Source organism: Anolis sagrei, chromosome 6, assembly GCF_037176765.1.
Source record: "Anolis sagrei isolate rAnoSag1 chromosome 6, rAnoSag1.mat, whole genome shotgun sequence".
In the NCBI taxonomy this organism is placed as follows: Eukaryota; Metazoa; Chordata; class Lepidosauria; order Squamata; family Dactyloidae; genus Anolis; species Anolis sagrei.
In genome coordinates, this window is record NC_090026.1 from 56282023 (window position 1) to 56354111 (window position 72089).

At 39.6% G+C, this 72089-nt stretch overlaps 1 protein-coding gene across 1 annotated transcript; it reads left to right on the forward strand.

The window, feature by feature from the left end:
* Positions 1–3700: 3700 nt before the first annotated feature.
* Positions 3701–39201, forward strand: CENPC (centromere protein C). Its single transcript, XM_060783320.2, has 18 exons — positions 3701–3817; positions 8530–8573; positions 12403–12467; positions 13190–13290; positions 15757–15847; positions 17130–17250; positions 18291–18491; positions 21264–22400; positions 24485–24523; positions 25312–25382; positions 27259–27324; positions 29315–29419; positions 30030–30116; positions 31002–31085; positions 32352–32506; positions 33672–33762; positions 35998–36070; positions 38514–39201. Exons 1-18 carry the CDS (start codon positions 3815–3817, stop codon positions 38527–38529), a joined length of 2550 nt encoding a protein of 849 aa, XP_060639303.2. The 5' UTR covers positions 3701–3814; the 3' UTR covers positions 38530–39201.
* The last annotated feature ends 32888 nt before the right edge of the window (positions 39202–72089 follow it).

The window sequence follows — 72089 nt, forward strand, 5'->3', positions numbered from 1 at the left end:
TTCACCGCCCTGAGTCCCTTGCCTCATGTGATGAAATCCTAAGACATAGCCCACCGTCTGAAGTAAGATGGGCTTTAGAAATCATAATCAACTCTCAAGTTTCATTATGAACAGTGACAATAAAGCATACTTACACTATAAATCTAGCAATTATCTCTTTCCTCACCATTCTGCATCCAGAAAACAGAGGAGAAAGAAAGTAACTAGGAACTTTAGTACCCTCACTAAATAAGGGAAGCTTTGGAATTCTTCAAAGTAAGCCGTGACAAATGAACTGATATAAAATCAATATAGAAGTTGTCAATTTAGGACTAGTGTTGTTATGCAAGGCACTGATTGGAAAGATCACAATAATTCAGAGTTAACAAATGTCAGCTGGCAATAAAAAGTTAATCCGTCTGTGGTTCTATTTGTGTAAAATATAATTATAAATAAATTGATTATTGAGTGGTGTGAACAATATTAAATACATGATAGAAGAGGTCTCTACTTACATATTTACAAAGACAGTATGAAACCATGTTAAGTACTATTTTTCTGTTACCAACAATGCAATAGACTGACAATTATAAGTAACAGTTATTTACAGTTATAGAGAAATAAATCTTGTAATGTTCCATAGGGTCTATTGAAAAACATGTGGCATAATGTAAAATAAACCATGTAAAGGTCACATTGGATCAGCCCACACACTGCCTTGCCAGATAAAGAAAATATGCCACGCAAATGAACAATAAAAAACACGAAGTTTCCTCTTCTTAATTCAGAACATATGTCTAAAATGATCAGTTGCATCAACTCACTAAATGTCCTTTCAGAGAGATCTAAAATTGTATTTTTGACCATATGAAAAGCCTTCTTTTCAGCAGAATCAAATCAGTCTGTCTCTGTTTCTCTTATCTAACATCTGCATAGTTCAAGCCTGTAAAGTGCAACAGTATCCAAAAGTTCCAGGCTCAGCCATCACCCCATGCATTGCCCAACCAATTATTTTGAGTTGACACTCACTCACCGATTGCTTGCATGCTTCAACAAAACATGCATAGGACTATAACTTGGGTTAATTATGGTACATCTTTGCAAGAAGTATTTGACTGCAAGCTGAATTACCGTAAGTTATCTTATACTGTACTTCAACAAAGATCCCTAGGGGAGTTCACATTTTGTCATTTGGGATTTGTAGTCGCTGGGATTTATAGTTCACTTACAATCAAAGAGCATTCTGGACTCCACCAACAATGGAATTGAACCAAACTTGACACACAGTTCTCCCATGACCAACAGAAAATCCTGGAAGGGTTTGGTGGGCATTGACCTTGAGTTTGGGAGTTGTAGTTCACCTACATCCAGAGATCACTGTGGACTCAAATGATGGATCTGGACCAAACTCTACACAAATACTCAATACGCCTAAATGTGAACACTGGTAGAGTTTGGGGGAAATAGAATATTGACATTCGGGAGTTGTAGTTGTGGGATTTATAGTTCACCTACAATCACAGAGCATTCTGAATCCGACCAACGATAGAATTGGGTCCAGGGAAGTCATGCTACCCCTCTTCCACTTTGGTTAGACCACACCTGGAATATTGTGTCCCATTCTGGGCACCACAATTCAAGAGAGATATTGACAAGCTTTGTATTTCTAGGTGCAAAGATTACTGCAGATGCAGACTGCGGCCAGGAAATCAGAAGACTTCTTGGGAGGAGAGCAATGTCCAGTCTCGATAAAATAGTAAAGAGTAGAGACATCACACTGGCAACAAAGATCCGCCTAGTCAAAGCCATGGTATTCCCTGTAGTCACCTACGGATGTGAGAGCCGGACCTTAGGGAAGGCTGAGCGAAGGAAGATCGATGCTTTTGAACTGTGGTGTTGGAGGAAAGTGCTGAGAGTGCCTTGGACCGCGAGAAGATCCAACCAGTCCATCCTCCAGGAAATAAAGCCCGGCTGCTCATTGGAGGGAAGGATACTAGAGACAAAGTTGAAGTACTTTGGCCACATCATGAGCAAAGCCTGGAGAAGACAATGATGCTGGGGAAAGTGGAAGGCAAAAGGAAGAGGTGCCGACCAAGGACAAGATGGGTGGATGGCATCCTTGAAGTGACTGGACTGATCTTGAAGGAGCTGGGGGTGGTGACGGCCGACAGGGAGCTCTGGCGTGGACTGGTCCATGAGGTCACGAAGAGTCGGAGATGACTGAACGAATGAACAACAACATTGACAAGCTGGAATGTGCCCAGAGGAGGACGATTAAAATGATCAAGGGTCTGGAGAACAAGCCCTATGAGGAGCGGCTTAAGGAGCTGGGCATGTTTAGCCTGAAGAAGAGAAGGCTGAGAGGAGATATGATAGCCATGTATAAATATGTGAGAGGAAGCCACAGGGAGGAGGGAGCAAGCTTGTTTTCTGCTTCCTTGGGGATTAGGACACAAAACAATGGCTTCAAACTTCAAGAAAGGAGATTCCATCTGAACATGAGGAAGAACTTCCTGACTGCGAGAGCCGTTCAGCAGTGGAACTCTCTGCCCCAGAGTGTGGTGGAGGCTCTTTCTTTGGAAGCTTTTAAACGGAGGCTGGATGGCCATCTGTCAGGGGTGATTTGAATACAATATTCCTGCTTCTTGGCAGGGGGTTGGACTGGATGGCCCATGAGGTCTCTTCCAACTCTTTGATTCTATGATTATTTTTAAAAATCAAACATTTATTGATAATAAGTCAGCATTTGCAAGACTTCTTAACAGGCTGGTTTTCCTTTTCATGAAGTACAGTTGAAGCATTTTCTGCAGAGTCCATTGTAAACCCTGAACATTGTTGTTAACAGATTTGTGGAAATGTCTAGGGAGTATTCAGAAATCTTTTACTGTTGCAATTTTTTGTGCTCTAAACAACATCATTTGACTCAGTTCTTGTGGGTTTTTTGGGCTATATGGCCATGTTCTAGAGGCATTTCTCCTGACGTTTCGCCTGCATCTATGGAAGCATCCTCAGAGGTGAGGACCTCACTACCTCTGAGGATGCTTGCCATAGATGCAGACGAAACGTCAGGAGAAATGCCTCTAGAACATGGCCATATAGCCCGAAAAAACCCACAAGAACTGAGTGATTCCAGCCATGAAGGCCTTCGACAATACATTGAACATCATTTGAGTTCGATATAATATGCAAATGCATTCAATGGTTCGTTATGATTTGGTTTTACTGGAATAATGGCCATCTGTCCGGGGTGCTTTGAATGCAATATTCCTGCTTCTTGGCAGGGGGTTGGACTGGATGGCCCATGAGGTCTCTTCCAACTCTTTGATTCTATGTGCAGTGTGCATAGGAATTCATTCATGGTTTTTTTCAAATTTTAATCTGGCCCTCCAACAGTTTGAGGGACTGTGACCTGGCCCTCTATTTAAACGTTTGAGGACTCCTGGTTTACACTGATCATAAAATGTAGCTTTCAAACTGATTTTTGAAAGCTGCAGCTTGCCTCAAACTGCAATAAATGGTCAGAACTGTAGATGAGGCCTAAGAGCTGGACTTTCGCCAAATGAACCCGCAAGCTGACATTCAACATGAGTCTACCATTATTGAGTCTATGGTAATCAGCCTTTCCTTCCGCCCGTCTTTAGCCGCGCGCACGCTCATCCGCGCGCGCATCTTTTTGTGACGGTAACAGAGACTTGGCCAATCAGCGGCCTTCTCTCCGGAGCGCGCGCGCGCTTGAGGCAGAGGTAAAGTTTTGAAATTATTTCCAGGGAGCGGCGTGACGAGAAGGCTGGTGTTTTGTCCTTTTGCGTCGGATGTGGATCAGAGGAATGCCGCAATGGTAACACCAAAGAGAAGGCGTTTCCCCGCCTTGACTTTAATAGATAACGAAAGCTGTCAAACGCCAGGGTACATTTATATTGTAGGAATTGTGGTTATTTTGGGATTGTTGTAGGTTTTTCGGGCTGTATGGCCATGTTCTAGAGGCATTCTCTCCTGACGTTTCGCCTGTATCTATGGCAAGCATCCTCAGAGGTAGTGAGGTCTGTTGGAAGTAGGAAAAAGGGTTTATATATCTGGAATGGCTGGGGTGGGGCAAAGAGCTCTTCTCTGCTGGAGCTAGGTGTGAATGTTTCAGCTGACCACCTTCATTAGCATTTGAAGGCCTGGCAGAGCCTGGGAAAATGTTCTGTTGAGAGGTGTTAAGATGTGCCTGGTTGTTTCCTCTCTGCTGTTTTGCTGTAGTAATTTTAGAGTTTTTTTAATACTGGTAGCCAGATTTTGTTCATTTTCATGGTTTCCTCCTTTCAGTTGAAATTGTCCACATGCTTGTGGATTTCAATGGCTTCTCTGTGTAGTCTGACATGGTGGTTGTTGGAATGGTCCAGCATTTCTGTGTTCTCAAATAATATGCTGTGTCCAGGTTGGTTCATCAGGTGTTCTGCCATGGCTGACTTCTCTGGTTGAAGTAGTCTGCAGTGCCTTTCATGTTCCTTGATTCGTGTTTGGGCAATGCTGCGTTTGGTGGTCCCCATGCAGACCTGTCCACAGCTGCATGGCACACGGCAGACTCCTGCAGAGGTGAGAGGATCCCTCTTGTCCTTTGCTGAACGTAGCATTTGTTGGATTTTCTTGGTGGGTTTGTAGATTGTTTGTATGTTGTGTTTCCTCATCAGCTTCCCTATGCGGTCAGTGGTTCCCTTGATGTATGGCAGGAACACTTTTCCTCTGGGTGGATCTTCATCTTGACTCTCGTGGCTTGTTCTTGGTCTTGCAGCTCTTCTGATGTCTGAGGTGGAGTATCCATTGGCCTGGAGAGCCCAGTTGAGGTGGTTCAGTTCATCTTGGAGGAGGTGGGATTTGCAGATTCTTTTTTTGCAGGGTCTGCCAAGGCTTTAATGATGCTTCTTTTTGACTTGGGTGATGGTTGGAGTTTTTATGTAGATATCTATCTGTGTGTGTGGGTTTTCTGTAGACGGTGTGACCCAATTGTTGATCTGGTTTGCGGATGACTAGGACATCTAGAAAAGGCAGTCTTCCTTCATTTTCTTTTTCCATTGTGAATTGGATTTTTGGGTGGATGTTGTTAAGATGGTCCAGGAACCTGCTGAGCTCTTCTTCTTCATGGCTCCAAATGGTGAAGGTGTCATCCACATATCTGAACCATATCGTGGGCTTTTTGGTTGCTGTCTCCAGGGCTTGTTTTTCAAAGTGTTCCATGTAGTGTTCCAAATGCTAATGAAGGTGGTCAGCTGAAACATTCACACCTAGCTTCAGCAGAGAGCTCTTTGCCCCACCCCAGTCATTCCACAGATATATAAACCCATTTTCCTATTTCCAACAGACCTCACTACCTCTGAGGATGCTTGCCATAGATGCAGGCGAAACGTCAGGAGAAATGCCTCTAGAACATGGCCCTATAGACCGAAAAAACCTACAAGAACCTAGTGATTCCAGCCATGAAAGCCTTCGACAATATTTTGGGGTTGTTGTAGGTTTTTCGGGCTGTATGGCCATGGTCTAGAGGCATTTCTCCTGACGTTTCGCCTGCATCTATGGCAAGCATCCTCAGAGGTAGTGAGGTCTGTTGGAACTAGGAAAATGGGTTTATATATCTGTGGAATGACCAGGGTGAGACAAAGGACTCTTGTCTGCTGGAGCTAGGTGTGAATGTTTCAACTGACCACCTTGATTAGCATATAATGGCCTGACAGTGCCTCGAGCAAACTTTTGTTGAGAGGTGATATTATATCTCCTTGTTTGTTTCCTCTCTGTTGTTATATTATATTTATACTAGCTGTGCCCTGCCACGCGTTGCTGTGGCCTATAGTAAAACTTATCAAAGTTGAGGTAGATATCTGGACTATTATGAAAGAGAGGTCCCTACCTATTCCTTCCCCCTTTTCCTCCTCCTTTCTCTCCTTTCTTCCTTCTCTACCTCTTTCTTTCTTTCACTACTTGGTATCATCCTTCTCTCTTTCCTTCATTCCCTCCCCCTTTCTTCCTTTGCCTTTCTTCCCTCCCTGTTTGCTTCCTTCTTTCACTTTTTATTTCCTTTTATTTCACCACCATCATAACAATAACAATAATGCAATGCATTGCCTCTGGGACCTGACACCTCTCCCATTCCCCCTAAAAGGGTCTCATAGGAACAATAGCATAATAATAATAATAGAAATAACAACCTTTACCCGCCACGTGTTGCTGTGGCCAATCTTCCCTCTTTCTCTCCTTCTTTCCCTCCCTCCCTCCCTCCCTCCCTCCCTCCTTCCTTCCTTCCTTCCTTCCTTCCTTCCTTCCTTCCTTCCTTCCTTCCTTCCTTCCTTCCCATCTTTCCTTCTCCTCTTCTTTCTCTCTTTCCTTCCTTCCCCCTTTTTCTTTCTCTTCTGCTGTCTCTCTTTTCTTTCCTTCCATCTTTCCTTTTCTTTCCTTTTCTTCTTCCTCTAACTTTCCTTCCTTCCCCCTTTTTCTTTACCTCCCTTTCTCTTTCTTCCTTCTTTCCTTCCTTCCTGTCTTTCCTAGATTTTGACAGGGCGGGAAGGGGCGGGGTGGGGTTTGGAGGTGGCGTGAAGTAAAAGGAGGTAAGATTGGGGTGGGGGAGTGATGGAGCGTGGGGTTGCGTGTGTGTGTGCGGCGGCGGGGGGAGTGATGGAACCTGGGGTTGTGTGTGTGTGTGCGGCGGCGGGGGAAGTGGGGTTGCGTGTGTGTGCGGCGGTGGGGGGAGTGATGGAGCGTGGGGTTGCGTGTGTGTGTGCGGCGGCGGGGGGAGTGATGGAGCATGGGAATTTTGATTAAGTTTCGTTGGGGGATTTTTGAGTTTTGTTGTTTTGCCGTTTTGTGAGTGTGTTGCTGTGTTGTTTTTCATTTTGAGTAGGTATGTTTGTTTCTTGTGGGTTATGTTATGGGCACGGGGATTTTAGTTAAGTTTCGTTGGGGGATTTTTGAGTTTTGTTGTTTTGCCGTTTTGTGAGTGTGTTGTGTTGTTTTTCATTTTGAGTAGATATGTTTGTACCTTGTGGGTTGTGTTATGGGCACGGGGATTTTGGTTAAGTTTTGTTGGGGGATTTTTGAGTTTTGTTGTTTTGCCGTTTTTTGAGTGTGTTGTTGTGTTGTTTTTCATTTTGAGTAGATATGTTTGTATCTTGTGGGTTGTGTTATGGGCATGGGGATTTTGGTTAAGTTTCGTTGGGGGATTTTTGAGTTTTGTTGTTTTGCCGTTTTGTGAGTGTGTTGTTGTGTTGTTTTTCATTTTGAGTAGATATGTTTGTACCTTGTGGGTTGTGTTATGGGCATGGGAATTTTGGTTAAGTTTCGTTGGGGGGTTTTTGAGTTTTGTTTCCTCGTTGGATGCCCCTAACAAATTTATATATATAGATTTATCGTGTCATCCGCAACCAGAACATTGTATTACATTTCTAACAGAACAAAACAAACAGACAGATAAAAAAACAAAAAACACAAATTTTGAAAACTTGGTAGTTGATTAAATGTCCTTTGACCAGTAGCTGGCCACTTGGAGTGCTTCTGGTGTTGCTGCAAGAAGTTCCTCCATTGTGCATGTGGCAGGGCTCAGGTTGCATTGCAGCAGGTGGTGAGTGGTTTGCTCCTCTCCACACTCGCATGTCGAGGATTTCACTTTGTAGCCCCATTTCTGAAGGTTGGCTCTGCATCTCGTGGTGCCAGAGCGCAGTCTGTTCAGCGCCTTCCAAGTCGCCCAGTTTTCTGTGTGCCCAGGAGGGAGTCTCTCATTTGGTATCAGCCATTGGTTGAGGTGCTGGGTTTGAGCCTGCCACTTTTGAACTCTCTCGTTTTCTGAGGTGTCCCAGCGAGTGTCTCTGTAGATCTAAGAAAACTATTTCTTGATTTGAGTCGTTGACGTGCTGGCTGATACCCAAACAGGGGATGAGCTGGAGATGTCTCTGCCTTGGTCCTTTCACTATTGGCTGCCACTTCCCGGCGGATGTCAGGTGGTGCAATACCGGCTAAGCAGTGTAATTTCTCCAGTGGTGTAGGGCGCAGGCACCCTGTGATAATGCAGCATGTCTCATTAAGAGCCACATCCACTGTTTTAGTGTGGTGAGATGTGTTCCACACTGGCCATGTGTACTCAGCAGCAGAGTAGCATAGCGCAAGGGCAGATGTCTTCACTGTGTCTGGTTGTGATCCCCAGGTTGTGCCAGTCAGCTTTCGTATGATACTGTTTCTAGCACCCACTTTTTGTTTGATGTTCAGGCAGTGCTTCTTGTAGGTCAGAGAACGGTCCAGAGTGACTCCCAGGTATTTGGGTGCGCTGCAATGCTCCAGTGGGATTCCTTCCTCTGTTGTTGTGCTGTTATAATTTTAGAGTTTTTTAATACTGGTAGCCAGATTTTGTTCATTTTCATGGTTTCCTCCTTTCTGTTGAAATTGTCCACATGCTTATGATTATTTTTAATTGACTGCTTCCAGTGTGCAGTATACAGAGGCAGAAGGTAATTTATTTCAATAAATGTTTTAGTTTCCCTAGCTTTTGAAGAAGCATCGACATATTTTCTTTTCTTTTTCTCTCCACAGAGTCACTTCAGAAATTACAGAACAAGATACATCAACAAAGAAGGGTAAATGGTTTGTTTTTTTTTAAAAAACAACAACTCTGCACATTTGTTCGAATAATTAACCAAGGAAGTTAATGAAATAATAATAATTCAGTATTTATCCATAATAGCCAAGATTGTTGTACTGCAGTCAGTAATGTTAGATGGGCTAAATATAGGCTAGGAGGTTCTAGTTATTATTTTAAGAAGAAAAAGCATTGGTCAACCCTAAGGTTCAGCAGAATAGACCAACATAAACACACTGCTATGCATTTTTTGAAATTTACTGTATCTCTTCTCAAGCAGTCAAGACAAAGTGTGATAATTTGCCTGTGTGTGCAGACTTGCATCCATTCTGTATTGAAATAAAATGTTCAATCGGTGGGTTGTTGTAGGTTTTTTCGGGCTGTATGGCCATGGTCTAGAAGCATTCTCTCCTGATGTTTCGCCTGCATCTATGGCAAGCATCCTCAGAGGTAGTGAGGTCTGTTGGAACTAGGAAAAAGGGTTTATATATATTTGGAATGACCAGGGTGAGACAAAGGACTCTTGTCTGCTGGAGCTAGGTGTGAATGTTTCAACTGACCACCTTGATTTGCATACAATGGCCTGACTGTGCCTGGGGCAAACTTTTGTTGAGAGGTAATTAGATGTCCTTGTTTGTTTCCTCTCTGTTGTTGTGCTGTTGCAATTTTAGAGTTTTTGTTCATTTTCATGGTTTCCTCCTCTCTGTTGAAATTGTCCACATGCTTGTGTATTTCAAAATGTTCAATCGTTATAGTGAATGGGTAGGCAAGCTGATTGCCCTATACCAGGGGTAACAAGAGAGCGAATGAGTGAAGTTGAAAGTGGCCACGGTAGTTCATGCTCTGGTTACATCCCAAATAGACTACTGCAACGCTCTCTACGTGGGGCTGCCTTTGAAAACTTCTCGGAAGCTCCAATTAGTCCAGCGGTCGACAGCCAGGTTGTTAACTGGAACTGCGTACAGGGAGCGTACCACTCCTCTGTTGCACCAGCTCCACTGGCTGCCTATTAGCTTCCGGGCACAATTCAAAGTGCTGGTTTTAACCTTTAAAATCCTGAACGGTTTTGGCCCAGACTACCTGTCCGAACGTATCTCCTGCTATGAACCACCATGAAGCTTAAGATCATCAGGAGAGGCCCTGCTCTCAATCCCACCACTCTCACAAACGCGGTTGGTGGGGAGAGACAGGGCCTTCTCGGCAGTGGCCCCTCGTCTGGAACTCTCCCTAAGGACATCAAGTTGGCCACCTCCCTCCTGTCCTTTAGAAGACAACTGAAGACCTGGCTCTGGGGGCAGGCGTACGATTAGAGGCCAGCGGCAATAGGAAAAGGAAATTTGGATTTTGCGACATGGATTCTCTTGGCTTGGTTTTACTGGCACATTTATCTATTAATTTATTGTTAAATTATACTGATGATGTTGTATAATGTTTTAAAATAATTTTATTGTGAATTGTTATTTTTATGGTATTTATGCTGTTAGCATCCTCAGATGCTCATGTGAGTCCCCCTTGTGGGGAGAAGGGTGGGATATAAATATATGAAATAAATAAATAAATAAATATTGCTCTTATACCAAAGAAGAAGAAACTTCCAGACAGGCCCTATATCCCAGGATCTGATCCCAGGTTTTCTGTTTATCCCAGATTACCTGACAGCGCGGGCTCATATAATCCAGGGCCCTTCCACACAGTCCTATATCCCAGAATATCAAGGCAGAAAATCACACAATATCTGCTTTGAACTGGGTTATCTGAGTCCACACTCAGATAATGTGGGATTTCCTGCCTTGATATTCTGGCATATAGGGCTGTGTGGAAGGGCCCCAGTTTCTGTTTCTGTATAAAACAGAAAATCTGGGATCAGATCCTGGGATATAGGGCCTGTCTGGAAGGCCCCCTAAACAGTTGATTTGAGATACATTAGGTCCAGTCCTCAAGTATCTATGTTACAAATACAACTGTTCTTTTTAGACAGGGTATTTTGTTTGTGCTTGTTAAACATAAGAGTAGTGTATACTGTTTTTGTTACCCGTTATTCCAGTAAAACCAAATCATAACAAACCATTGAATGCATTAGTATATTATATTGAACTCAAATTCTGGCAAGGAAACTAGTCCAATGTGGGCTAGGCAAAACTACAGTGAGGTGGATCTGTAATTGGTTAAGTGGACGAACACAGAGAGTGCTCACTAATGCTTCCTCTTCATCTTGGAAAGAAGTGACAAGTGGAGTGTCACAGGGTTCCGTCCTGGGCCCGGTCCTGTTCAACATCTTTATTAATGACTTAGATTAAGGGCTAGAAGGCATGATCATCAAGTTTGCAGACGACACCAAATTGGGAGGGATAGCCAATAGTCCAGAGGACAGGAGCAGAATTCAAAACGATCTTGACAGATTAGAGAGATGGGCCAAAACTAACAAAATGAAGTTCAACAGTGACAAATGCAAGATACTCCACATTGGCAGAAAAAATGAAATGCAAAGATATAGAATGGGTGACGCCTGGCTCGAGAGCAGTACGTGTGAAAAAGATCTTGGAGTCCTCGTGGACAACAAGTTAAACATGAGCCAACAATGTGATGTGGCGGCAAAAAAAGCCAATGGGATTTTGGCCTGCATCAATAGGAGCATAGTGTCTAGATCTAGGGAAGTATAATGCTACCCCTCTATTCTGCTTTGGTTAGACCACATCTGGAATATTGTGTCCAATTCTGGGCACCACAATTCAAGAGAGATATTGACAAGCTGGAATGTGTCCAGAGGAGGGCGACTAAAATGATCAAGGGTCTGGAGAACAGGCCCTATGAGGAGCGGCTTAGGGAACTGGGCATGTTTAGCCTGAAGAAGAGAAGGCTGAGAGGAGATATGATAGCCATGTATAAATATGTGAGAGGAAGCCACAGGGAGGAGGGAGCAAGCTTGTTTTCTGATTCCTTGGAGACTAGGACGCGGAACAATGGCTTCAAACTACAAGAGAGGAGATTCCATCTGAACATTAGGAAGAACTTCCTGACTGTGAGAGCCGTTCAGCAGTGGAACTCTCTGCCCCGGAGTGTGGTGGAGGCTCCTTCTTTGGAAGCTTTTAAGCAGAGGCTGGATGACCATTTGTCAGGGGTGATTTGAATGCAATATTCCTGCTTCTTGGCAGGGGGTTGGACTGGATGGCCCATGAGGTCTCTTCCAACTCTTTGATTCTATGATTCTATGATGTTGTTTAGAGCACAAAAAATTGCAACAGTAAAAGGTTTCTGAATACTCCCTAGACATTTCCACAAATTTGTTAACAATGTGCAGGGTTTACAATGGACTCTGCAGAAAATGCTTCAACTGTATTCATGAAAAGGAAAATCAGCCTGTTAAGAAGCCTTGCAAATGCTGATTTATTATCAATAATTTTTTGATTTTTAAAAATACTATCTTACATGCCTATATACCTAGAGTCATGTAAAAATTTCTTGGGTGGAAAGGGCTCATATATGTGGAAAAAGTTTAAGAAGCCTTGGTTTAGTGTCTTGGGAAATTTTCTGGAGCATTGTATTTCTATTTTTTTCTGGAAAATCCATGTCTTTCCACCCTTTCTTTGATTGCAAGCGTTTTGGGACTAGCATAAATACGTAGAGCTACATGAACATTTTTGAGAGAAATGTTATTTGCTTATCAGTTTTATGATCTCATTTGATTTCATATCTGATACTGTCTTGTAGAATGCAACACACTAACACTGTATGGTAAAGTAATATTTATTGACTTACATGATTTCTAGGCAATGCCAAGAAGCATTTTTGAAAAGGGTGATTTTTTCCAACTCATTTTCTTCCTGCAGGCAACAGAAACCTATTGACATACCAGGAGATAAGGTGTTGAGTTATATACAAAGCTGCTTTGAAAGTAAGTTCCATATGATGTGACTAGTTTAAAAAACAGTGCAGTAAGTGAACTGGTTTCATAATGGCTGGGATGGGTAGCTGATAGCTATCATCATCTTTTTTAGCTAAGCAGCTATAACATTCAGCCTTACCACAGCTTTAGCAGCAACACGGTATCATTTCTAGATCAGTTGGTTCTTAAACTTTGTTTAACTCATCTTGTAGCTGTCACCTCTTTGCTTCTGTCAGTGGATTGCATGTGCAATCTTCTGTAAAACAAGATGCATGGAAGTCAAATAGATTTTTCTACATAAAACTGCACATGCATCTTGTTTCCAGGACATTTTGGAGAATTCTGACATTCTGACCACTGACAGCTTAGCAAGTGTGATTGAAGTAATGATATGTAGCAGAGGGCGTGCAGGCCACATACACTTCCGTATACATATTTTTCTGTCATTCAGCCCTCTCGCAGTGGAGAAAAGGGATGAAAATTAGGAATGGCAATGCTTCAAGGCTGGAAGAAGCACTTCCTTACCATTTTGTAAAACGAATATGGGACAGAGATTGAAACCAGAAATAGAGTGGGTTGGAGATGATAACAGTGTTTCCATGAGGAAGTGGGAATGGGATTGAAGATGCATAGCCCAGACTTAGACAATATTTTTAACTTAGAATATTTATATCATTTCTATCTAAAATTGCAGCTTTACCACTTAATAATGCATCGTACTTACTTTTTAGATTGTGCCAAGAAATTTGCAGTACATTCTCCTGCTGTATCATGTTCATCGTCCTCCACACTTGAGCAGGATCAGGATGAATTTCCACTTGAAAGCAAAGAGGTAAATCACTGTATTTACTTGAATCTAATGCTCACCCTATTTTGGCTACATTATTTTTCCATAATTAGAGTGTGCATTAGATTAGCATCATATGGGAATCTTAGTGCTGAGCCAAAAAAGGGGGGTGGGGGAAGTTACTGGAGTATTTGGAGCTCCTATTTGAGGGATGTCATCTCTAACTTAATTGCCATGGCTCAGTGCTATGCAGTCCTGGGAATTGTAATTTGGTGAGGCATTAGCATTCTTTGGCAGCCCCCATGATCCTGGACTACAGCCCCCATGGCCCCTTAGAATTGAGCCAGGGCAGTTAAAGTCGATTCATTCAGCAGCATAGTTACAGCTCAAGGTTTTCTTTCCCATTGCTAAAAGCTTTGGTGTTCTAACACTTCCATTTTACAAAAAGGATTTATAAGCATTCAGTGACTGTAATGCACACGTTTTTTGGGCAAATTACCAGTTGTGCACTTTTTGCTTCTTCATATTACATATGCCAGCGAGTCCTTTTTTTCCCCCAGAGTTTTGAAAATTGAGGTATGCATTAGATTTGGTGACACATTAGACTTGTGTACTTTCACTACAGACCCTGAGGAGGAAAACATTTCCAAAGGCCATGATAGTGATGTCAAATAAACTCCTTTGTAGTTATAAGACCTGATTTGACACTTGTTTTTTTGTTGTTGAGGAGTTGGAATAGCCCCATGAGCACCGTGGCAACCATAAAGTCCTATGTTGCCTTGTGGCAAGGTAGTCTCTTTTCAAAATGGCATTCATAATCTTTTGGAGAACATCTTTAGGAAACCATAACTTTTTTAAAGAAAAGCATGACCTTTCAGAAAAGAGCCAAAAATCCTTTAGACTAGAATCTTCTCTTGTGGTATACAGCCAGATAAAGTTATGCAAGGCAATGGTTTCAGTTGTTAGACTGAATAACCTGTTATCTCTGTGTTCCGTCTCCCAGACGCCCTGATTTGCCTTACTTTATAGTTGCTTGAGGTTGCTTCCTCTTGCATTTTCTCCCAGGGCTGCTGCAGCTTTGCAAGAGTCCTAAAGGTTAATAGTATCAGAGTCTGCAGGCCTCTTTGCAACTATTCGCTTAGAGAGCAGCTCTTTGAGTTTAGGGACCGCCTTTTCTCCCAGGGAAAGATCTCCATTTTAGATTCTCCCCTGCCTTTTCAGTTTGAGGAAAGATTTCAGACGTGCTGATGGCTAAGCAGTTAGCTCTGGGAAAACCATTGCAAAAACTAAATTGAGTAAACTATATTAAGCTATAGATAGCATATTATACATTATAGATAAGTATTAAGCTATATTGAGTTAATATAGATAGTATATTGTATATTGAGCTGTATTGAGATATTATAGACAGATAAGCTTAATTGGGAAGGTTGAGTTATATAGTTATAGAGAGAGAGTCTTGACTGCTTTGTCTCTAGAACTAACCTTAAGTTATAGATAGGGAAAAAACCTGCTTTTTTCTAAACCACAACAGCTTAAGGTTAGGGTGTAAAGATTCCAGGATCTTATCTGCCACCTGGAGAAAGGGTTACCTCTGTAACTAAAGAAAGGAAAGAATATTTTTGTAGCTTCATCTGTTGACTGTTTGTTTGCAACTGTGATGAACTGTGCCAAGTCTTCAAGGACTTTGAATAAATAAATATTCTTTTTTATGTTTAAACCAGTAATAGTCTCAGTTGCTGAGTATCTCAAGCTTCTCAATATAGACACTAGCGGTTCGCTCAGGCATAGAGAGAAGCACGTTGCAGTTTTATTTTTTATATCGTCTGGGCGGACGGCACACTCTGATCTGTTAGGAAAACGGAGATTTTGCCAGTGCAAAAAAAAAGCAGTGCTTAAGTGTTTTTCAGTGGCCAAAATATACTCTCCCATAAAACAACATGTTTTGTATCATGCACTCAAGAGACTTTGATAAAAAAATAACATATTTGGTTTACTCATAACCTTCATGTGTTCAGCATACACAGATACAAAACTTTCAGTTTCTGATATGTCTGAGATAATTCTCTATGCCATGTGGCCAGGACATCTCTTATAGCAAAGCAGCAAGCAAGTGTATGATCTGAGGTCTAAAGTAGTCTGCAGTCTATCTGCTATAGTGATCATGTGATCTGCAGCCCCTTTTATAACTTATCAGGAACCATAGAGTAAAGGAAGCTGCAAATCAGAACATATATACAAACAGGAAGCAACAGGATAATAGATAAACATTTCTAGAGAAGGTTGTCATTTCCAACATTTTCCAAATATTGACATGTGTGCATTTTCTTTTACCCTGAAATTGCTCTCTATAAGAAAACAATATTGCATGGATCATTGCTTAGTGTGAATAGAATGCCACATTTCATTCAATTGTGAAAAACTCAAAAGGTTTTGTGTTCCAAGTTTTTTTATTGTTTCTTGCCAACACTTTTCCTTTTTTTTCTTTCTGCTGCATCATTTCATTGCTAGAAAGAGCAACCAGAGCCAGAAATGTGTGTGCCAAATGAATGCAATGCTGTCCCTTGTTTACCATCACCAAATAATAAAGACAAATGTCCTGGTAAGTGGTACTATTTTTGAACTCTTAGTTACTTCTATGTGCATCATAAATGTCACTTTCTCTAAATGTAATATTACTAGTACTTTCTTAAGTACAAAAGAGGAAGTGAGCCTGGGTCCCAGCAAGCCACCAGCAAACGCGACACATTCCAGCCTTGCACCAAGGATTCCATTATGGCTCCGCCCCAAGCTCTGATAAAGAGACCCTAACAGTGGTGCAAAGTAGGTTTCCCGATTGGAGGAGGAATGGCAGGGAGAAATGGTGGCAGAGCTGCCTAGTTTCACCCCTCTAGCCCTAAAACTTGGGGGAAGTTCTCCTTCCTTCCTCCTCTCTCTTAGTCCTTCCTTCTTACCTTCCTTCTTTCGCTCTCCTTCTTTTCCTCCCTTCCTCTCACCTCTCTTTTTCAGAGGTGTTGTGTATAAGATTCCCTCTTCATTTACCTGTGAATTTCAATTTCTCTTCATGTCTCCTATTTTTAGATATATTTTTAAAGCATTGGCCACCTTACCATAGAATTGAAGGTACACTCTGGGCATCTTAACTAAAGGCACTGAGCTCTCCAGAGTTTGACGCTTCAGAGATCCTTGTGCTGCTTTCTCAGAAGTTGCATTCAGGGCAGACAGGATTTTAACCTCAGTTGCCATTTTCTACCTTTCACTCAAGCTGGGTTTTCCTTCCTCTTTAAAACAGTCTTCTTCCTTCTGATAGTCTGCATTTTATTTTATTTTAGTTATATTTTAAACTTTTGCATAATGTAAAAAATATATAGCTGTATCTATTTTATCTCCTGTAAACCTAGAATCCCAGACAGGGAGAAAGTATGAACAATAATTAACAATTTTTAATTAATTAATAATTAATCGTTCTTATTGGCATCCTTTCAGTTCCATTCTGCATTTCTGTAGGGTCCATTTGTTTGAGGTGGTCTCTGCCCCAGAGTTGCAAGTTTCAGAGGAGCCGCACTTTTTCCGCCGTAATAGTGATTTAATCAGAGTTGGACAGTCTTATCTTAAATTGCAGTTTTATGTAAATATTCAAAAACATTTAGCCTCCTGACGCCTAAGTTATGCAATTTTATTGGTATCCATTTTTATTTTGAAATTTACCAGTAGCTGCTGCATTTCCCACCCTTGGCTCAATCAATATGTTTTCTCAGTTTTTGTGGTAAAATTAGGACCCTTGGCTTATATTCGGGTCAGCTTATACTCAAGAATATACGGTAATTTCTATGTCTGAAGAAGTGATGATGCTATTCTGTTTATTTTTCCCCATAAAAAAACAGACGAGAATGCACCAGAAGATGATGAAGAATCAAGTATTCGGGATTTTCAAGAGGATTATATTGATGTCTTGTCCTTAGGATCACCTGTTCTCTTACAGGTTGATGAAAAATGTGAAAAAATGTAAGTGATTTCTGTGCAAAATTAATATTCTATCACATGTTTCTTTTCATGGGGACTCAGGCCGGCTTCCAACATGGTAATAGGCAAACATTCAGTGCCTATATATAGATCTTTATTTATTTATTTATTACATTTATATGCCACCTTTCTCACCCCGAAGGGGACTCAGAACAGCCTACAAGGTATATATAACATACAATATATTATATTATTAGCATAGTACAATATCAGCATTAAACATTGCTATATTGCACCATACCACTATATCATGATATTATTAGTAATATTGCATGTAATATAAATATATAATTATAATATATTATTATTATATTGCATTACATTATATTATAGATATTATATGTATATACAATATATTATATTATATTATTAGAATAGCACAGGAGACAAGGTGGAACCGTCCTCTGGCCCTCTCTCCTAATGTCTATATATATTTCTGTGTGCATTTCCCTCCTGTAATATTATTTCCTCTCTGCAGCAACATTTTCTCAAACTATCAGCATTTTCCTGCAAGCAAAGGCCCTCTGCAGAAGCAGGCCAATATGGCAGTAAATCAGGACATATGGGCATTGAGAGCATCCCTGAAATACTTTTTAAAAACTATGTCTCCTTCAAAACCAGTACTTAACATATGCCAATGACCCACTGTATTAATTGCTTTTGTAGAACCCTGTGTTTGTTTGTTTTTTTAATGTGCTTATTTCTCATCTATTTATTTCTGAAACTTGGTCATCTTGGTCATGGCTTGCTTGTGCACTTCACCCAGACAAGTGAATTCAGTAGTTTTTATTGAAATGTTGAGATTTGTTGTCTTTTTTACTTGTTGCTCCTTCCTTAACAAACATGGTTTGCTAAGAATGAAATCTACAATTTATATAGTGCTCATTTGCTAATCCATATTTTAGTGACCTGCTATTTCTGCTATAGGGACTTTCCATTCTTTGCAAAAGTCTACATTCCAACCGTTTTATTTATCTTTTATTTATTTTTATTAATCTTTTATTTATTTTTCCCCCATATAGGTTTTGTTCCCATGAAGATCTATTTACTTGTAGTGTTGAGCACAACAGAGATGTTGCACAATCTGAAATGTGCCCTGCAAGCAAAGAAACAAAGGAGCTTCTCCCTGACGAAACAAAATGTTCAGCTGCATCTTCCAATCCAAACAGAAGGCCTGAGTCCCAAGCAGCATTAGAAGCTGTGACAACTTCTTTTACACACAGGTACAGACATAGATAATAGAAGTACAGTATTGATATTTAAAAAACAATTTTGTATAAGGTATTTGAACATTTGCAGCACAGCAATCAAATTACTAGTGTGACATTTATAGTGACTGGAAGGTTAAGTGGAAATTGTGAGCAGTTGCTAGAAGAGAAAGAAAGCACTCTGGGAACTGTCCCAACTTAAGTCCCATTCCTTTATTCCATGGAAGGTACAAAAGCAGGGTAATCAGTATGGGACAGAGGGCCTATAATTACAGATTTCCTTCTAAATTCAAAAATTTGCTTTGAATGCATTTTTCCTGCTTCTTGGCAGGGGGCTGGACTGGATGGCTCATGAGGTCTCTTCCAACTCTATGATTCTATAACACTGTTCAACGGAGAAAAAGTTGCGGGTCTGAAAATAGTTGTTCTTTTATGATTTTGGGGTGCTGAAAACAAAAATGACATTTAAAATGTATATTGGCTCTAGTTTTTATGATATAAGCAATCACGTGATCACGTATGGTTGAAAAAATGCATGTTGCGACTTATACTATGGAAGATTCTGAACCCGCTTTGGGCATTAAATTGTTGCTGGTTGTAAGCCGTCCTGAGTCCCCCTTTGGGGGTTGAGAAGGACGGGTACAAATGTTTGAAATAAAGAAATAAATAAACAGCTGGGGTCATTAAATAATTGAAAAAGGATATCTTTGTTTCTTTCTAAGTTTATATCAATAATTCCCAATAGGAAATACTTGGGTTTCATTTGTATTTTTAACTGTAAAATCTTCTGGATTGTTCCATGTATTTCTCGCCAAAAGTATCTATTTCTCTTTCACATTTCCAGCACTTCACGTTCATATTTTATTGCATTTTGCTAGTTTACTTGGAGTATTCTCTAATGTATGCATATGTGTATTTCAATTTAAGATTGAAACCATTTTAACAGGACTAGATCCATTTTTGCTACTTTGTCATGTAAACTCTCAAATCACCCCTTCTGGTCTGCTCCATTATTCTCCTTTAAAACCAGGACTGAAAGCGTGTCAGAAAAATCACAGGCATTTTCAGCTGTGTGATGCTGTTTGAGACAACAGGGGGCAATGTGTGATCAGGAAATGAACATTTCTTTCATTTCCAGCAGTATTAATCAAGAGAAAAGGTTCCTTTTTGTAGGTGTCATATTGCCTGTTCTTTCTTTACCAAAAAGATACGCAGTGCCTTTACAAAATGCTTTGAATGTAATGCAAGAGTAAAGTCAACTCAACTTTATTTGTATCCTGTCCCATCTGCCCTTGAGGACTCAGGGCAGCTAACAACATGGATGGCAGCCATTCAATGCCACACACAAATACACAAAAATAAATACATAATAAAGTAAAGCAAATACAACAATTTATCATAACTTGGATAGAATAGCAATAAATGAAACACAATTATAAATGTATAAAGAGTAGAAACGTTTTGTGTGAATGTGCCCATGAGTTATGTATTAGAGCCCATGAGCATGCATTAGAGAATATCCCAAGTAAACTAGCAAAATGCAATAAAAATATGAATGTGAAGTGCTGGAAATGTGAAAGAGAAATAGATACTTTTAGTGAGTTATCTTTGGGAATTTGAGTTGGAGTTATCCACCCAGAGGCCTGCCTGTTTGAAATATAGCTGCATTTAATGGCCTGACAGGTTTCCTAAAGGACCCCCAACAACAAGACTAGTATTTTGTTTGGATATTCTACATAGATACTATTTCTTGTACAGTTATGTTTGGGCGTACAAGATTGGCACTTTCCTGTGTTGCAATGCATGACCATGAAATACAGATGGTTACTTGTGTATAACTGATGTTCATTTAAATGGACACACAGCCATTTACTTTCCATACTTTGAGCATACTGTGTCTATAGTAGGTTCTATAAATGTGCTTGGTGTGGGCATGGAATTTTGTATCTCTTTCTCACATTCCAATTTGAAGAAGCTGATTAAGCTAAATGTTTGTAAATCCCTGAAATCTTGTGTTATATCTTTCTGGTCAGTGGTGGGTGGAAAATGCCCTTAACATTTTTTCTAAAGCATTTTTCATTTGTACATGTGGCCCGCTCATTGTTTTGTGTCTTGAATGGTTTTATTTTATTGTATATTGGTTGTAATATTCTTATAGTGTATGTTTTATGTAATTAATTATGTTGTTGTTTATGTTCTGATTTTATTTTGTTGCTGTGTTGTTGGGCTTGGTCCCATGTAAGCCGCCCCGAGTCCCCGCAGGGGAGATGGTGGCGCGGTACAAATAAAGTTTATCATCATCATCATTATTATTATTAGCAAATTTATTAGAATTTCATTGTCGCTATCAAGTCATTTGTTTCATGGCCCCTTAAATAGATTAATAACTGTTAGTGTGTTTTCTAAGAGCAGATCAAATCGTTATAGCTAAAGTCCTAGTGTTTGAAACATTGCTCAGAATGGGATGGGAACATTTTGGAACCCAGTGAGCAAAACCTGCCAGTTTTTATTGCCTCAGAAAGCAGTCAGATGTTGGCTTACTGTCATTTACCTTTTGTTGCCTTTGAAATGAGGCTTCTTATGATATCAGGGTGTCATGATTAAGTCCAAGGGCTGCTTGATTTCCATCCCTGGCCTAGAATAATGCAATATAGAAATGATTATTGATTCTCTAAAAAAATACGTTGGAATAATTTCAGAATAGTAGTACCTCTGAAACTACATTTCAGGACTTTATTTTCTCTTAACCCTTTGGAACTAACATAGGAAATCACTTTCTCTTTCTAGAAATGCAGCTAATATAGATCCAGAAGATGACTGTGAGTTTTTGATAGAGGAGTCATTTGGGATGTTTTCTAGTTCTTGGATTTCAGCATCTCAAAAGAAACAAAAGCCACAAAGAAAGAATGTAATATCTGCACCATCTAAATCAAAAAAAGAAGCCAACAAGCCTAGGGTGAGAAAAAAATATAAAAAAACTTCAGAAAAGCCTGTCCCACCAAGCCTCGTAAATCAAACCAAGTTAAAGTCAACAAATGTTGCTGAAACCACTGTTGATGGGTTGAAAAATGTTTCAAGAACTCATGAAATTATGTCTTTAATAGATGACCAGCCATCGCTGGTTTTAAATACCTTCCAAGTAGGACGACGGAAAATACATTCCAAAAATATGGCGTCAGCAGAAATAAGTAATACAACTCCTGCAGATATAAATCAGACAGAGGACCATGTAGCCTTATTGGAAGAGAATGTCAGTGCTTCAGTACAGTCACAACCTGTTTTAAGGACAGAAGAATTATCATCTAATTGTAAGGAAACTGTGAAACACAAACACTCAAAAACCAAAACTTCAGTAGAAAGGCAGAATGAGGAGAACCAGGAGAAGACCCCCAACATCATGGGCATGGAGAATCATCAGCCCTTTGAGAATATAGGCACGTACTCTGACCGCTCAGGTTCTGTTTTGAGCCCCATTTTGTCTGTAAAAACTTCAGAACAAAAGTCATCCAATAAAAATTCACAACCTGTAGGATTAAAGTCACATAATAAAAAACGACTGAAAAAGAAAAACACTCCAAGAACTGCACAATCCAAAAAACAACCCCAAACTCAGCTGAGTGCTATTAAAGACTCTGTTATTAGACCCACTGGAAGGAAGAAGAAAGTACTGGTTTCAGATGAGAGCTCTGAAACTGAACATGAAGATGAACGCTGTGACAAAGGGGCTGAAAACTCTTATTCATATAAGCTAAGAAAAATAAATCGTTCAAGAGAGGCATCTCAAAAAAGAAGACAGGCTTCTTTAATAAGCTCTGAAGATAGTGATTGTGAAAGGGTATCTTACCATGAAGATTCCTTCTATCTGACAGAAGAAAGATTATATCCTTCTGAGAAGCGATCAAAAAGCACTACAGATTCATCACAGTGAGTTCTTTCTTCTTTTTAAAATAATTGTTTATTAGTTAGACTTTTTAAAATTTTGAAATCATCCATTCTGCAGTGAACAGTGAGCTGTTGAGTGTGAGTGTTCACTGCACTCATTTTGAACAACCCAGAATCCTGGATCAAATAGAGTTGCTTTGATGGTGTTTTGTTCTTTTCTGAGATGCAATGAGTCTTCCATGAAGCAAAGTAAGCTGTTGCAAGGTTTCAGATTGCATCAGAGCTTTTTGTCTCAGTTGCTTTGCATAAGGAGCAAAGAAAGATCATATTCAAAACAGATGGTTGGAGGAAACCTGTTTCTCCATTTCACTTAAAGACATTTTGCAGCAAACATTCTTTAAAGGTCATAAGCCAGTTTCCCCATGATGCTCACTGCTATAGAATTGTTGTTTTCAAAACTATCTAGCCTCATAGTATGTGTTTACAATGTTCCTCATGGAAGCAGTTGGACATTTTTGCCTGGCGTTTAACATCTTTATTCAGTTCAAAATCACCTAATTAGAGTTACACTTGCATTGACCTTGTTTATTTGGTTGTGTGTCCAGTTAAACCATTCAACAAAGAGCTATGTAACACGATCGGTGCATAGGATCTCAGCTATTGAGTAAAATCGAGCTATTGAGTAAAACAGACAAAACAAATGTTTTGAATATCAAAAACAATATGTACGAGGGGTATTTTTAAGTAAGGTCCATTTGAACATAAGTACACAATGAAAGTTTATTTCAAAAAAGTAAATTTATTTTCAGAAAGTACATACTTCACTCTATTTTTTGACATAGTTGCCAAGTTTGTTCAAACAGTTATCATACCTCTGAACCAATTTTAAAACACCTTCTTCATAAAAACTTGCTGCCTGCTCCGATAATCAAGAGTTCACTGTAATCAAAGAAGGGCGACCGGAGCGGTCCTCATCATGGACGTTGTCACCGCCATCTTTGAATTGTCGTACCCACTTACGCACTTTGCTTTCACTCATAACAGTATCACCGTACACTTCAAAAAACTGTCGATTAATTTCTGCAGCAGGCAGGTTCCTTGCTGACAAAAACCGTATCACTGAGCGAACCTCACATGCGGCGGGTGAGTTGATAGTCTTAAACATTTTTAAAGAACCGTACAGGTTAGCTACAGAGCGGAAACTGAGCACAGTTGTTCCCGAGGCATGCCGGTACACGACGCACGCGCTCGTTGCGTTATGCGCGCGAACTACTAGTGTCTACAACAAATCGGACCTTACTTAAAAAATACCCCTCGTATAACCCTAAAGGCAAGCATTTATACTGACAAGCTTTTGTGGCAAAGGGGGACTCATCCATGAAAGCTTAGACCCCTGGTTGGTTATACCATCACTTCCAGATGAATTAAAGTGCTGGGAGTGCTTTGGTCAGCTCTCCTGGAATACTGTGTCCCATTCTGGACACCACAATTTAAGACAGATATTGAGAAGCTGTAACATGTCCAGAGAAGGGCAACTAAAATAATCAAAGGTCTGGAGAACAAGCCCTATGAGGAGTGGCGTAAAGAGCTGGGCATGTTTAGCCTGCAGAAGAGAAGGTTGAGAGGAGACATGATAGCCATGTATAAATATTTGAAAGGCTGTCATAAGGAGAGGGAGTAGTCCTGTTTTCTGCTGCCCTGGAGACTAGGTTTGAATTACAGGAAAGGCGATTCCACCTGAACATTAGGAAGAACTTCCTGACTATAAGAGCTGTTCAGCAGTGGAAATCTGCCTTGGAGTGTGGTGGAAGCTCCTTCCTTGGAGGTTTTTAAACAGAGGCTAGTTGGCCATCTGTCGGGGGTGCTTTGATTTTGTTTTTCCTGCATGGTTGGGGTTGGCCTGCCCATGTGTTCTCTTCCAACTCTATGATTCTATGAGACTTCTGAACACTAAATCTTAAGTTCCAGACTAGATCCTGCTTGTGCAGTGATAGGGAGGAATCACGTATTATCTGTCCCTCAAATGTGTGGCTGCTATCCATATTGCCCCAATGATCGCTTAGATATACTGATGATAGAACATTAAGTATTTCTAGCAAAGTCCTTAATTATTTCATTTCTTTTAGGTATTCTCCTATACCAGATGTAAATGCGAACAATACCAGGTATTTTTGTGTCTTTTTCATATAAAAATATTTGAACTAATGTTTTGCTGAAGTGTTTGCAACTTGAAAGCTGACAAATTTAATCTAGGTGAGAAAGCGACTGTGTGTCTATCCCTTCTTCCCTCTTGCTTCTGAGAGATGGAGTTCCCTAAACCTATTAAATGTGAGGTTTTATCTGATTTGCACACTGTCTACTGTCCATGGTTAAGCGGCTGACTAGGAAGAGGGTGAGAAAAGGGAAGGACAGACACATTTGCCCACCTACTGTAAAGGAAACCTGTTAGCTTGTACCACCAGGAGGTTTCCAGTAAAGTCCATCCAAGCCTATGATGGTGGTGGGGATGGGAGTGCTTTCCCCTAAGGATGGGGAGCACCCTCCTAAAAAAATAACAACGATAAAAGATTGGACTCCTGAGTTGGTGTTATGAGGCAACTGCTCTTTTCATCAAAACAGCTTTGGTGGCCTTCTTCGTTGTTGGATGTCCTATTAGTTAGGTTAAAGGATTGCTTCCACTCATCTCCATGCAGGAGACTAAACTTAAAAAGAGAATCAATAAATTGGCAAATGTATTTGCCTTTATGGCTCATGTCATTCAGAGCCATAAAGGCAAAAATTCAGTTTGTTTTTCTTCCAGGACTGTGCCAACCAATCTTGCTACCAGGGTTGAAAAATGGGAATGTGGACAACAAATCTAGGGCAAATCTGATTACCAATCCATATAAAGACACCACTTGGAGTTTGCTGTTTTGTAAGGATTTTAACCGATCTAACATGGACTTTGTTTTAGTGGCCCGCTTGTTGACAGGAAAAAATCTTCCAAGCACGAGGAGACTTTTGATAGCAAGGAATTAAATTCAGGTAAGATTTATCAATATTGCTCTGTGATCTTGTTAATGTATATCTGTATATCTGCATAGAGTTAGAAATACATAAGACTACTGTTGTGGTTTTTATATATTATGTACTTGCCTTTTGTAAGCCTAAATTATAGCCTAACATTCTGTTTCATGGGCAACCAGTTACATATTCACCTAACAAGAGTTTTGCCTAGTTCACATTTGACTAGTTTGTTTGCCAGAAGGTCATGAGGGATCTTATCGAAGGCCTTACTGAAACCAAGATATTTTACATCCACGGCATCCCCGGGATCCATCCAGCTTATTTATTTATTTTATTTATTTGCAACATTTATATGCCGCCCTTCTTACCCTGAATGGGACTCAAAGCGGCTTGCAAGATACATACACACACACACACACACACACATATATATACACACACACACAATACATTGTACCATGAGCACAGTAAAATATCAGCACTATACATCACTATATTGTATTATACAATTATATTTTAATATTATTAGTAATATTTCATGTAATATAAAATATTCTCTTCCTCTTCCCTATGACTTCCTCTCATGTATTTATACATGGCTATCATGTCTCCTCTCAGCCTTCTCTTCTGCAGGCTAAACATGCCCAGCTCTTTAAGCCGCTCCTCATAGGGCTTGTTCTCCAGACCTCTGATCATTTAGTCGTCCTCCTCTGGACACATTCCAGGTTGTCAATATATCTCTTCAATTGTGGTGCCCAGAATTGGACACAATATTCCAGGTGTGGTCTGACCAAGGCAGAATAGAGGGGTAGCATGACTTCCCTAGATCTAGACACTATGCTCCTATTGATGCAGGCCAAAATCCCATTGGCTTTTTTTTGCCATTATTATTATTATTATTATTATTATTATTATTACTACTACTACTACTACTACTACTACACACTAACATAACCTCTCAGCCCAAAATAGTCTTGTTTTTTCATATGTCTCAGGATGTAATTTTGCCAACCTTTCTCCAAAATTATCTTCCTCGGAGCGGTCACTGCTCCTTATTGGCTTTTATTTACGCAGGACATATCCAGGCTGTTTTAAAATACCGGGAGGATGCCAGTGGCCTCCCCATGTGTCCACAAGAGTTTTCTACCTGGACCGTCTCAACGATTCGTCTGACTTACCGTTGGCTGGCCACAATTTACCTAGGCAGGTTAAGGGACTAGATCTGTGGTGGCCCCCACTGCCTTTTCGAGGCGGGTTCTCTGGAAGATGTTTGTTGGGAGGCTGCTTAGTTTACTTCACTCTCCTTCAACACACACTGCAAGGTTAATGCCCTCTCTCATAAAGGTGCAGCCTCTGGCAGACCAGTCTTCTCTTCGGTGCCAGATGTCCACCAGCCAAAATAAAAGCTTGCTAGTCTACTATATATACAATTTCGTAGAGACCACAAAGAAGAATGGTTGATTACCTGAAACCATGTTTCTTCAAATGGTCGTACATCTCTGCTCATCCTCCCCACTGTCATCATGCCTCAGTCCTTCAAGCTGCTACTCACAGCAGGGGAACTGAGGCAGTAGCCCTTCCCACTAGCTATATACTCTGGGGAGAGTGGGCAGGGCTTCTACCAAAACATATCAAGCTTTCTAGAAGATTCCAAACTGACTGTGCAGGCACAGGAAATACCATATGTGCAAATTTCACAGATGACCACTCGACGAAACATGGTTACAGGGAAGCAGCCATTACTTTTCAACCAACATTACTTCTACCTTGTGTTAAGTAGCACTTCATAGCACTTCAGTCATGTATTTTAATGGATTTGTAACATTTTATTTAGACATATATCCCTTGTAATAACTCAAACATTTTGAAGCACTTTTTGTGATCTCTATTTTAGATGACTCTAGAGATTTCATAGACTCTCTGGATGGATTGACATCAAATACACTAAAGCGCAAATTAGGTAAGATTATTTATTGTCTAAAAAGAATGGCAACTTCCCTAATTAGATCGTATGCCCTGCATTCTCTCTACAACAGTGGTCCTCAACCTGTGGGACCCCAGGTGTTTTGGCCTAAAACTCCTAGAAATCCTATCCAGTATAGCAACAGTTGGGATTTCTGAGAGGTGAAGGCTCAAACATCTTGGGACCCACAGGTTGCGAACCACTGCTCTACAAGATGATCAAGTCAGGTAAAATATTTTATTTTCTTGAAATGTGATAAATATTGATAGTTCTTAAGTATTGCTTTCAAACTGATGCTAGTGAGTTCCATTTGGCAGTTCATCAAGAAGGCTAAGATCCAAATGTAGAAAATGGCAAAGCCTTTTGTGCATGTCTATAGGGTTTTTTTTACTCCTATCATGTCTCATATTAAAAACAATATTCTGAAGCAGTGTGTTCCTATCATGTTTCATATTAAAAACAATATTCTGAAACATTCTGTCTGATGTAGGGCATTGACATTTTTTTTTCTATGCCAGGAACATTTATGCCTATTGACTACAATTGTATGGTTTTTTTCCCCCTGGAAAGTCATCAGAGACCAGCAGCCAAAGGCTTGTGGACTGGCACTGGTTCACAGACTACTACTTTGGTTAGCATAGTTCTAAAAAAGAAGAGAACTGCTAATTTTTTCTCTCTCTGGTCTATTGTAAACCATTAATGAGGTAGACACGCCAGTCTCATGTCTGGCAGCAGACTCCAAGGCTATAATTGTCTGAACTTCCAGAACATTGGCTACACAACTTCTTCCCTCTTGAACATTTTTATTAGCTTTGTGATAGGAATGTGGCTTCTTCATGTTTAATCACAGTTCGGGATCCTTCAAAATGCACTCTTCTCTGCCAGCAGTTTCTCAAGTAGCAGGGCATGCTCCACTTTAGCACTACCAACACAATTGACAGAAATCAGGTGAAGAATTATAAAGGTGAAATATATGCCCATTCAGACCACCAAAACTCATTTTATGCAACATTACAACAATGCTTAAAAGATGAAAAAAAGTATATAAATAGAGTTTTAAATTACTCTGATCTTCAATTTCCTCCTTAATCATTGTCAAGAGTTGCAGAACTTATACTAGCTGAACTCTATAATAACCTAACAAATACAATACAATAAATCTTTCCAGGAACTGATGCCCCATAGTTGTTAGAATAGAGTACTGAGCACTCTTCAAGCCTCAGCTAGTACTTATTGCTCAGCATTCACATTTTATGGACAGATTAAATGGTAGGGACTGAATATACTGATCTGGGGGCCTTGGGGAAAGGAAGAGTTAAAAAGAAATTGGGTTGTGTTTCAACAGTATGTAGCTGTTGCTTTAAAGTTGGCGAAAAGGATCAAGTAGTTTTACAAAAAGCAAAGGACCAGAGTATTGTCAATTTCATCATCATCATCATCATTTGAAACACAGTAAGATTAATACACAGCAAACAAGATCACTGCTGGTTGTTGTATTGGATCACATGTCAAACACTTCCCAAGTGTCTAGGACTGTGTGACGTATCGCAAATAATGCGTGCAGATCCCAGTAGGGTGGCCTTTTGCAGCTGACAGATGGTAATTTTGTCAGTGCCAATTGTCTTTAAGTGCAGACAAAGGTTATTATTATTTTTATTATTATTATTGGAATAATTTTTACTCAGCTACAAAAGCCCTCAGAGTGGCTTACAAAATGTTTATTTGCCCTCAAACTTAAAATATTCATAAAATCAATAATTATTACATAAATATTACATAAGGCACAATGTTGCTGTATTTTTCTGGATGGCTCCCTCCCACTGAGCAGCCAGCAGAATTGCAGTTGCAGGGGGTGTTGAGGGCTCCGAAAAGCTGCTAGATGATATACAATGGAGCCGTGTCTTTTGTTGTTGTTGTTGTTGTTGTAATTTTGTTCTTCTGCTTCGGGTTTATTTTACTGAAATCCATTTTGTTTCTTATTCCTTAGTCTTGCCAACCAACACACCCAATGTTCGTCGGACTAAAAGATTGCGTATCAAACCATTGGAGTATTGGCGTGGAGAACGTGTGAAATATAAGACAAGGCCTTCAGGTGCAAACTTTTAGGCACATCACCTATTCAAATGCAGTGTAACTACATTTTGTCCCCATGTGTTTATTACCAGTAAGGTCGATGCAGTGAGAAAATGTATTTCTGCCATTGTATGGATCATTATATTGTTTATATTTCTCCTCCTTTTTTATATTTCTGAGGACTAGTTGCACTTATGCAATGGAAGCATGCAGCTGCTGGCTTAACTCAGTACTAGGAACCTGCTGGAGTAGCTAGCACTGCTAGTTACTCCAGCAGGTTCCTAGTATTGAGTTAAGCCAGTAGCCCCATGCTTCCATTGCTGCTTTGCAATACATTCCAGTAAGGGCACAGTGACACCATTTCCCCTGACTTTTTCTCTCTGTCAGTTTGTACATATGATTAGTTTGATTTTGTAACTGTGAAGAGACAAGAGGCACCTAGAGGCGTACAGTATATCCTACATGACATCTTAGAGAGATAACATTTGTCATCAATGTATAAGCTGCTAAGAACAGATATGTTGCAGGTCGCATTGCTATTCCATTTGTTCCTTGTTCCCTTGAATCACACAATGTAATGGAAATTGTTATTATATAGCAATAATTCCTTAATTTTTCCTTTGTTTCAGGAGGCCTTGTCATTAATGGGATAATATCACCTGAACAAACAGAACTCAGAAAACCTAAAAAAAACACAAACCCTGTTGTGGAATTGGGTATGTCAGCACTACAGTATATATGTGTGTTTTAGGGCAAGTTGCAGGAATCAGAATACAATGTATTGTTGAAAGCTTTCATGGCTGGAATCACTGGGTTGTAAGTTTTTCAGGCTGTATGGCCATGTTCCAGAAGCATTCTCTCCTGACGTTTTGCCTGCATCTATGGTGGGCACCCTCAGAGGTTGTGAGGTCTGTTGGAAACTAGGAAACTGAGGTTTGTGTATCTGTGGAATATCCAGGGTGGGAGAATCAGAATACAGTTCATTGAGTGGGAAAGCTCAGTGTGGTACAACCAATTTGGAAGAAATTGATGTACAGATAGAATAACATGCAACTCTTCCCCCTTGCCCTAAAGGGTCCAGCATCTGGAGGGCCACATAAAATGACAAGCCAGACCAGATTTGGTCTGTGGGGCCTTGACTTTGACATGTGACTTAAGATGGATGGCAGGTGTGATATCTCTTGACTGTGGGGCTAGTTTGGAAGCACCCCAACGCAGTCAGTATTTTTCTTGAAATAGTGTTAGTCTTCTGCGGAGGGGAACGTGTTGTTCTGTACTTTGCAGCTTGCTTTCTGTCATGGCACTTGGTTAGTGTTTATGACGTCACCAAGCTACCTCCTACTCCAAAGAAACTATTCTAAACTATACATTTTTCCTAGTTTGACATTTGAGTTAGTAAAGTGGCTGCTCATCTGTCATGCAAACTGAGAAGTTGAGAGGAACCTTCAGCTCTTTTCATGAATGAAAAATCCACCATGACCACTCTTTAAATATGTGTCTATATCCTTAAACCACCTTTCAGGAGACTGGCATCTAGGCTTGCCTTGTTCTGGAGGGATATTAACCTCTGTATCAGTTCTGTTTCAATTTATATTTTACAGACAATATGCCAGAGAGCTTCTTACAAGGTCCTTCTCAGCCAGCTGTTGTATTTGATGCAGTGTCAAATCGAGAGATTCTTTTACGTAAGTAAGAGAAGTTTTGAGGTTTCTGTGCTAAATATGGGAAGTCTTTACTGTAGCATCATATCATTTAGGAAGTAGGGTGGTCTAGATTCTATCATACCTTTAATATTGCACCTTCTGAAAAGCTTTCATGCTTTCATTCTTCGATAATTTTTAATATTTAAATAATATATATTATTTAAGTTTTTGCATGTGATATTTTGAACTTATTTTCCTACAGAGGTTCTAAAACCTTTTAAGCCGCTGAGCCCTTTTTGAAGCAAAAGTTTCTGGTGGAGTCCCAAGAAAAGTTTATATATTATATATTGTGTTATCAGGCAAGGGAAAACATTGGGGCATAGGCCACATTCAGTTTTAAAATTTAACAGACAGGCTGGGCTAGTGCCAGATGGATGGAGAGTGTTTGTGTGAACCAACTGAAAAATAATTAACAAATTCTTATGCACACTGCACATATCTCATTTGTAGAAAACAATACAACATTTAAAATGAGGAACAGTTTTAAAATGAAGAACAGCATAAACTTAACAGTATTTTAGTGGAAGACCCCAGGGGGCATCTTGTCCCCTTCTGTCATTCAGTAATAGCATAATCAAAACACTTACAACAGATGGACATCCAACCTTTGTAGCAATGGTAGTAGTAGTAGTAGTAGTAGTAATAATAATAATAATAATAATAGGAGCAACTGCAGGGACCATCCATCCAACCCTCTTCTGCCATGCAGGGAAAGCACAATCAAGGCATTCCCTGAGTGGAAATAGGATTTTGGAAGCAAAGAAGGTGGTGGTGGTGGGGGGGGGGGGTTCCAGGTGGTGAGAAAAATAGTCATGGCAGCGAGGGAAGTGGGAGAAAGGGTAAGGGAGGCAGGAGAGAAAGGGGCAACCTTCAATCAACTCCAGACTTTAATTTCCCCGCATTTCTCAGGAAGAAGTGGGAAGCATGGCACCGCGGAGCCCCTCTATAATTTGCGGAGCCTCAAGGGAGCACAGTTTGAGAATCCCTGCCTTACTATATATCTTGTGGGCTGCTCTTGGAACTTCTTTTGCTGAAGGGATGTAAATTCCTTAAATAAAACACAGCCTTCAGAATTTTGTATAATTACCTTACTATCAAGTAAGCAGATTTTTTTTCGTGTCACGAGCGACTTGTGAAACTGCAAGTCGCTTCCGGTAATACTCACACATGACTTAAAATGTAATGACATAGAATTTTATCTGATCTCGTCTCTCTCATGAATAGTAATTTTTTTCTGGTTTATAACAGAATGTGTGAACAGTGGTACTTCACACTTGCATTTCATCGATAATGAAGCACTGTCCATATATAAATATCTGACTACACCTTCCTTTTCGGCTGGCAAAATGATATTAAAACCATTAAAAGAAAAAGGATATCAGTATTCTCACACAGATACATTGGTGAGTATGTGAGCTCTTGCATACAAGTTAATTCTAGCAGAAGGTAGAGAAGTCTACCATGGGAAATCTATCCAGTGTTCTCTCTAACCTGCTTCCCTGCTTCCAGTCAATAATATCTAGGGGAATAATCATTCTTATAATAACATTATAGTGCATCACAATTAGTGTGAATACTTTTTGTTCCTCTTAAGAATGTTTCTGCACAGATGTATAAAATCCACGCTATCTGATCTGAACTGGATTATATGGCAGTGTAGACCTAGATAATCCAGTTCAATGTAGACAATGTAGATTTTCTGCTTTGATAACATCTGGCAGTGTAGAAGGGGCCCGAAGAGTACCAGAGCTTTTACGCATAGGATGTAAGTTGTGTGATTGTCTTCTGTTACTGCAGTAGTCTTAACCAAACAGAAATCGTCTCTGTAGAGCAGAGTTTCTCAAACTGTGCTCCTACAGATGATTTGGACTTCAGCTCCCACAATTCCTAATAACTGGTAAGATGGTTGGGATTTCTAAGAACTGAAGTCCAAAACACCTGGAGGAGCATGGTTGGAGAAACACTGCTGTAGATTGTAGTCTTTGAATGGATGTGTAAAGTCTTCCTGTAATAGGATACTTGTATCATATTTAACCTCTAGCAAAGGAATTGAAGCCAGAATTAGATAATTTAGCACAGAGCTTTTCAAACTGTTTCTACATGTTTGACCTAAATGATGGAGCAGGCGGAGGATAACATGGTATATGTTACAATGGTTGTGATGGTGGAAGAAGGCTACAACAGATTGAGAAGCCATGGTCATTGTGCTAACCATGCCACTAGATGGGACCACACTCTGTGAAGACTGTGTGTTGATCAGCTGTGCACTTACCTCCACACATTAAAAAAACACTCACACAGGCGTCTTCCAAGAAAAATAAAAACAAACCAACAAAAGTCCCACGGCTGTCAGCAAGTGGTGACAGGGCAGGGCTGTGAAATCTGTAGGCCCTAGTCACGGACTGGCATATAGGTGGTGGATATGGACTCAGCTGTTCTACCTCAAAATCCGAGGCAGTTGAGTAGTTCAACAGCTGTATCCATGACTGAGCAGCCCTTTTTAGGATTTTACAGTCAGCGAATAAGTTTGTTCCTTTGAAATAATGTATTTTCCTTTCATTTCTGCAGGTCTTTCATATTACTAAAGGCAAACTTCTTTTGACTCTGTATGACCAGTATTACTATTTGACAGTTGGAGATTATTTCTTTGTCCCACCTGGTAAGCATATCAAAGTCTGTTACATGAGTATTTTTAAGAGCAGGAAGGAGTAAAAAGTAAAGAAAATAAGAATGAAAATGGGAGCTTTCATAGAAGGAGATATTTTGTTAATTTGTGTTTGGGCTTGATTTATGTATAGCTGCATAAGCAAGAATCATTTTGAAGTATATGTAGCTCAGTGCTTTCTTCTGCATTTGTATCTCAGACATGTGACATAACTCTGTAAATGCAGTTACACAAGTGGAAAAGTGGGCACCAGTATTTGATATGTTTCATTAAAAGGTTTTTTTTATCTTTACAATACATGCTGTCAACTCTTTGAAATGAAATGTAAATGTTATTTGTTTTGATATTCATTTTATTTAGTTAATATACTGATAAGATTGTCATGTAGTGCAACATAGCAATGGCAGAGTTAGATACTTTATGCATAGTAAACTGAGTTTAGTTAGCTGAAGCTAATTTGTAGCGTTGCTATTCTATGTTCCACTTTTAGGATAGATTTTTAAATCTTAAATTATAGCAAAAGTCAATGAAACATTGGCCCTAGATGTATTAGCTTGCGGTGTGTGTTATGCTGTTTAGTTTTTTATAAATCCTGAATTTATAAAACTACTAGCTTAGGTACCCAGCCCTAGTTAGGTATTTTGTAATGGTATTTATTAGAAATAGTCATGATTTGGATTTATGAATGGGCCTCTTGGCTCTCAGGATGTAGGTTAAACAGGGATTCTTGGATGTGGGTGGACTACAGCTCCCATGATCCTCCCTCAATCCCCCTTGAAATCTTGCCCAGTATTTTACGTTGGTCATGATGGGGGTGTCCACCACTTATGGTCCAGATCTATTGTCAGTGGGATTCACAGTGCTGTCTGGATGTGGATGGACTACAACTTCCATAATATTAGGTCAGTCTTCCCCAAATCCTGTCAGTATTTTAAGTAGGTTTGCTGTCAACCTTTGCAGCCCGAAAGACAGTTGCATCTGTCAAGTAGGAAATTTAGGTACTGCATATGCGGGGAGGCTAATTTAACTAATTTACAACGCTATAAAAATCTTCAGCAAGCATGCAAAGAATGAGAAAGTTCTTAATCAGTGTCACAAATGGACAGTGACGTGACAGCTCCCCTGGTGGCCAGAATACTCTCATCAAAAGCTGGAATGTTAATAGCCTCTGTGTGTCTGTCTATATATGTTGTGTGTCTATGGCATTGAATGTTTGCCATGTATATGTACATTGTAATCCACCCTGAGTCCCCTGCGGGCTGAGAAAGTCGAAATATAAATACTGTGAAATAAATAAATAAATAAGTTATGGTAGGGATGTGTGCCACGTTTGTTCCAGATCTATCGTTGGTGGCTTTCCTAGTGCTCTCTAGGTGTGGCTGTATTACAGCTCCCATTGTCCAGGGTCAAGGGCCCCAAAACCCCACCAGTATTTTCAGTTGGTCTAGATGGGTATGTGTGCCAAGTTTGGTCCAGATCCATCGTTGGTAGGACTCACAGTGGTCTCTAGATGCGGGAGCCATTTTGAAAAATATATACAAACATAGATAGATTTATACATATTTTGACTTTTACTATATACATAGATAGATAGATAAATTATAAATTAAGTCAAACGAAATTAATAAAACTATTATCAATTAAGTCCATACTTGCCCAAAGCAGAATAGATTTCCCAGCATCCTTTAACTCCAGATGCCATTCTGCAAAAGTAGCAAAGATGTCATCCAGTAAAAGAAATATAAGGTTCAGACTTGCAGTGAGCGCAGTTTCTCAATTTATGAAACAAGAATGTTCTGTCATACAAATTGCCTATGTTTTGTCGAAGGCTTTCATGGCCGGAATCACTGGGTTGTTGTAGGTTTTTTCGGGCTATATGGCCATAGTCTAGAGGCATTTTCTCCTGACGTTTCACCTGCATCTATGGCAAGCATCCTCAGAGGTAGTGAGGTCTGTTGGAAGTAGGAAAATGGGTTTATATATCTGTGGAATGACCAGGGTGGGACAAAGGACTTTTGTCTGCTGGAGCTAGGTGTGAATGTTTCAACTGACCACCTTGATTAGCATTTAATGGCTTGGAAGTGCCTGGGGGAATCTATTGTTTAGAGGTGATTTGATGTGCCTGATTGTTTACTCTCTGTTGTTTTGCTGCTGTAATTTTTGAGTTTTTTAATACTGGTATCCAGATTTTGTTTATTTTCATGGTTTCTTGCCTATGTTTGTTTTTAGAGAATGTTTACAACATACGCAATCTCTTGAATAAAGAATGTATCATCCTCTTCACACAACTGAAAGGAAAGAGGTAGGAATAAAATTGAGTTAGATTCTAATATGATTAAGTCTGGATCCAACTTACTCTGTATATGTGGATTCTTCCAGCTTTTCTGAACTCTGATTTGCGTAGTTGGGCCAATAATTGATTATCTCTCTTTACATAGAGCCAATTCTCCATATCCACAGATCCTGTATCCATGGATTCAACCATTAATGGGTGAAAATATCCCCCCCCCCCCCGAAAAATAGGTTTTTATTTTTCCATTTTGTATAAGAGACACTATTTTTTATGCCAGTGTATATAATGAGACTTGGGAATTAATGAGTTTGGGTATCCACAAGGGGATTGAGAGTTTCCTTGAAGCTGGAAGGGCCCACTTTATGTCTTTCCATTTCTTCTTTGTAATATATTCCTATAACCAGGTAAATGGGAAGCCACCTTCCTACTGCGGGAACTAAACTTTTTGGCATATGTAAAATTCTGACTCCATTACTTCTTTTGTTTTAAGAAAAAAAATCGGCGCAGATGGAGAATTCCTGTAATAAAGTATAAATCAGAGGTGAACAAAATGTGGTTCTGCAGATGATGTTAGACTGCAGCTCCCATTAGCCCTTTCCAGCACAATCAATTGCATTTGATGCTGGAGGCTGGGAAGCTATGTTTTGTCTACTCTGGTATAAATATTTCTAAGCTAGAAACCCATATTGAAGTGGTGCAAAGACTCACCTGCAGGTGGCATTATCACTCAAATAATTTGAATTTGTCATATAAAGAATAGTGAATTACATTGTCTATCAATATACACCCAATTGCTTTGAATAGCTGAAATGCAGTCGTAACAAAAAGAAATGAAAGAACACACATTGCCACTTCATTCATTGAAATGTCTTTTAATATAGTATGTTTGGAAACTGGGTGTTAATATGGATCAGTGGCCCGCTGAACTGGCTGAGGTGTTCAACGTGGTTGTATTGCCCATTTTATTTAAATTGAGTTGTGTTTTTTCTTATTTTCTGTACATGTTGTCTTATCTTAATTGATAATGTTATTTTCACAAATGTTGATGTATTTTATGTGTTTCATGGCATTATTTGCTGTTCTGTAAGCTTCCTGAGTACCTTTTGGGAGATGGTGACGGGATATAAACATAAGATACACCTGCAATTCTAAGAGGCACCCTATTTTTAAATATGTTTATATAAGAAAATAGAAAAGCATTGGCTCACTCATTTGACTGTCCCTTCTCATGCATGTCAACAATGAGAAAAACATACCCAGGAGGATCCTGCCTTTTTATTTATTTATTTATTTATTTATTATATTTATTTATTTACTTTATTTATATACCACTTTTCTCAGCGCTCGGGCAACTCAAAGCGGTGAACAACATCAATACAAAACATCACGAGACAAATATAGGGCAATTAAAAACAATTGTAACATAAATTATAAAAATCATTAGCGCCTCAACAGTAAAATCAGAATCCAGTCTCATTATCCATTATTCCGTATTCCTATGTTCAATTACACTGTTTAATCAAATGCGTGTTCGAACAGCCAGGTCTTCACTTTCCTCCGAAACGCCATCTGATATCTGCAGGCAGGGCGTTCCACAGCTGAGGGGCCACCACTGAGAAGGCCCTGTCTCTCGTCCCCACCAAGCCCGCCTGTGATGCAGGCGGGACAGAGAGCAGGGCCTCCCCAGATGATCTTAGTGTCCTAGTCGGTTCATAGGAGGAGATGCGTTCTGAGAGGTAAGTAGGGCCAGAACCGTTTAGGGCTTTATAGGCTAATGCCAGCACTTTGAATTGTGCCCGGTAGCAAACAGGCAGCCAGTGGAGCTGGCGCAACAGAGTAGTATTTTTATTGTTTCTTATGTGTGCTTGTATAACTTCCACTTAACTTTGTATAAGTGGAAAATACCAAAGAAAAGCTGAGCCCTTTTTGCTGGTGGCCACATTTAATAGAATAAACTAGCATCCATCTTCTGGACACCTTATATGCAACAGGCACCTAAAAGCTTTTCCTGTTTAAGCAGGCATTTTAAGCTTTTAACGTGATCAAGTGAATAAGTGGCAACCACTGCAGGGCTTGTTTGCATTATAAGAACTCCTTTTCCACTCACGCGACACACTCATTGCTAGGGAAACATTAAAAGGTGAAAGTCATATTTAGAATTTAGTATTTATGAATAATAATAACAATAATAACTTTATATATTTGTTGGTTGCAGTGATCCTGAAATTAGGGTACATATTACAATCGCTGACATCTTACAATTTAAGAAATGTGGTACTTTAGTTGATACCTGATGCAGATAATGTCATATAAAGAAATCAGTGTTTCATCTCCTTATACTCTTATTCTCCAGAAATTGATTTGAGGCAATAGCTGTACTAAAAACTAATTTTTGGAAAAAATGCTTAATTCTTTTTAAATAATATTTAAGAAGAACTATGTTTTGTTTCAGGTCAGAAAGCGAATGAAATTTACCTTCGTATCCCGTTTTCTTGGAAGATCACAGAGATCACCATGTGCTGTTAATTGCAAGGTTTCTCAGCAATTTTGTTTCCTTACCAGTTCTCCAGTTACATTTGCCGGGATCACAAAATGAACACAGTTGTGTTTGCAGAAGAATTGTATATTTTCCTGAAGGTTCAAATTGCAGGAGCTCTCTGATTTCTTGTAATAAAAGTATAGGTGACTCTAAATGACACAAACTTTTTAAAACAGTTTTATTTGAAAGGATTTGAATTGCCTTCAAATGGCATTAAACAGGATGAACAGGCAGGCTCTCGTTCTAACAGTGTCAGTGGCATAAGCCAAAGCTATTGCTTCTATTGCAGCTGTGGTGTTATTACACTGGACAAGTGGGAGAAAGCTGTTTTCTGCTTGGAAAGCAATTTGCTGCATGGCTTTCCTGCTGCAGCACTGCTGCAATGCTGGGACTGGAGACAGGCCTTCTCTAAACTAAGGCTCTCAAATGGACATTACGGCCAGAGTGAAGAAGTTGGATAACATCGGCACAGGGATATTTGTTGCTTTCTCCTGCGTTCTGTGGTTAATAGCTTTGTTCAAATATTAGATATTGTTCTGCTTAGTATTTGCAGATTTTTGTTTGTCAAATATATATGTTAATAAAATAGTAATTTTGCTTATCTGGTCTAATTTCCCCCCCCAAAGCATTGTACTTTTCAGAATTATAAATGTAGAGATCTATATTAATGTTCAGGAGATTTAACTTAGACAAATGAAAGCCAGTTTAAATACTGCAGGAAACAAAGGCTTGAATGATGTTCTGCCTTGGTTAGACCACACCTGGAATATTGTGTCCAATTCTGGGCACCACAATTATTTATTTATTTATTTACTGTGCTTATAGACCGCTGTTCTCAGCCCAGGGGCGACTCACAGCGGTGTACAACATGGAGATGATAGGTGCAAATTACAAGACATAATCTAACAACAACTAGTAATATCAAAAACATCGACATCAACAACATCAATTGAAGAGAGATATTGACAAGCTAGAATGTGAAGGCAACTAAAATGATTAAGGGTCTGGAGAAGGAGACGTATGAGGAGCGCCTTAAAGAGCTGGACACATTTAGCCTGAAGAAGAGAAGGCTGAGAGGAGACATGATAGCCATGTATAAATACGTGAGAGGAAGTCACAGGGAGGAGGGAGAGAACTTGTTTTCTGCTGCCCTGGAGACTAGGATGCGGAACAATGGCTTCAAACTACAAGAAAGGAGATTACATCTGGACATTAGGAAGAACTTCCTGACTGTGAGAGCCGTTCAGCAGTGGAACTCTCTGCCCTGGAGTGTGGTGGAGGCTCCTTCTTTAGAAGCTTTTAAACAGAGGCTGGATGGCCATCTGTCAGGGGTGATTTGAATGCAATATTCCTGCTTCTTGGCAGGGGGTTGGACTGGATGGCCCATGAGGTCTCTTCCTACTCTTTGATTCTATGATTCTATCTGTTGGGGGCACTTTGAATGCTTCTTGGCAGGGAGTTGGACTGGATGGCCCATGAGGTCTCTTCCAACTCTATGATTCTAAGATCCAGAGCAGATCCACTGAATTGCTTGTTGAACAGTGTGTCAACACATAGGTAAATCCAATGTAGTGGACCTACTCTGATTGGATTCAGACTATGCTAAATTTGTTGTGGCTGTCAGCTTCTTCCTAAATAGTTTCATCTGGTCTGAGTGGTCACTTTCAACTGCTATGTATCATGTCCTATATTGGGTTCGTAAGCCTGACAGTGGTGTTTCCCTTGTCAAGTACAGGCAGCAGAGGGGAGCCCTGTAGCTGCAAAAAAAAAAAAAAAACAAATCCTTGTGTAATAGTTACACAGACTCCCCTTCCCCCACCCCCCAAAAAGGGGGGAAATGTGACTAATATGCAATGAAATATGGTAAATGGAGCTGCCATTGTTGCTAATGTCCTGAAGTAAAGCAATACCATATATGCCCTTTTAATATTTATGACACTTCATTCTGCAAATATGGCACCAGAAGGAAAGAAATATCTAACATTTCCATTTGTCTAATATATATATAAATAACCAAGAGACATGCAGCACTTAGAAGGAAAATTCCATGTGAGGACACATACATTTATGAACCATAATATACTGTCAGAAGCATAAAGCCCTTAAACAAATAGGTACTATTTGATTGAGTCTGTTTTGCTTCTTACAGCCCACAAAGGTCTGTACCCTTTTACAAGAGTCTTTAAAGGTGCTGCAATGGTTAGTTTATTTTGCAGCAACCTTACATGGCAATTGGGGAAATTTGTTATTGTATTAAATGCAATTGTTACCTAAGAAATACATCAGGGGACCGCTAGAGGTCAGTACTATATCAAAAAAATGGTCAATCATAAGCAAAAAGCATATAACTTTTCCTTTCCTTTTTTGTATTTTAACTAAAATGTTCAATTTCTATTTTCACAGTGGGCAGAAAATATTTTTTCTTAAAAAAGTGGCACTCACATTTCAGTGAAGTAGAATTAAATTTCCTACTCCCTATAATTTGGAGGGGGGGTTGTTGGGGGGGGGGGCACGAAAACTGATTGCTATTAAGATTCTCATTTCAATCAGATTTATCGAATGCAGTGTCCTTCCTCACTCTTCTCAGTAGTGGAAATAGTCTGTGTGCCCTAAATAAATTGTGCAAATTATGTGGATATTGAAGATAATATTATTGACTATATTTAGACATTAGCAAGAACGAAGCATTTATTTTTGCGAACAAACAAACTGCTTCAGGCACATGAAATGCAATTCATTTCTTAAAGCTGTTGACTGTTTTCACAAAGAAATAAAGGATAGATTTGAAGACGCAGCCCGATCTTGCTTGATTTCATTTATTTTCATTGATCGCATCTGTATTGATTTTTGTCTTTAATTTCAGTTGTACCACTCTCGGCTGCGCAGATCTGCTCTCTTAAATGGATCCATCTGTTCACCCTTGTTACCTTTTGAATATAGTGTATTTGCTTGTGTTCATATCATACTCACCCACGCATCTCCCTGCAGAAGTTTGGATTGTTTTGAACTCTGTTCTAAAGGAACTTCTTTCTCTCATTTTTGTAATAACATCTGAAAAATTTTCTGTTTCTGGTTTGAAAGTGTTATTTCCTGTTTAATTGTGTGGTACTTACTTTGAAAGTAATTGTTATACTACAGTAACCTTTTAAACCTTACAATGTGCAATTTTTAACCTTTCATATACCATTTTTACAAGAATGATTGACAACTGGGAAATAGAGGGAGAAAATGTGGAGGCCGTGACAGACTTTGTATTTCTAGGCGCAAAGATTACTGCAGATGCAGACTGTGGCCAGGAAATCAGAAGACGCTTACTTCTTGGGAGGAGAGCAATGTCCAGTCTCGATAAAATAGTAAAGAGTAGAGACATCGGACTGGCAACAAAGATCCGCCTAGTCAAAGCCATGGTATTCCCTGTGGTAACCTACGGATGTGAGAGCTGGACCTTAGGGAAGGCTGTGTGAAGGAAGATAGATGCTTTTGAACTGTGGTGTTGGAGGAAAGTTCTGAGTGCCTTGGACTGCGAGAAGATCCAACCAGTCCATCCTCCAGGAAATAAAGTCCGGCTGCTCACTGGAGGGAAGGATACTAGAGACAAAGCTGAAGTACTTTGGCCACATCATGAGGAGACAGCAAAGCCTAGAGAAGACAATTATGCTGGGGAAAGTGGAAGGCAAAAGGAAGAGGGGCCGCCCAAGGGCAAGATGGATGGATGGCATCCTTGAAGTGACTGGACTGACCTTGAAGGAGCTGGGGGTGGTGACGGCCGACAGGGAGCTCTGGCGTGGGCTGGTCCATGAGGTCACGAAGAGTTGGAGACGACTGAACGAATGAACAACAACAACATACCATTTTTAACCTTTTGTGCAGACCACAAAAACAAAAGTTTTTGCAGTTTAGTAAACTTTTCCATTTTTATGATAGAACCAATTAGGAAATTACATTTATAATCGGGGAACAAAAATTGTGTTACATAGTGTTCAGGGGCAGCTCAACCCATTACGCAAAGTAAGCATTTGCAGTATAGTTGATTTTGCCAGGGGCGCTCTTGGGGGAAAATAGATCTTGACGTATGCGAGTTGTAGTTACTGAGATGTATAGTTCACCTACAATCAAAGAGCATTCTGAACTCCACAATGATGGAATTGAACCAAATATGGCACACAGAACTCCCACGACGGACAGAAAATATATATCAGTGATTGGTTTGCTTACCATTGAAAATTACCTAGGGCCGCCTCTGATAGTGTTATAGGGCAGTAATCATGCTGGGGCCCTATGTCATGGGCAAGTCAGACAAATTGCATTCAACTATTAACCAGAAAGTGGGACAGAGCACCCACTAGTTACTATGGCATATATCAAAAAAAAAAGTGGCTCCTATTTTCCTCAGTATAGGAGAGGAGATTAAAGGTAAAGGTAAAGGTAGTCCCCTGACATTAAGTCCAGTCATGTCTGACTGGGGTGTGGTGCTCATCTCCATTTCTAAGCCGAAGAGCCAGCGTTGTCCGTAGACACCTCCAAGGTCATGTGGCCGGCATGACTGCATGGAGTGCTGTTACCTTCCCGCTGGAGCGGTACCTATTGATCTACTCACATTTGCATGTTTTTGAACTGCTAGATTGGCAGAAGCTAGGGCTGACAGCGGAAGCTCACGCCGCTCCCCGGAATCGAACCTGTGACCTTTCGATCAACAAGCTCAGCAGCTCAGTGCTTTAACCCACTGCGCCACCGGGGGCTCCCAGGAGAGGAGATACTAAAGATTAATTAGCTCAAGTGTGGAGCAATGTAAAGCAGTGGACTAAATTAAGGCTTAAACTTATAGCCGTGACATCTTTCCACTTAATAAATTTATTTATTTATTTATTTCATACACTTTTACCTTGCCCTTCTCCCCCTAAGTGGGGGGGGGGGGGGACACTCAGGGCGGCCTCACATAAGCACCGTACGATGCTAACAACATATAGATAATCAACAATTACATTAAAACATTAAAAACAATTCATTAAAACAATAGCTTAATTAGCCAGTTTAAAACCAAATCCAAGTCTGGGTTAATTCAATGTCGCAGTATCCAAGTCTTCTTTTCAATTGACGCTATCCAAGAAAGCAAACTTGATAAAAAGAACAAAGCTGCACCTTGGGAAAACTACAGCCTCCTCTTCCCCTATTCTTCTGTGAGATTAAGCTGGCTTTCTGGTTGGCACAGACATAGGTGAGTACTAACACTGTCTCGGGTGAATGATATCTTGAAATCAACTCTGAGGTTTGTCCTCTAACATCTTTTCTATTTTATTGAATTCACTTCTCTTAACTTAATAGTGCTGCTTGTTTGATAGAGTAAAGTTAAAATAGGGGTGAGTGCAATTTCCAAGTGGTGTTTTAAAATAAATATAGTGTATAAAACTAAAGCGCTGACCTCAAAACCCTTGTAATAAAAACAAACCCGATTCTTCTCTCATCCTGAGGGCAGGATGGGATTTACCAAGAATGCTTCCAAACAAAATTCATATTGTGTACTAGCCGTCCCCTGCCACGGGTTGCTGTGGCCCACTCTGGTGGTCATGGGGGTTCTGTGTGGGAGGTTTGGCCCAATTCTATCATTGGTGGGGTTCAGAATGCTCTGTGATTGTAGGTGAACTACAAATTTCAGCAACTACAACTCCCAAATGTCAAGATTCTATATATATAATTAATTAATTAAAAATACCCAAAGATCCAGGGCAGGAGCATTTGACCCTTTACATTCTATCCCACTCTCACAATTATATAAATATACTTTATATATAAACTCCACCAGTGTTCACATTTGGGCATATTGAGCATTCATAGAATCAAAGAGTTGGAAGAGACCTCATGGACTATCCAGTCCAACCCCCTGCCAAGAAGCAGGAATATTGCATTCAAATCACCCCTGACAGATGGCCATCCAGCCTCTGTTTAAAAGCTTCCAAAGAAGGAGCCTCCACCACACTCCGAGGCAGAGAGTTCCACTGCTGAACGGCTTTCACAGTCAGGAAGTTCTTCCTCGTATTCAGATGGAATCTCCTCTCTTGTAGTTTGAAGCCATTGTTCCGCGTCCTAGTCTCCAGGGAAGCAGAAAACAAGCTTGCTCCCTCCTCCCTGTGGCTTCCTCTCACATATTTATACATGGCTATCATATCTCCTCTCATCTTTCTCTTCTTCAGGCTAAACATGCCCAGCTCCTTAAGCCGCTCCTCATAGGGCTTGTTCTCCAGACCTTTGATCATTTTAGTCGCCCTCCTCTGGACACATTCCAGCTTGTCAATATCTCTCTTCAATTGTGGTGCCCAGAATTGGACACAATATTCCAGGTGTGGTCTAACCAAAGCGGAATAGAGGGGTAGCATGACTTCCCTGGACCTAGACACTATGATCCTATTGATGCAGGCCAAAATCCCATTGGCTTTTTTTGCTGCCACATCACATTGTTGGCTCATGTTTAACTTGTTGTCCACGAGGACTCCAAGATCTTTTTCACACGTACTGCTCTCAAGCCAGGCATCCCCCATTCATGTAGAGTTTGGTCCAGATTCATCATTGTTTGAGTCCACAGGGATCTCTGGATGTAGGTGAACTACAACTCCAAAACCAAAGGACACTGCCCACCAAAGCCTTCCAGTATTTTCTGTTGGTCATGGGAGAACTGTGTGCCAAGTTTGTTTCAATTCAAACGTTGGTGGTGTTCAGAATGCTCTTTGATTGTGGGTGAACTATAAATCCCATCAACTACTACTCCCATATGACAAAATCAATTTTTTTGAGTGAAGGACATACATTGGGTTGTTATGTGTCTTGTGTCCAAATTTGGTGTCAATTTGTCCAGTGATTTTTGAGTTATCTCAATCCCACAAACATTTTTATTTATATAGATAGATTTGCATCACCTAATGCACAGAATTTTATGGGAAGTGCCTCTACATTTTCCAAGTCTTTCTAGTGTTCTTTTTAATAATCATATAAAAGGAATGTTAGAGCAACTGAACACTACTAACCCTTTGCTTGGAAGCATCCCAAGTATTCACTTTTCCTTTTGTAGTCATTTGTTTTCCCTGTTGCGTAACCAAAAGAGGACTTTTCTTATCCTGCCTGCATCACGGATGTGCAGGAAAGAGCTTTGATGGCACCACTAAACATATGGGACCTACTCCCCCAGACAATCTCTTTGGCTCTTTTCCTGGTAACATTTAGATACTGTTTGAAGCTCTTTTTTAAAAACTACAAGAGGTCTGTGGCCTATCTGGTGTCTTGATTTATTTTACCGCCTTCGTTTTTATTTTTTTTTCTCCTTCAGAATGACCTGATGTGATGTGTTATTTGTTTTTTAATCTTCATGTTTGTTTCTAATAATCTAAATGTAAGCTTCTTAGAGTCGGAAAGGTAAGGCTTAAAATAAAACAAAACAATGCAGTCTTTTTCAGTGATATTTACATAGAATCATAGAATCAAAGAGTTGGAAGAGACCTCATGGGCCATCCAGTCCAACCCCCTGCCAACAGACCTCACACCTCTGAGGATGCTTGCCATAGATGCAGGCGAAACGTCAGGAGAAATGCCTCTAGAACATGGCTCTATAGCCCGAAAAAACCCACAAGAATCTAGCAGGGATATTGCATTCAAATCACCCCTGACAGATGGCCATCCAGCTTCTGTTTAAAAGCTTCCATAGTTCTGTCTTATCTGACAAAGCTATCAGGACATTTGATAATTAATAATGAAATTCTGGTTCCAAAGAAAAGCAGCTGCTTTAATTGTTTTACTGGCAAAGAAGTGCCTTTGAGGCCCATGTTTTGTGTAAGAGTCTGCTATGGGGGGAAAGTGATCTATGTATATAGGATCTGCCACTTCTAACCAAGGAATTACAGTTGATCCTGCTTGTGTTATGAACCCAAAGAGGTTCCTGTTCTTTTGTGCAGAGTGTATAAGGAATGGTAAGGTAGCTTAGATCAATGAGACACTTTGGAGACCAAATTTGGTTTTGCCACTATTCATGTAACATTTATTGAAATACAATCATCATAGAATCACATCAAGGAGAGCTCTCTTGCACACACACACTCGTTCATACTCACACACACAGGCCTCTTCCGGTGAAGGTGATCAGTCTTTCCGAAGAGGGACGGACGCTCCCGGTGCCGCGGATCAGGAGACGTGCAGATTGTTAGAAGCCCCCTACATTTATAGGCCAAAATCCATTTTTCTTCATCTCAAGAGTCAAGTTGTCCCGTTCTCCTTCAAGTCCTCTCAAATCTTTGTTCTGTCCAAAGTTCGGGACATTAAGATTCCAGGCCTCATGATTTATGGGGTACCTCCTGTATGATCATGTTCTCCTTACATGCTCGGTCGCACATCTTATTGTCCATTGTCCTCCAGTTATGCCTTGCTGCGTCCTCGCTTCAGCTGCCAAGGCCGTCCCACATAATGCTTTGCGGGGACTCCATGTTGTTTAGGCCTGTTTCTTCTGCTCTTCTACATACATACAGACATTCATTCCTTACATACTCCTCCCCTTGATACATAAATACTAATTTATTGTATCACATACATGATTCATACATGATAAACAATTCAGTGATGGTTATATTTATAATAAAACTTGATTAGGTGTGAGGTATATATGTTTTGGTTAATACTGAACTTACATGATTAATCAAACATCATAGTTCACAATTGTGTTTCTAAATACGTTAGCTTGTTTTCAAATATAGAAAATCGATTAGTCAATCCTGTCATTCGTCTAAGAAGCCATAAGATCCAAATGATTAGCAGCAATAAAAGTATCCCTATCCATACTATCGGATGTATCATTAAATGTAAAAATGCTGTTGCTTTTGGTGAATAGCCCATGAAGATATCATACCAGTGATGTTCTGTCAAAGTACTCTCTTCTGCTGCTATTCTTTGGAATTCTCCATTAACCTGTTGGATTCTAACAAAATCCTTTTTAGTTTTCTCTTCATAACTTTCTAAGTGCTTTCTCACTTGTTCATTGGTCTGTATTAATACGTTTAATTTTTCCCAATTAATTCCCAATTCTATATCCATTGATTGTTTCTTTAATGTAAGGTAGATTTCAGTATCTTTGTTTTCCATTATATATAACAAGTTTCCAGTCTGAACATCTTGAACAAAACTTATACCACATTTGCATTTCAATTGATTACCTGTTTATGTTTCCCCATCAGACCAATATAAATCATTAGGTGATATAGCACATAGGCACTGCATTCCATTGTCATATACCATGGTTCTGGGTTTTAGGTTTTGCAACCTGCAAATTGCATCTGATATTTCCAATGCACATGGTTCAATTTGCCTTACTGTTAAAGGACATACATATCCCATTTCCCAATTTTCGCATGCATAGGCATAGGGACTATATCACAAACCCAATTTTTCCAGTATTGACCATTTTCCCCCCCAAGGTTTCCAGTTTCAATCTTAGCATATCATCTTCCCAAGAATATTTGACAAGCTTCCTTCATCCTTTATAATCTGTTTTTAATGAATAATGTAATTTTGTTAATTGTAGGAAGGCTTCTGAATGTCCTCCCATTACTAACATCAACATTTTTTCCTCTCTCCAATCTCTCACAAATTGAACCATGTGCATTGGAAATATCAGATGCAATTTGCAGGTTGCAAAACCTAAAACCCAGAACCATGGTATATGACAATGGAATGCAGTGCCTATGTGCTATATCACCTAATGATTTATATTGGTCTGATGGGGAAACATAAACAGGTAATCAATTGAAATGCAAATGTGGTATAAGTTTTGTTCAAGATGTTCAGACTGGAAACTTGTTATATATAATGGAAAACAAAGATACTGAAATCTACCTTACATTAAAGAAACAATCAATGGATATAGAATTGGGAATTAATTGGGAAAAATTAAACGTATTAATACAGACCAATGAACAAGTGAGAAAGCACTTAGAAAGTTATGAAGAGAAAACTAAAAAGGATTTTGTTAGAATCCAACAGGTTAATGGAGAATTCCAAAGAATAGCAGCAGAAGAGAGTACTTTGACAGAACATCACTGGTATGATATCTTCATGGGCTATTCACCAAAAGCAACAGCATTTTTACATTTAATGATACATCCGATAGTATGGATAGGGATACTTTTATTGCTGCTAATCATTTGGATCTTATGGCTTCTTAGACGAATGACAGGATTGACTAATCGATTTTCTATATTTGAAAACAAGCTAACGTATTTAGAAACACAATTGTGAACTATGATGTTTGATTAATCATGTAAGTTCAGTATTAACCAAAACATATATACCTCACACCTAATCAAGTTTTATTATAAATATAACCATCACTGAATTGTTTATCATGTATGAATCATGTATGTGATACAATAAATTAGTATTTATGTATCAAGGGGAGGAGTATGTAAGGAATGAATGTCTGTATGTATGTAGAAGAGCAGAAGAAACAGGCCTAAACAACATGGAGTCCCCGCAAAGCATTATGTGGGACGGCCTTGGCAGCTGAAGCGAGGACGCAGCAAGGCATAACTGGAGGACAATGGACAATAAGATGTGCGACCGAGCATGTAAGGAGAACATGATCATACAGGAGGTACCCCATAAATCATGAGGCCTGGAATCTTAATGTCCCGAACTTTGGACAGAACAAAGATTTGAGAGGACTTGAAGGAGAACGGGACAACTTGACTCTTGAGATGAAGAAAAATGGATTTTGGCCTATAAATGTAGGGGGCTTCTAACAATCTGCACGTCTCCTGATCCGCGGCACCGGGAGCGTCCGTCCCTCTTCGGAAAGACTGATCACCTTCACCGGAAGAGGCCTGTGTGTGTGAGTATGAACGAGTGTGTGTGTGCAAGAGAGCTCTCCTTGATGTGATTCTATGATGATTGTATTTCAATAAATGTTACATGAATAGTGGCAAAACCAAATTTGGTCTCCAAAGTGTCTCATTGATCTAAGCTACCTTACCATTCCTTATACACTCTGCACAAAAGAACAGGAACCTCTTTGGGTTCATAACACTTGTGATAAATGGCCTCAATGATACAAAGTGGCCTCAAAAGTATTTCTAAATATTTCATTATTTTCTTTAGAATCATAGAATTAAAGAGTTAGAAGAGACCTCATGGGCCATCCAGTCCAACCCCCTGCGAAGAAGCAGGAATATTGCATTCAAATCACCCTTGACAGATGGCCATCCAGCCTCTGTTTAAAAGCTTCCAAAGAAGGAGCCTCCACCACACTCCGGGGCAGAGAGTTCCACTGCTGAACGGCTCTCACAGTCAGGAAGTTCTTCCTCATGTTCAGATGGAATCTCCTTTCTTGTAGTTTGAAGCCATTGTTCCGCGTCCTAGTCTCCAGGGAAGCAGAAAACAAGCTTGCTCCCTCCTCCCTGTGGCTTATACATGGCTATCATACCCCCTCTCAGCCTTCTCTTCTTCAGGCTAAACATGCCCAGCTCCTTAAGCCGCTCCTTTATAAGTTAAAGGTTTAGGATGAAAGGTGCTCTTGTACGTTTGGAGAGCATTTTCCTTTGTAACAAAGCTATCTTTGCATGACTTAGGGCCTTTTACTCTAGCACTTAAGACCTGGCTTTTTACTAGAGCATTCGATGTTTGTTAATTTTTAATTTCTGTATGTATGTATTTTATCTTTTACAGTTTAGCTGTAAATCACCTAGAGCATTCTCGGATGGAGGGCAAAGTGCTATGGGTCCCTCCATTTACACAGTAATTTGCACAGTGTCTTTCCCAAACCAAACTCTGTTATCTGCTATAGAATTTACATGCAACAACACTGGAAATTCTCATAACATCTTGAGTATGTGTTGGAACCACAATAGCTATTTTATTTTAGATTACAGCTTTTTGTATATAATTTACTTTTTTACATGGGACTTTCAAAAAGAAAGGGATGCACCCATATTAATATACACCTCTGCGGGAATGGTCCTGAAAACAGAACTACAAATTGCATGTAATATAAGATGCCACACTAAAAAATGTCATCTTTGTGTTCAGGTGCTACCTGAAAAGCTGTGGTAGCTGGTGGTTTCCATGTCAATGGGGTGGAGAATCAATGTCTACATTCTCGATACCTTTAAAGGAGGGATCTAAGATGCTAAACTTATTCAATGGAGACCAGCACCTTGGAAAGTTCCTTTAAAGCTTAATTGACAGAGGATACAGTATATGCACCATTGTTGCATGAGGTACTATTTATTTATTTATTTATTTATTTACGATATTTATAGCCCACCTTTCTCAGCCATACGGCGACTCAAGGCGGGTCACAGATTGGCATAATTTGATGTCAGGCATTCATAAAAGTGACGTTAAAAACAATCAACATTCAATATAAAACAAAAACCATAAAAACATATAATCATCAGTGTCATCCTGTTAAAAACGTTATCCAGTAACATCATCTGGCCATTCCATGTTCATCATTCATAGTTCTGTGTTATCTATTCCGCTGCATTCTCAAAAGCTTGCTCAAAGAGCCAGGTCTTTACTTTTTTTCGGAAAGTCAGGAGGGAAGGGTCCGATCTAATATCTCTGGGGAGGAAGTTCCGTAGCTGAGGGGCCACCACTGAGAAGGCCCTGTCCTTCGTCTCTGCCAATCATACTTGAAAGGCAGGCGGGATCGAGAGCAGGGCCTCCCCAGATGATCTTAAGCTCCTAGATGGTTCATAGGAGGAGATACAATGACGTATTGCATGCTGTGGGCTGTGCCACATCCAATGTTGCATCATTGGATGTGGCAAGGAAACTCACAACATGACCAGGTTAAGACACAGCCATTGATCCTATATATGGTGGAAAGATGAGAAAAAAATTAATGTCAGGTGATTTTTGTATAGTTTTCCCCATAGACATTTGCTTTGCGCACTTCTCTGGGCTACATCATATCTTCATCATGGGCGATCCCTTGTGGCTGAATATGATTGTCTTCCAGGGGTAGAGTTTTGGCTGTGGGTCCGTAAGTGACTGTAGAGACATAGTCTGGATCCACATGGGTTTTTTGCAGTAAATATATATGATATCGAGCTGCTTTTAGTGGGGTCTCCTTGAGAGAGAAGCCCGAGGATCGCGCCTAAAGGGCTCTGGGTCCCTTGGTGAGGCCAGCGAGAGCCAATCCAAAGAGTAAAAATATTACAAATAATAATGCCTCATCCAAGTGGAAGAAGTTTTTCAGCAACCGAGGTTCATTGTGATTCAGCTGAGATCAGATGCATTGCAGGAATCATTCCACTGCAAGCATGCCGGAGTACAGTGATGCAGGCATATTTATACAATTTTTGAAAACCCAGAGTTCAACCCTTCCGCCCCGGCTCCTCTGATGTTCCCCGCTGTGATTGGGTGATGGGCGGACACCTGGGATGCAGCCCTCCCGCCCCTGGCGCCTCTGTACCAATCAGGAAGCTCCAGTGGTCTGCAGGATCCAATGGGGAGACCTCTGTCACATGGTTGCGACAGCCAATCAGGAGAAATGGGGGCGGGATGAGGGAGCACAAAGGAATCTGGGAAAGGAATCTGCAGACAAAGGAATGCCATGTGCTCAGCGAAACAAAGGAAAAATGTCTCCAGCTGATGCAGCTCTGGGGGGGGGGGGATATGAATGCAAATACAATCTTTTTTATTCCGAGCGTCCATAAGTCCCCTTATCCCATCAGACATGCTCAGAGAATGGGCAGGGTCAATTATGGCTATGGTTCCATGCAGGGTGAATTAATCAAGGGTGAGTCTTGGGAGATGTAGAGACTCTCCCTCAGGCAGTTCCTGGTCACAGTATTTTGTGGGGCAAGGGTCAAGAGGGCAAGGGTACAAGGGGAATCCATAAGGGTTACATATATGGCATTTTCTTATACATAGTTCATAAGGGGAACCCCATACCACCCCATAGAGTTTATTACAATATTTGATCTTTATTATGGCACAAACTGGAGGCTTCATAAACTTTGAAAAGGATCCGCGGAAACGGAGGCTGTCAGTATCTCAAGTCAGGCACCAATAGAGAGTTCGTGGTCATGGATATGATAAATAGTCCAGTGCATAAGTCAGAGAGTCACAAAAAAAGGAAACAGGAACCCAGTTGTGAGCGCTGGGTCAGGCAGCAACAGAATCCATTGTCCGGCCCTTGGCAAACTAGATCTCTCACAAAAGGGCAGAAGCCCCAAGATCCAGCCATTTCCCAAAAAAGCCTCATGGGGTCCTTGTTGTTGTCAGTGCCTTGGCAATGTGGCCAAGACTTAACCCTTGTTGTGTAGTCTGGTGCCCTTGCCCTTTGCAGAACTATAAATCCCTATCCCTTAATTATGAGGGGAGGGTTGGTGCCTGACATCATATAGATTTGCAAATGAAAGGCGATCAAGGATTTGCTTGTCATGCCTTCCTCTTGGCATATTTCTCCCTTTCGTCCTTTATTTACCCCCCTTCAAAAACTGTAGCACTATTGGCATAAGCTGACCTCCAGTTTGAGGTCCAGGGCTTCCTGATTCTTGATGTTGATTCCATTTTTTAAGGTTAGCTTTAAGCCCATCTTTAAAACTTTTGTTGGTCATTGACATTCTGTTTTCCATTCTTGGACAAAAATGGGAGTTGTGATCAGGCAAAATTGTGGCCGGTCCAACAAAATTGATGGCAAAGGATCATCATCACTTCAATGCTGGTGAACTTTGCTTCTTCCAGAATTTGTTTGCAGGTTTTCAGAAGAGATTTACAGGATTTGGGCTGTGTTCGAATATTACTTCCCTTTCTCTGAAACCAATTTAAAGGAGGGTCTTTTCCCCTGACTTTGTTGTTTCTTACATAAAAAGTGTTTGGGGTTGTTAGTGTAACTGAACACACCCACTAAGTTTTCCACTCAGTATGAAATAGATCCAAACAGTGTGACAGCAGGATTTAAAAATATTTTTTCTGTGTTGCTTTCTTTGTCTATAGTTGCGCCTTTCGGTCTGTCTACAGAGCCTCCACCTTTGCTCTTTCTACTTATGCTTTGACATTAACAAACATTGTTTCCTAGCTCATTGAGGTGTTGAGTTTTTGCACTAATTTAAAAATATCTACCCATGGAGTACTTAAAATTAATTAGGGAATGCTGATGACTTTCAAATCAAGGATGGTCTATTAATTCACTTAGCGATTAAAGGTTTTCGAGTCTAATCAGGTAGAAACGCCACGTGCAAGATTGGGTGATAAAATGAAACTGTCCTTGATCAAGGGCAGTGGGAACCAGTCCGTGGTTGTAAGAGGAGACAACGTCAGGGGCTCTAGTTCAGAGCAAATCATGGCAAGGGAATAGCTGGGCTGTAAAGGGCAGTTTTGCTGAATGGCTGGTTTCTTAAAAGCAGTGTAGAAATACCAGAAGAAAAACAAGTATTTGTGAATATGATTTCAGTCTTACCTGTCTACTCAAATGGCACTCGATTTTTTCAATTCATTTTTATTAGTGAATGACATAGATAAATAGACAAATGTTAATATTAATTTAAGAAGGTCATGTGTGTTTGTATTAATATTAATAATATAATAATAACACTTTATTTGTACCCCGCTACCATCTCCCCAAGGGACTCGCTGCCGCTTACATGAGGCCGAGCCCAAATACAACAATACAAGCAATAATAACAACAATACAAGCAATTAAAATAATAATGAAGGAAGGAAGGACTGAATGGTAGGAAGGGAGAGACAGATAGGAGGGAAGGAAAAGAATGAGTTTCCCCCAAATCCATTGATCATTATTATACAGACCAGTATCATTGTTATTATCATTATTATATACACCAGTATTATTGTTATATAGATTATATAGGCCAGTATTATTATTTACACCATTATTATTATTATTATTATTTCACAGACATTAGAACAATAAAAATATTTTATAGCCACAAGCATTATAAAATCACATATATTAGAAACAAGCTCTTTCTCTTTTCTTTCTTTTCCATTTAACCAGACTGGGCCACAGCAATGTGTGGCTGGATACAGCTAGTACTTTATATAAAACAAATAATTTGGTCTATTTTTTTAAAGTGAGCGAACCTCAAAGTGCTTTAACTCTCCTGAAAGTGTTCCAGTCCGCTAAAACTTTTGGTTCACTTTCCTTCATTGTTTCCAATCCCACGCTGTCTTTTCTGAAAAGGGACAAGGAGGACTGCATGTAGTGTTCCAATTGTGGGCTGATAAAGATGTTGCAATGCTAGAAGCTTTATTTTAATCTCTTTTTAATAATCCCTGGCATGAAATCTGCCTTTTTCACCACCACCACCACCTACTGAGTTGACATTTTCATCAGACTATCTCATAGAAATGAAAATACAAACTTGGTTGGGTTTGTCCCCAATCCCTTCCATTCACACTGAATTTGCTATTTTCTTACTCACCAGTTCTCTTAGAGCTGTTCACAATCTGCTTGGGTTTTTGCCATCTATTTTATCTGTGCGTATTTTTCCTGCTGTTCTTTCATTAAGGGACTTGAAGCAGCAGAACCGATTTTCTGCATAGTCTTGCATCCAAAGTCTCACTACTTGGCTTTAACAAGACGGCAGCATTAATTGTCCTCAGAATAACTAGTGCAGTCCATAGGCCTGGCTACTTTATTACTCACTCCAAAATCCAGGATAATTGTGAACAAATTAAATTTCATTTTTTGCAGTTTAAAATATTGGGTTCCACAGTTCAAATCTCTCACTTGTTCTGAAAGCCATTTGTTTAGTCCTACTCCCCACCCCACCCCCATATCTTATTTACCGTATATATAAGACAACTGGGCGTATAAGACGACCCCCAACTTTTCCAGTTAAAATATAGAGTTTGGGATATACTTGCCATATAAGACTACCCCTCTTCCAACACACACCAAATAAAAGCATCAGATTTGATTTCAATACGGTAATTTTCCTATAACTGTCCCTCCTTCTCTGCCTCTCAGATCTCGCATATGCGCACCTGCACTGCTTCACTGCAGTCTTCAGGAGCGAGATCTGAGAGGCAGACGAGGAGGTACAGTAATAGGATACAAGGGCGGGCCAGACAGGTAAAAGAGATGTGCTTTTCTGGGCCCAGAGCCACTCTATCTCTTTTTTCCATACCCCGGGCGCCCCGGACGCCTGCAGTTTGCTCTGCCCTTCACTTACACCTTTTTTTTTTTTAATTATTTTTATTGCATTTATTCAATTTAACATAAACATTAAGTAAACATACCTTTATCACTAAATTATTCCTATACTCTATAACTATTACAAATTCTTAACTAACTATAAGTCAATTCAGACTTTTCTCAATTTACAAAACAAAATAATAATAATTAGAATCTGACCAATCCTTATAATCAAGTCACTCATTCACTCTCCAAATACAATATGATAGTAACATATATGCAACTTGCACATTCTAGACATGTCCCATCATTCAATCTTATTTTGTTTTGGAAACATAATGATGAGCGCTCTTTGGATATTGACCATGGTCCACTCCTGTTATTTCTCTTTAATACTTTCCCCTCCCCCTCTTCCCCTTCCCCTTAGTTTGTGCCCCCTCCACCAGGACCAGCCAACTCATGTTGTTTCACAATTCCAGAATATCATTGTTTCTCTTGCTGGCTTATACCCCTTTCCCTCATTAAACACATACTCAATAAATTTTCCCCATATTTTCCAAAAATCTGTTTGTTTACATATACCCCTTTTAATTTTAATATTGCAAGTTAGCTTATCATTAATCGCTATATTCCAAATTTCCCTATACCATTCTTCTAATTGAATTTCTTTTTTTTCCTTCCAATTTTTTGCTATTAACAATTTAGCTGCTGTTATCAGATTAGAAACCAATTCCTTTTCTTCTTGTACGGGAATTATATTATCATGTATAAGTAATAAAGCTAATTTTGGTGTAATCTCAGTCTCTATTTTTATTATTGCTCTTATTTCTTTAAATATGCTTTTCCAAAATTTTTGTATAATATAACATGACCACCACATATGTAGATACGTCCCTATTTCCTGACAACCTCTCCAACACTGATTCGAATATTTTTTATCAATCTGATTTAATCTAATAGGGGTTAGATACCACCTCCATATCATTTTGTAATAATTTTCTTTAATTCTGATAGACATATTTTTTAGTATCCTCATATTCCATATGTTTGCCCATTCTTGATTATTCATTTTCCCCCCCAAGTCTGTTTCCCATACTTCCTTCAAATAATCTTGTTCCTGTTCATTCATTAATAACAGTTTATAGATCTGACTTACTGTGCCTTTTAATGTTATATTCTCTTCTTTAGTCTCCCTTTGAGTTATCATCTTTTCTATTTTTGTGTATTCCCTACCTCCATTATACTTTTTCCTTATATCACTTGACCATTTACCCAATTGTAAATACTTATACCAATCTAAGTCTCCTAATTCCTCTTTTATTCTTTCCATATTTACCATTTTCAGATCCCAGTCTTTTATTTTCATTAAACCTCTTCCATTAAGTTCTACTTCAAGTTCTTTTTTTAAATTTTCTGGGAAGTTTTCTGTCATTAAAACTGGCATGATAGGAGAAATACCTGGCATTAGGGTTTTTTTATATCTTCCCCAAATCTCTAAAATATTTTTTAGAAAGGGATTGCTTAAATTGTTATACCATTTCTTTTTACCCTTTTCTCTATTACCCCTATAAAAAATGTATTCTAATTTCAGTTCTAATTTTTTATCATCTTCTTCTAACCACTCCAAGCTTTTTTGTTTTGCTAAACTTTCCACTATATATCTAATTTGATTTGATTGATAATATAACTTGAGGTTTGGTAATCCAAGACCTCCCTCCTTCTGTGACTTATACCATAAACTTTTATTTATTCTAGCTTTTTTGTTCCCATTACAGTACAGATTTAACATGTTTTGCCAGATTTTTATTTCTTGATCTGAAATTTTTACAGGTAGCATTCTAAATAGAAAATTTAGTTTGGGTAATATCTTCATTTTAATTAATGCTATCCTACCGAACCATGATAATTTGAGCTTATTGTATTCCAGCAATTTCTTATCAATTTCCTTTCTTAATTTGGTTAGATTATTTATTTCTAAATTTTTTAAATCTTTAGTTATATTTATTCCTAAATATTTAATTGTTTCTTTGATTTTAATTTTAATGTTCCCTTCCTGTTTTATATTTTTTATCTCTTCTTCTCGATAATTAAATATCATCATTTCTGATTTGTTCCAATTAATTTGTAACCCTGTCATTAATCCAAATTCTGTTAAATGAGCCTCAATTTTCTCCCATTGTTTTATTGGATGTTCCATTGATAAAAGGGTGTCATCTGCAAACAAATTTATTTTATATTTCTGTTTTATTCCTATTCCTTTTATACTACTATCATCTCTAATTACATTAGCTAATAGTTCCATTACAATGGCAAATAGAATTGGGGAAAGAGGACATCCCTGTCGCGTGCCTCGTGTTATATCTATTTTCCCTGTTAATCCATCATTCACCATTACTTGGGCACAATTTTTGGAATATAATTTATCAATTAGGTTTCTAAATTTTTCTCCAAATCCAAATTTAGCTAATATTAATTTCATTGTCTGCCAGGATACACTATCAAATGCCTTATAAATATCCAGAGCTAATACTCCTGCCACTAAATTTCTTTTTTTAATACTATGAATTACGTTTAATACCCTACCCATTAAATTGGACATTTGCCTTCCTCCTATAAATCCACACTGATCTTCTTTGATATATTTATATATAAATTTATTCATCCTTTTAGCCAGTATGGCAGTTAATATTTTTGCGTCTTGGTTTATTAATGAGATAGGTCTGTACGATCCTGGGTCTGTAGGGTCTTTATTGGGTTTTAATATCAAAGTGATCAATGACTGTTCCCATGATGGTGGAATTTTTTCTCCTTTTATTATTTTATTATATAGATCTTTTAATTTAGGTATCAATAATGTTTTGAATTTTTTGTAATATTCTGGTCCCAACCCATCCAGCCCTGGAGTCTTTCCAGGTTTTAAATTGTCTATAATTTCCTCAATCTCTTTCTCTGATATTGCTTGTTCCATAATTAATTTATCTCTTTCTTGGATCTTTATTTTACAATGTTTATCTATATACTCTTCAACTTTCTTTCTAGGGGCTTCATTTGCTGTATATAACTCCTGATAGAATTCCTGAAAAATTAATATTTTATCCTCCATTCTCATGCACTGTTTTCCATCTTTATCTTTAATCACAGTTATCAATTTCTTTTGTTTCCTAATTTGTGCTGCATTAGCTAATAACTTAGAGTTTTTATTACTATACTCAAAATACTCTCTGTTTAAATAAATCAAATCTCTCTGTGTTTTTTCAATCCCTCTTTTTTCAAGTTCTTGCCTCTTTGCTATTAATTTTGTATAACTCATTCTATTTTGTTCTGTCATATATCTTCTCTCTAATTCCTTGATTTCTGCCTCTAGTTTTTTTTCTTCTACCTCCTGTTGTTTTTTTAAACTATTATATTCTTTAATAAAGAGTCCTCTGGCCACTGCCTTCATTGTATCCCATACTATTGCGTCAGAACATTGATTATTGTCGTTTATCTCCCAAATTTCCTCTAGTTCTTTTGCTATTTTTCCTGATATTTTGTTATCTTCTAGTACTCTATTATCAATTCTCCATCTTTTAGCTAGCCTATAATTTTTTTTAATTTGTATTATGATACTAATGGGTGCATGATCTGAAATTTTTATAATCTCTATTTCAGCATCTTGAGTTTTGGAAATTAAGTCCTTTGAAACAAAGAAATAATCTATTCTCGAATAATTTTTATGCACTGAGGAATGGAAAGTAAATCTTTTTTCATTACCCTTTATCGTTCTCCAAACATCTATCAATCCCTCTCTAGTTATTACTTTATTAAGTTCTGTTATATTCCTTTCCCCCTTTTCTTTTTTTGTGGGGTGAGATTTATCCAGTTTTCTATCCATAACTCCATTGAAGTCCCCTCCTAAAATTACATACCCCTTTTTAATTTCTTCTAACTCTTTAAAAATCAATTCATAAAATTCCTTCTGTTTTGTATTTGGTGCATAAATATTAACCAAAGTATAATCCTCCCCTCCCATAGACCCCTGAATCATCACATATCTTCCCATTTCATCTTTTTTTGTTTGTACCATGCTAAATCCACTACTATTCTTAATTATAATTGCTACTCCTTTTGCTTTCGAAGTGCCCATAGCTTTTTCATATATTATAGTCCCCTTTAATTTCAGTTGATTTAAACCTTCTTGTGATTGATGCGTTTCTTGCAAGAAAAATATGTCCCCCTTAGCTTTAAGAATCTGATTTGTAATCCTCCTCCTTTTTTGACATGATCCAAGCCCGCGACAGTTCCATGAAATCAGTTTAACTCGATCCAGCATTTGTTCTCATTTTTCTATTTTTTGGTTGGTCCTTGTTAAGAGAATCACCCCAATGTGCTAACCCCCTCCCCTCCCGCCCTTTCTCTCCCCTCCATCCCAAATATCCCTCCCCCTCCTTTCTTCCCCAAACTTCCCCTCTCCCACCGAGCCTTGGAACTTTTTGTCCAAGGTGTGGCTTAATCATAGCCTTTCGGTGGGGGGAGGGGTGGATCCACCCACTCCCGACCAGCAGCCAAACCATAACCTCCTAAGGATTCTATATTTAAATTTTATTCTTCTCTCCAATATATTTATTTTTGTTTCAAAAATATACCTTATTCAGTATAAAGGGTGAAAAAAAAATTATCTATCTCCATATCTATATCCATATCCCCATCCATATATGCATTCACACACATTCACATTTTTACATCTCAAATTCCCCTCCTTTTTATCACATTAATTCAATATATGTGTATATATACATACAAGCATACACACCCATATGCAAAAACATACACAGCTACTTTTATACATATTCCCAATTATCTTCCTTATCATTTTTACATCTCAAATTCCCCTCCTTTTTATCACATTAATTCAATTATCCCTTTATAATGCTTATTGTTATTATTACAATTTCTTCGTATTTATTAATTAGGATCACTGTCCATACAATACTTATTTCTTATTGTCTTGTTATTTCTTCTTTCTTCTTTTCTTCTTAACTTCATATTTCTTTACTTTGTCCTTTTAGTTCTCACTCTTCTTTCCCTCTGCATCTCCTGCTTCTCTTTCTTTCACGTTGCTCGGTTTTGCATCCAGAGCGCCTTGTGGTAATTCAAATAGTTCTTCCAATAGTCTCATTCCTTGATCCACCGATGTTATATTGTAGTTTTTCCCCGCGTGTCTGAATTTCAGATAAATAGGGTACCCCCATTTATACAATATACCCTTATTGCGGAGTAATGTGGTACAAGGGCGCATTGTCCTTCTCCAGCTCACTGTCTCTGGGCATAAGTCCTGAAAAATTTGGATTTTACTTTCTTGAATTGTTTGTGTGGTGGATTGCTTTCTGATGGCTTGCATGAATTGATCTTTATAGTAATAACTTGAAAATCTTATTATAATATCCCTGGGTTTGGATATTGTTTTCCTGGCTCCAACTCGATGAATGCGATCAAACTGTGAGTGCTGCCAATCCTCCTTCGTTATTTCCTGGATCCAATTTATTATTGTTTCTCTTAAATTTTTGAAAGTCTCTGTTTGAGTTTCTGTAAAATTCCTGATCCTAATATTCACTCTTCTATCTCTGTCTGCCATTGAGATAAAGTTCAAATCATGTCTGTGAGAGACAATTTGTAGCTGATGCAAATCTTTGGTGTTGGTTACCAACTTCTGTTCCACTATTTCCATCTTTGTCCCCAATGAGTTAGTCTTTCTTTCTAAAGAAGTTGTTTTTTCAGCCTGCTCTGCAACTTGTACTTCCAAATTCTTAATACTGGATGTGATCTTTAAGGTACTTTCCAAAATCATATTTTTTAATTCTTCAATTTGTGTCTTAAATTGTCCTGAAAGTTCTAAGTTTGTTGGTTCATGGGGTTCCTGAGGTTGTTTGGGAGTTGCTCCCTGCTTTTCCCCCAGTGGTCCTTTGTCATGCTTTGACGCCATTAGAGCTTCTCCTCCTTCTCCTTCTTGTCTCTCTGCCTCTGAAGCTGTTCGCATAGACAGTCTCTCTAAACTTCTATCCGAAGGTTTTTTGGACCTTAAGAAGTATTCTGTACCTTTTGCACCAATTAGTTTAGATTTACGGTCTTTATCTCTCCTGTGAGACATTAATTCATGAGTTATTTTCTTGCCGGGAGCGTCCTGAGCGGAGCGGTTTGAAAGTGAAAGTAACTATTTTTAGCTTTTTAACTCTCACTTTTTAATCAATTCATAATGCTCACTTGTGCTGCATTTCTTAGTCCATCTGAAGAAGTTGATTACTCACTGTGACCCTGTTGTATTTTGGAGTTTTAGCTCATTATATTTTCCTCCTTCAGGAGCTCGGGATTCTAGCTGCCGTTCATCAAGACGTGGCTCCGCCCCCCCCCCTTCACTTACACCTTCCCGTTGAGGCGCCCCTTCACCTCACCATCGGGACCGCATTAAGTCCACAAATCCTGATGAATGGATTTTCTTCTACCATACTTGTACAGCGTCGCCCTTAATGCTTTCATACAGTCACTGCATACGGCAGGATGCAGCCACTGCCATTTTTAAGTTTCCCTATCACATGCAGCAACCACAGATTCTCCAATCCGGATTGGAAATTTCAGCACCCGCTCTATAAGATGACTCCCGGCATATAAGTCTACTCCTGCATATAAGATGACTCCCATGCATAAGACTACTCCAGTGTATAAGACGACTCCCGTGTATAAGACTACTCCCGCATATAAGACAACCCCTGACTTTTGAGAAGATTTTCTTGGGTTAAAAATAGTCTTATACGCCAGAATATACGGTAACTTGATACTAAACCATAAAAAGCACTTCTCCTGTTATCTCATACCTCACTTATTCAGGAATCTGGAGTGGGTCTTTGTTACATTCTGTGTAACCTACATCCTAGGCTTGGGTAACTACGGAAAAATTTGGTTCTAAACTCTTTCGTTTTTAGGGGGTTTTTGCGTTTCGTTTTTTAAAAGAATTCCGAAATTTTTCTTTTAAAAAGTTCGAAATATACGAAATTTTGTAAAATTACGAAACAATTATGAAACAATTACGAATCAATTCGTTAATGGCGGACGCGATTGCGCAATATGCTAAAAAACCCTCCAAATGGGACAGAGGGAACTTCTGAAGCTTCCCTCTCCCTCTGTTGTTGACTGTTGGTGTGATAATTTATTTTTTATCACTGATAAAACAAACAACAACCCTAAAACTTGCACCAGACATACAGAAATAATTTCAAAACAATTTCGAAACAATTACGAAACAATTACGAAATAAATTGAAAAAATTGTTTCAATTTTTAATTACTCCTGCATGGCTCAATATCGGATCGTAAGCTAATTTAAATACGAATTAATAACTAATTACGAAATTAACGAACGAAACCGCCCAAGCCTACTACATACCTCAAGCCTCCCATCCGGTATATGTTAGTTATCAAAAAATTCAAAAGATTGTGGGGTAGATCTTTGAAATGGCATGCTGATACCTCTTCAGCAAGATTCTGTCTACTTCTGCTCTCCATCATGAGAAATGACTCCAGGTATGTCACCATGAGAACCAATATGGCATAATGATTTGAATTTTAGATTAGGGGGAATCAGTTTACATCCCCAATCAACTTAGTGACCTTGAGTGAGGTACACTCTCTCAGCCTTACAATGATAAGGGCAGTGGCAAATCTTTGAATACAGTATTACCACCACCACCAATTGAAGATATGTTCCAAGAACCCTGTGGTTACTTGAATCCATGGATAATAGCAGACCTTATCTTCTGATTATACATGGACCAGAAGCATATAATAGAATTGCATCTGGTCGCTTCTGGAGTGAGAGAATCAGCCATCTAAGAAGACATTGCCCAAGGGGCGCCCTGATGTCTTGCAATCCTGCAGGGAGGCTTCTCTCATGTTGGGCGCTAGAAACAATATCATGTGAAACCTAACTGGCACAACCTGGGGATCACAACCAGATACAAGTGAAGAAATCTGACCTTGTGCTATGCTACTCTGCTGCAGAGTATGCATGCCCAGTGTGGAACACATCTCACCACGCTAAAACAGTGGATATGGCTCTTAATGAGACATTATCCCAGGATGTCTGCGGCCTACACCACTGGAGAAATTACACTGTTTAGCTGGTATTGCACCACCTGACATCCGCCAGGGAGTAGCAACCAATAGTGAAAGGACCAAGGCAGTGACATCTCCGGCCCATCCCTTGTTTGGATATCAGCCAGCACGCCAATGACTTAAATCAAGAAATAGTTTTCTAAGATCTACAGAGACACTCGCTGGAATACCTCAGCAAGCGAGAGTCCAAAAGTGGCAGGCTCAAACCCAGAACCTCAACCAATGGCTGATACCAAATGAGAGACTCCCTCTTGGGCACACAGAAAACTGGGCGACTTGAAAGGCGCTGAACAGACTGTGCTCTGGCACCACGAGATGCAGAGCCAACCTTAAGAAATGGAGCTACAAAGTGGAATCCATGACATGTGAGTGTGGAGAAGAGCAAACCACAGACCACCTACTGCAATGCAACCTGAGCCCTGCCACATGCACAATGGAGGACCTTCTTGAGGCAACACCAGAGGCACTCCAAGTGGCCAGCTACTGGTCAAAGGACATTTAATAAAATACCAAGTCTGCAAACTTTATATTTTGTTTGTTTGTTTGTTTTTAATGCAATACAACCATTTTGGTTTGCTCCTGACATGATAAATAAAAAATAAATAGAATTGCATTGGAGGACATAGAGGCCCACAAACACTTCCAAGGGGAATATTTTGTGTAAGTAAAATTGGGAGTACTGAACCTGTGAATACTGTAAATCCTACTAAGAAAACCCTGTGTAAGGACACCTTGAACCAGATCCTACTTCAAAGAATATACCAACTAAATCATTGCATGGAGTACATCGTTTGTCTCCATGCTAAGGGCATAATTCCTTGTGCCGTGGCGCGTGGGGGCTATAACTCTTAATGAAGGAGGCATGGACGTGGCATCTTTCCCCAGGGGGATTGCTTCTTGCCCTCCTATAGGAAACTGGAACTCTCAAAAACCCAAAACACTGTAAATAACTCAAAATAAGTTTTATTGATCACAAAGAGTTATTTCTTTAAAGCAATGAGCTGGAAACTTCAGAGGGGTGAAAGAAAATATATGTTACAGTCTCAGTTAGTCCTGGGTCCAAGGTTTTTGAAGCTGAGAAGCCTTTCCAAGTTTCCTCTTTCCTCAATGGCTGTGAATGCAAACCACAACCCCAGTTCAGATGGCCTATGTTTGAAGACTCAGGATCTTCCTTTGGTGCCAAAAGGCGCTTGAGACTTCCAACGTCGTTCAAGTTGGTCTGAACATGAAGCACAAGTCTCAAGGGTAAAAAACCTCAGAACTGGTGCTGAGAGGTAATTTAAATCAGGGTCTTTTAGAGTCAAGTCTCTTATGTCCATCTGGTAGAAACTCTGATGGCAGAATGAAAAGGGAAGCACTCCCCTCCTCCAGGAAGAGGTGGAGCCAAACAATACTGATTGACAGCTATAAGTAACCAATCAATCCAACAATACATAAGCAGGGTAAAAAGGCAGGATTAAGCATGATACAACAGTTTAAATCTTGCAACTAACAGTTCCACACATAGGTGGCGCCACTCGCGCCGTCACTTGGTGGAAACATCAAGTGGTGAAGACTGATACATGAGACAACTCAAATCACCACATGGCACACTGTGTCCGCATGGTAGCCACAATACTGGTATTGAAGTAAAACATGTTTGTTTAAATTTTAGCTGCTCCTTTCAGAAGGTTCATTGCAGGTAACAAAAGTAAACATACATTAGCAAAGATGAATTGATTCACTGAACATTTCCAACACTTTCTAATTTCATTTTTTGGAGATCAGCCTCAAGAATCAGACAAGAACATTTCTGCAAGATGTTCAGAGCTCAACAGCAAAATGGCAAATCTTTAGCAGGAAGGTCATTCCGTAAACATGGGAGGTGGGTAGGGAGGGATAGATATGGAAGAGAAATTGGTGATAATTTATTCACACCTGTAGGTCATTCCTACAGCTGGATGATGAATATATGATGCAAAGCATATTGAAATTATCCGGCCTCACCCACTGTCTCTGTGCATTGCTCTCAAGCACTTAGCCGTGATCTTTCTGGAGTTGCCAAGCTAGTCCTTCAAAACCATGCATAGTCCATATGGCTTGGCTGACATTATCCAGTGCTGCAATGGATTAATTGTGACTCGGGGCATTAATAAAAAGGAATATCTCAGGCATTTCACTGATACAAGGTGCACAGTTGCATAGAAACCTGGCACATCTGTCAAGGCTGTCTGAAGAAACTATTAGCCAGTTGCTGCCTCCTGCATGGAATTGCTCAAGGCAATTTTATGGTAATATGTTATTGCTTTCTGTCATGCAGATTGGTAGCAAGATAACTTAACTTAAAGATGTGTCATAGAATTATATTCTTAAGAGAGGCTGCTATGAAAAAAACATATTAATAATCAGCATAGTATGCTTATAGCCACTGGGTCATGATTTGTTCAAGTGAAAAAAAAATAAGCAAGACGAATAGAAGTGAACTTGATGATTAGAGCTGTTCCTTTGGAGTGTAGTGGAGTTACTCTCTCTAGAGATTTTTAAACAGTTCCTTGATGGCCATCTAACAGGAATGCTTTTCTCATAACCCCAACAGATAGTCATCTGGATGAAAGGATATTTGAGTGAAATTAGCAACAAAGGAGAAATATACCCTTTCTCTGTAGAAAAGGAGTAACATGGAAGAAAATGTTTTAAAAACAAGAGATGACATGCAGAGTAGGCCTGGGTAACAACGGAAAAATTTGTTTCTAAAATCGATTCGTTTTTGGGTTTTTTTTGCGTTTCGATATTTAAAAGAATTCCGAAATTTTCCTTAAAAAAAGTTCGATATTTACGAAATTTTGTAAATAGTAAAAAAATTACAAAACAATAACGAAACAATAACGAATCGATTCTTTAATGGCGGCCGCGATCGCGCAATACGCTAAAAAAACTTCTGAAGCTTCCCTCTCCCTCTGTTGTTGACTGTTGGTGTTATATTATAATTTTTTTTTCACTAATTAAACAAAAAACAACTATAAAACTTGCCCCAGACATGCGGAAATAATAACGAAACGACCTCAAACCAATAACGAAACGAATACATAACGAAATACGAAGCATTTACGAAATGAATTGAAAAATTCGTTTCGTTTTTAAGTTGCTCCAGAATGGTTCGTTATCGCTTCGTTAACAAAAAAAAAACGAATTTTTAATGAATTACGAATTAACGAAATGAAACCGCCCAGCCCTAATGCAGAGGTAATACAAAGTTCAAGCTTACATAGGAAGTTGGGTTGTGGTTAGGTGCAAAGGTTGTGGTTAGGTGCAAAGTCTGAAGGTGCAAGAAGGTATTTTCCATCAAGAGGTTGATGAGACAGAAATAATAAAGTACTTTCCATGACAAAAATGTTCTTGTTTACTTGAGGGTATATAAAGGTTTACAAAAGCCGGGGGGGGGGGGGGGGCAGTCTGTAAAAGCACATGCAAAAGTGCTGTCTGTCCACCTCATGCTGATCAGCTTGAATAAACAGTGTCTTACACGAACCTATTGGACTCTGGATTTCTTCAAAAGGGGACCCCGCACCCTAAGTCCACGATCTCTTACACAGATAGGCTGCAGTCTTACAGTTTAACTTGGAATAAGAGCTAAACTACATATTAAAGATCGAAGTAACAACTACTTCTCTTCCTTTATTTTTCCCCCACTTTGTCAGCTGAAAGTAATTTCGATTTGGAATCCCTCACACATATTATGTGGAGAGGGGAGGTTTGATCCTCTGTTTGGCCATGATTTAAAAAGTTATCCTTCTGCCCCATCCCAGAGCTAGAGGGCTTAGGAAATATATCTATGTAATAGTATTTTTAGTTACTATCCAGTTGTGCTTGTGCATCTGAATAATTTGAATTTTCATTAACTGCATAGCAGCTTCCGCTGTTCTAAAGAGCTGCCTGAAATTAATGCTTGTTAATGAGCTATTACTCAAGCTGAACATTTCCGTGTGTTAATTGCAACAATATAAGCACTTGTTGAAGTGGGGAAGAAGAACCTTTCAATTCAATACTGGCTTTCTAGCAATCTCTCCTCAATATTTTCTGCTAGTCAGAGAAAAGTCTTAAGAATGATTCTAGTTTCCAAATTTTCATTCTTCCTGCATAATGTATACTTTTGTGGTTTAAACTAGAAGGTCAGAAGTCAATAGTAATTACACCTTTTATGGTGGTGCGGTGGGTTAAAGCACTGAGCTACTGAGCTTGTTGACCGAAAGGTTGCAGGTTCGAATCCAGGGAGTGACATGAGCTTCTGCTACTAGCCCCAGCTCCTGCCAACCTATCAATTCGAAAACATGCAAATGTGAGTAGATCAAAAGGGAAGGTAATGGCGCTCCATGCACTCATGCCGGCCACATGACCTTGGAGGTGTATACAGACAACGGCGTGTCTTCGGCTTAGAAATGGAGATGAGAGTCAGACATGACTGGACTTCAACCTTTACCTACCTTTACCTACAACATATTATAGATCAGGCATAGACAAACTTTGGTCCTCCAGGTGTTCCGAACTACAAGTCCCACAATTCCTAACCACTGTTAGGCTGTTCGGAATTGTGTGATTTGAAGTTGGGGAAAGTTTGCCCATGCCTGCTATAGATAAGTAAAGGTAAAGGTTTTCCCCTGACGTCAAGTCCAGTCATGTCCGACACTGAGGGTTGGTACTCATCTCCATTTCTAAGCCGAAGAGCCGGTGTTGTCCATAGACACCTCCAAGGTCATGTGGCCGGCAAGACTGCATGAAGTGTCATTACCTTCCCACCGGAGCAGTACCTATTGTTCTACTCACATTTGCATGTTTTCGAACTGCTAGGTTGGCAGAAGCTGGGGCTGACAATGGAAGCTCACGCTGCTCCCCGGATTCGAACCTGCGACCTTTCGGTCATCAAGCTCAACAGCTCAGCACTTTAACCCACTGCGCCACCGGGGGCTTCTGCCTGCTATAGATACTAGTATCTAAATTGAATGTTTATTGACAAAAAATTGACCCAAAAATCAGGGTTGATACTACCAATATGTACCATATTCAGCCTATGCACTGTTTCTGGCCTTTCTGTATGCCTTGGGTGGAAATATGATGATTGCTCACCCTTTTGAGGGCACTTCTAGAGGAAATCCTGAGGTAAGGTAGAATGGAGTTATGTGTGGTGCTTGTGGAATAAAAAATACATTAAAATCATGATGAAAATATTAATTGGGCACAGGCTTAAGGAGAAATGGGGTTAAGTTTTGGGCCACAACTTGCCACCCATTTTTCTAGCACTGATCTGCTAGAAGGAAGAGATGGTAGTCCATGTAGGATCATTGCCTCCTAAAGCAACATGCTTGTTGCCACATGGTACCATGAAAAAAATACCTTAGGGGCATTTTTGCCATGTTTTTATCCGTTTCTTAGGTACAGGAGAATTATCTTTCCCATTCCCATTCCTTTCCCCATTAGAGCACCCCAATGCATCTCAAAAACTTGCTCCTTTGGAACTCGATTTCAAGTATCACTGTGGATTCTGAGAACCTTCTTACATGTTGAGTCTGTGACATAGGATATTGGCTTCAGATATTTCCTATATAAGACTGCCCAAGCCTTACAATATTCAAAGGAGGGTTTCTCTTGATACCATAACTCAGGGGTCCCCAAACGTTTTGAACAGAGGGCCGGGTCACAGTCCCACAAACTGTTGGAGGGCCGGATTATAATTTGGAAAAAAAAAGAATGAATTCCTATTCACTCTGCACATATATTATTTGCAGTGCAACCCCCCCCCCCCCCTAAAATCAAAAAACAAAAACCCACACTTCTATGTAAATAAAAATGTAATGTTCATTTGTGGGATTAACAGAACTCAAAAACCACTGGACGAATTGACACCAAATTTTGACACAAGACACCTAACAACCCAATGTATGTCCTTCATTCAAACATTGATTTTGTCATTTGGGAGTTGTAGTTGCTGGAATTTATAGTTCAACTACAATACAGAGCATTTTGAACCCCACCAACGATGGAATTGAACCAAACTTGGCACACATTTCTCCCATGACCAACTGAAAATACTGGAAGGGTTTGGTGGGCAGTGTCCTTTCGTTTTGGAGTTGTAGTTCACCTACATTCAGAGATCATTGTGGACTCAAACAATGATGGATTGGGATCAAACTTGGCACAAATACTCAATATGCCCAAATTTGAACACTGGTGGAGTTTGGGGAAAATAGAATCTTGTTATTTGGGAGTTGTAGTTGCTGGGATTTATAGTTCACCTACAATCAAAGAGCATTCTGAACCCCATCAACGATGGAATTGAACCAAACTCGGCACACAGTTCTCCCATGACCAACAGAAAATACAGGAAGAGTTTGGTGGGCAGTGTTCTTCCTTCCACACAGGGAGAGCGGCCGGAGCAGAGGGCGTCCGCAACTGACGGAGCGGCGCCGGGTGGGCGTGGCCAGGGAACGCCGGCGTTCCCTGGCCACGCCCATCCAGCGCAGCTCTGTCACTTTGGGACGCCCTCTGCTCCGGCCGCTCTCCCTGTGTGGAAGGGAGAAGCCTCCCAGCTGGGTCCTCTGCAGCTGGGAGGCTTCTCCCTTCCACACAGGGAGAGCGGCCGGAGCAGAGGGTGTCCCAAATTTTCAGAGTGGCACCGGGTGGGCGTGGCCAGGCCAGGCCACGCGGGCCGGAGAAATGCCCACGGCGGGCCACATACGGCCCGTGGGTCGTAATTTGGGGACCCCTGCCATAACTCTTTCAGGAACATCCAGTGAGGACATGGGAAAGCTTTGTTAGTGTTCTTCTCCTGGCCTATGGAACTCCCTCCCAAGAAAGACTCAAATTTTATTTAAACAGGCCTTCAACTTTGAACTAGTTGGAAAACAATGATATTTAATGGCTGTGCTACATTTTTCCACTGTGTTTTGAATTGTTTCAAATTAATATCTCAATGGGATGGATTGTTTATTGGTTTTTAAACTTTCATACCATGTATTGCTTTGGCCATTTTAATGTGCATTGTAAATTGCTTTGGGTCATATAATGGGCGAAAAATCTATATAAATAAAAATGTAATGTTTGTTTGTGGGATTAACAGAACTCAAAAACCACTGAGGGAATTGACACCAAATTTGGACACAAGACACCTAACAACCCAATGTATGTCCTTCACTCAAAAAAAAAAATATGATTTTGTCATTTGGGAGTTGTAGTTGCTGAGATTTATAGTTCACCTACAATCAAAGAGCATTCTGAACTCCACCAATGATGGAATTGAACCAAACGTGGCACACAGGACTCCCATGACCAACAGAAAACATTAGAAGGGTTAGGTGGGCATTGACCTTGAGTTTGGGAGTTGTAGTTCACCTATATCCAGAGAGCACCATGGACTCAAACAATGATGGATCTGGACCAAACTTGGCACGAATACTCAATATGCCCAAATATGAACACAGATGGACTTTGGGGGAAATAAACCTTGACATTTGGGAGTTGTGGTTACTGGGATTTACAGATCACTTACAATCAAAGAGCATTCTGAACCCTACAAACTGTTTACCCACAAGCATAATGTTCTATCGCCGCTGGGCTTGAAACGAAGTACTTTTAAAACAGGACGTGCAACTTTAGCCCAACGGGAAGCCAGGGCCCCCGAAGAGAAGCCTTTAGAGAATTTCCCCCAATTAAACAGTCTTTAGAAGGCTTGAGCTTAAATACAACAAAGTCTTTTATTGATGAACAATTAAACAGAAACTTCTTTTGTCTTCAAAGGTTAAACAAATGCTTTCAGACTTCAAACAACTGGTGGCTTCTAACTGTTTCTTTGCTTTACTTTCAAGGAAAATCCCTTTCTAGCTCCTCCCAGGCTAACTGTGAACCTAAACCTGACTGATGTGGATCCACTACCGGGCTGAACTGCGTCTCAAAACCGAGTGGACGTACCAGTAGGCCTGTAGTCACTTAGCTGGAGATCTTGATGTTTAAAGCTGTTATTCCCTCCGAAATTCCTCAGGGCTGTAAGGCTGTTTCCCTGGAACCTTTGGGAATCTTTAGATGCTCTTAAGACTGTTCTCCCCCGGGAAGTCTTAAGGGTTGAAGCCTTTGTACAGGAGAAAGTCTGTACATGTCCTGTACATTGACTTCCTAGCTGAGATTAACTGAAAAATGGCCCCTTTCCCTTCCCAATTGCCCTGAGCAAGGGGCGGGATCAAA

Excerpts from the sequence above, each read along its gene's own strand:
- CENPC (XM_060783320.2), top strand. Across the intron at positions 22,401-24,484 it reads AGCACTACAGATTCATCACA|GTATTCTCCTATACCAGATG; the intron begins GTGAGTTCTTTC and ends CATTTCTTTTAG. Across the intron at positions 24,524-25,311 it reads GTAAATGCGAACAATACCAG|TGGCCCGCTTGTTGACAGGA; the intron begins GTATTTTTGTGT and ends ACTTTGTTTTAG.